We start from the raw sequence: 72,089 nt of genomic DNA on the forward strand, positions 1-72,089 counted from the left end.
CCTCAAGGAGCTTACATTCCAATAGGGAAAGACCACACCTAAAAGAGAGCTGGAAGGGGTGGGAGAAGAAAAAGACCAAGCTACCTGGGCAGGAGAAAGTTCAGTGGAGGGTCAGGAGGGCAGCCTGGGGAGGAAGGAAGAGTGGGCTGGGCCGGGCATCCTCCTTAAAATGGAGGAATCAGTCAATCAGAGAGAGAGAGAGACCACAGGGACAGTGGACACTTCTTGTGTGTTAAAGGGAGGTGTGTAAAACTCCCAAGGGGCTTGGGGGGAGAGGGGATGAGTTTCCCGGGTCAAGGAGGCAATATGTGTAGAAATCTTTTTCTAAGAGTTTGGCAGTGGGAAGGAGAACAATAATTTGAGGGGATGGCAGAGTTAAGTGAAGTTTTGGAAGGCTGCAGCAATGTTCCAATGTGTCTGTCAGCATTAGGGATTTGCGAGTATATAAAGAGATAAAAAAAAATAAAGAGAGAAATGGGGTGACTGTTGATGCAATTTGCCAGGAAAAATAGGACAAGATGGGCCCAAGGGGAAGAAGAAGGAGTTAACCTTAGCAAGGGGAGGGACTTATCTTCCCCAGAGACTGAAGCAAAGATGAAATGGGGGGCTAGGGGGAAGGGGAAGGGGAAGGTGAAGGGAGACGAAGTGCAGAACTGAGGAAAAAGGGAGGGCATGACACGGAGCCACCTCACTAAGCTATAAATAAAAACTTAAGATCACAGAATGAGATCTGGAAGGCCCCTGCCAATGAGTCAAGTTCAATTCTTTCACTTTATGGATGATGAAACTAAGACGCAGAGGTGTTAAGTAGCCAGGGTCACCCAGCTAGACAGTGTCTGAAGAAGGACTTGAATTCAGGTCTTCTTAAGATCAAGTCCAGCATTCTATCTACTCCTCTGCTGAAAGGTGTTGACATGCACAGGCAACTTCCCTTGGTGATCAGACAGCCTTAAATCATTTCTTGCCTCAAGAGAATGGCAGTATTGGAGAGACATCTGAGATTTCAGCAGTGTGGGGACCATCTGTGGTGGTGAACAGTCTTAGAGCTAGCTGTCTTAGTCACCCAGAGACAGTGACTCATTCAGGAATCCTGGGTGTTAAATGACTCAGCTGGTAAATGCCAGAAGCAAGATTCAAACCCAGGTCTTCCTACCTCTACACTATGTCTCTCTAACTCCACACTCAAGAAATTGTCTTATAAAAGCTCAGAGTTGGAAGGACTCAGAGGGCCCTAACCCCCAATTACTATGCATAACCCCCTTCTACAATATCCTTCACAAGTCCCGTCCCCCCCCAGCCTTGGTTAGAAGACCTTTGATCACAAGGAGCTCACTTCCTTCCCAAGGAAGCACATTCTATTATTTGTAGATGAGAAGAATTCAGAGATGATGATTATTATTATCCTGATCTGACAGATGAGGAACTAGAGAAGTGGAGAAGTCATTCAGCTTCAGGGTTGGGTCAAATAGTGTGCACGAGTGGGAGGGGTGTAACTAGGACCCAAGCCCCTTGAATCCCAACCTCATGTACCTAAACCTCTGCAGCCTTCACTTATAAAGGAACTAGGATATATGTCAATAGATGAGACAGAAAGATTGAGAACTAGTCACAGTTGGTTGCACAGTGGATAGAGTGCTGGGTCTGCAGTCAAGAAGACCTGAGTTCAAATCTAGTCTCAGACACTAGCTATGTGGCCATGGGAAAGTTGCTAAACCTCAGTTTGCCTAAGTTTACTCAACTGGAAAATGGGGAAATAATAACATCTACCTCCCAGGGTTGATATGAGGATCAAATGAGACATTTGTAAAGTATTTAGCACAGAGCCTGGCATATAGATGGTGCTATAGAAATGTTTGCTCCCTTCCCCTCCCAACTTATTTTTAGGAAGAAATCACCTTTGGACAGTATGTAGGAGCTAAATTCCAGTGCCCTGGAATAAGGTAAAGATTCTACAAAAAGCACAATTCGCTGGAACAAAGGAGAAATCTTTCAGAGATTATACCCACACATATACACATACACACAGTTGTGTGTATACATACATATACATGTGCATTTTTTTGTTTCAGTGGTGTCCATCTCTTTTTGACCCCATTTGGGGTTTTCTTAGCAAAGATACTAGAGTGGTTTGCCATGTCTTTCTCCAGCTCATTTTACAGATGAGGAAACTGAGGCAAACAGGATTAAGTGATTTGCCCAGGATCACACAGCTAGTAAGTGTCTGAGGTCAAATTTGAACTCATGAAAATGCACCTTCCTGGCTCCAGGCCCATATTCACTGTGCCACCTAGCTGCTTATATATGTACATAGACATATACATTTTATGTATGTGTGTGAATATATTCATATGTGTGAACGTATACATGCATAAGCACAAATCTAGAGACACTTGTCTCTAACTATATTAACAGATAAACTGGCAAAAATGAAGTGAATTTAAGCTATAAACTTGGATGGAAATGAAAAAAGTATTTAAAGAGATTGGGATAATTTGCTGAAACAAATGAGATGAAATAGGATATAGAACAGGCTAAGGACAGAAGTAGGAATGATTTCATTCGTAGTTGTGTCCCAAGCACCTACATCTGTGTTTAAAAACAGCGCCCAAAGTCCCAGACTGGGGAATTGTTATTAGATACTATTTCATGTGAAAAAGATCAGGAGGTTGTAGTGGACTTCAAGCTTACCACGTCTGATTAGTGGGACCCAGCAGCCAAAGGACTATCTAGAGCTCTTGCTGGCATCGTTGTCCTTTTCTTTGGTAAGACCTCATCTTGAGCACTGTATTCAGTTCTGGGTGTCCCATCTTAGAAAAGGCATTGACCAACTGGAGTCCCTCCAGGGGAGGTCACCTACCTCCTCTGAGAGGAAAGCTGGGAACCAGGCCACATGAGAACTGGCTGAAGAAACCTGTCTGCCTATTTATTGAGCATGGCCATGGGTCCCTCTGTCACATGCAAGTTCCTTGCAAGTAGAAACTATTTCATTCCTTCTATTTGTCTCCCAAGTGCCTGGCGCAAAGGAAAGGCTTAAGAAAATGTGTTTTTTGACTTACCCTTTGACTGACGAAGAGGAGACTTGGAGAAGAGAAAGAGCTTACACTCTAATGGGAAAAGACTGCACACAAAAGGAAGTGAGGAGGGAAGCAGAGTCACCCATGCCTGGGATGGGGGCAGGTCGTTCCAGGGAGCAGGAACTGGGCAGGGCGGCATAGGGAAAGCCAAGGGAGCTGGAAGGCCAAGTTCCCCCTATAAAGGAAGGTTTGGGGGAAGTTGAGTGCTCCCCTCCAGCCCTCCAATCAGAGTGGAGAAAGGCTGAGGGTTTGCGTAGATCATGTCATTTACCACGTTCATTGTCTTCAATAATGTTAAGGGCTCTGATGACGAAGGGAAATAAGACTGTTTCTACTTTGCCCTGGAGAGTAAAACTGGCCAAGAGGAAAGGCACAGAGGTAGACAGATGGGCAGAGAGCTTCCTAATGAGGAAGACGAGTCAAGAGGGGAATGGGCCGCCTCAGCAGGTGGCCATTTCTCCATCACTGGTGTTTTTAGGTGAAGACCAAACGCATATAAGTAGTGACCTGGACCACTTGTAGTCAGTCAGTCAGTCTGGCAATAAACATAAGTGCCTACTATGTGCCAGGCACAGCATTGAGCACCGGAGATGTAAAGGGACAAAAGCCAGCCCTTGGCCTAAAGGAGCTCCCAGTCTAATGGGGGAGATGACAAGCATCCAAATAAATCCAAAGCAAGCTACAGACAGGACAAACGGCAATTAACACATGGGAAGCACTAGAATTAAAAGGAGTTGGAAGGGCTCACTGTAGAAGATTGGATTTTAAGGAAGCCAGAGAGGTCCAGAGGGAGAGATGAGGGAGGAGAGCATTGCAGGCATGGGGGACAGCCAGGGGAAAAGCCTGGAGCAGAGAGATGGAGCATCTAGTTTGTGAAACAGCCAGGAGGCCAGTGTGGCCTGGATCAGACTACGTGGTGGGGAGCAAGATGTAAGAAGATTGTAAAGGAAGGAGGAGTTAGGTTAAAAAGGACTTTAAAAGTCAAAAGGAGGGTTTTTCATTTGCTTCTAAAGATAATAGGGAGCTACTGTGGTTTATTGAATGAGGTGACAACATGACCACACCTATGATTCAGGAAAATCACTTTGGTGGCTGCATGGAGAATGGATTGGCGTGAGGCGGACCCACTCTCAGTTATATCAGTAATCCATGAGTGTAGTTATGAGGGCCTGCACCAGAGTGGTGGTGATGTCAGACCAGAGAACGAGGAGTATTCACTAGATGTTGCAAGTTGATTGGACATGGAGAAGTCCAGGACAACTCTTAGTGTGCAAGCCTGAGGAACTGGGAGAATGGTGTTGCCCTGTACAGTAATAGGGAACGTAGGAGACAAAGGTCCATGTAGTCAAAGCTACGGTGTTTCCAATAGCGATGTATGGCTGTGACAATTGGACTGCAAGGAAAGCTGAGCACCACAGTATTGACACTTTCAAATTTTGGTGCTGGAGGAGACTTTTTAGAGTCCATTGAATAGCAAGAAGATCAAATCAGTCAATACTAAAAGAAGTTAATCCAGGTTCTTCACTAGAAGGTCAAATACTGAAGCTGAAGCTTGAATGCTTTGACCACATAATGAGGAGACAGGACACATTGGAAAAGACCCTGATGTTAGGAAAGATTGAAGGCGAAAGGCAAAGGGGATGACACAGAATGAGATGGATAGGTAGCATCGTGGAAACAATGAATATGAACCTGGATGGACTTTGGGAAATAGTGGAGGGGGGAAGGATATCTACTGGATATCTAGTTCAATGTGTCTGAAAGGCATTTCAAGATGAGAGATGGAGGTCAGCAGAGAGGTTAGGGCCAGAAAGGTAGATCTGAGAATCATCAGCATACAAATACTAATTAAATCCATGGGAGATGATGAGATCACATAGTGAAGAGTAGAGAGGGAGAAAAGAAAAGAGCCCAGGCCAGAGCCCTGAAGGACACCTGCAATTGGAGGGCACGATCTGGAGGAGGACTCAGCAAAGGAGGCTTAGAAGAAGCAATCAGATAGGTAAGAGGAGAACCAGGAGGGACTATTGTCCCAAAAACCCAGAAGGAAGAGAGATCGATCAACAATGTCAAAGGTTGCAGAGAAGCTGAAGAGAGTGAGGATTGAGAAAAGTCCACCGGATGAAGCAATCACAAGATTACTTGTAATCTTGAAGAGAGCAGTTTCAGTGGAATGATGAGGTCAGAGGCTGGATTGTAACAAGTTAAGAAGAGAGTGAGAGGAGAGAAAGTGGAGGCATCTGCTGTAAATGGTCTTTTCAAGGAGTTTAGCTACAGAAAGCAGAGGAGATGTAGGATGACAGTTGGCAGGGATGAAAGGATCAAGAGAGGGGTTTTTTGGAAATGGGGTATCCAGGCATATGCTTGTAGCTAGTAGGGAAGAAGAAAGTAGACAAAGAGAAATTGGAAATAAATGATGGATTGGGATGACAGAGGAGTCAATCATTTGGAGAAGGTATGGAATGAGATTGCTTGAACAAGTAGAGGGTTGACCTTGGTAAGGAGTTAAACCATGTCGTCATGTGAGACAGGAGTGAAAGAAGATAAAATGTCAGAAGGCGTCTGAGTGACAGGAGATGAGAAAAAGGGGAGAAGAGGGAACTCATGGAGAAGAGCCTCAATTTTTTCTATATGAGGCAATGTTCTCAGCTGAAAGGGCAGGGTTTAAGGAGCATTAGGAAAGGCTGTTGGGGAGAACAGAATATTGAGTTGGTAAAGGAGGTAGAGTAGAATTTTCTGGTAGCAGTGAAGGTCCAGCTGAGATTGCATAACATGGATTTGTAATGGAGCCAATCAGAGTGACTGCATGGTTTTCTCCATCTTTGTCCAGCAGTACATGTGTAGTAATGGATGCATGGTGGGAGTGATCCAAGGTTGAGTCTCGGGCAAGGGCCAATCAGCAAAAAAATGAGGCAAGAGACTCCAGAGAAAGGGCAGTGTAGAGTTCAACTGGTTCATTAACGGGTGAAGAAAAAATAGGAGAGAGTGGCTAGTGCAGAGAAGATGGCCTAGGTCAGAAGAAATTAAAGGACCACCAATTGGACATCACAGGGTGGGAAAAAGGAGGTTTTGGTAAGGGAAAGCAGAGGGAGAGGTAAACAACCAGTAAATGATGGTCAGATAGGGAGATTTTAGAATTCTTGAGCTGGTACATTTATAGTGATCAAGGATATGACTGTCTGTGCATAGCTGAGGTGGAGTAGAAGAGTAGATCATAGGAAGTGTGTAAACTAAGGAACCAAGTAGTAAGGGTGTTTGAGGAAAAGTCAATATTTGTCAATATCCTTAAATGCACTGTAATCCTCTGGATTCTGGGAAAGGCTTCATTTTTGCCTTTGTACCAAAGTTTCTACTGGAACACAATAAGTACTTAATAAATGCTTGTTGAATGAATGAATGTGTCCTGGAGGAGCCTTTGATGGTGAGTCCCCCACTCTGATAATGCTTTAAAAGATCCATGTCTCCAAAGGGCTGAATTCTGAAAAGTACAGGGGTGAACCAGGCCATTTGGGCTAGACTAAGGGCTATACATGTTTACCGAGAAGAGATGCTGCAGTCACCATTGGACATGATTTTCATGAAATGCTTGATATTGTCTAATGAAAACTCATCTGATGCATTTATTTAAATTGGCTCAGTTGGAGGCATCGAAGGCAAAGAAAAAGAGGTTCATGATGAAAAGGGATTGAGTTCCCATGGGATTCCTTTTGAGGGATGAGAACAGGGCCAGCATTAGCTTCAGGCTAATTTCTCATTTGCATGAAAGATATAGAGTAAGGGCACAAGTAATAATTCATCACATTCCCAAATGGTAATAAATTGGAGGGTGGCTAAAATGCCAGCACAGAAAGGTGGGCAGCTTGCATACAGTTAGTCCTAGAGATCACTCTCTCTGTCTCAGGGGCCCACCCACTCTTCCCTGAGAACATCAAAGATAGCTTCGTCTATAGATCTTTTAATACCAGGTCTGTACCAATCTTATAAAAGTCACTGCCACTCAGCTCATGCCCTTGGAAGCATTGGTTCTCAAAGAAAATGATCATTGTTTCTCCTTAATTCAGCAATTCAGCACTACAAGGTTCTATAATGTTTTTGAGATTTCAATTTTACCTGCATGAGGAGGATGGCAGCCTTCAAGCCAGAGAAGGAATTCCAGTGCCAACCCATCAATTCAAGTCAACTCAATTGAATAAGGCTTTATTAAATTTTGATTATGTTTGACTATACTGTGCTGGGCTCTGAGGATACAAAGAAAAAATAAGAAATGATTCCTGCCCTCAGGGAGCTGATATTCTGTTTGAGGAACACTCAAGCCACTGTCCCTCTTCAAGTCTAAATTTCTTCCTCTGTAAACTGAGGGTAATTATTTCACTACATACATCACACTGTTGTTATAAACATAGTGTTTTATATACCTCAAATGGTATGGAAGTGTGATTTATAATGATTATGATTAATTTAATGCCTTTACACCTTAGCAGATGCTTTGATGAGTTGTTCTTAATAAAAATTAAAAACAACTAATGATTTGATGACCACGAAGGATGAATATTTCTGTTTGGACTTGGCTAAACTTGTCCTTGGATGACAAAGATACCATTCATCACCCAATTCTGATACTTTCTGTTCTCTGTTCTTGGGTCCCCCAAGTTCTGACACCCTGTAATGTCAAATCCAGCCCTAACTTCTTTCTCTGATTCCAGCCATGCAACCACAATTAAACAAATCCATTTAATTGTGTTATTATCTAATCCACATCTCTTCATATTCTCCCCCAGCAAAGCATGAAACACATTAAGAAAAGCTTGGCAGCGATCTAGGTAAATTATATCTCCTTCCATCCACCACCCTGTCAAAAAAATGATACTAATCTGGCCTGACAGGTTCTCGATGCAGTCAGTTCTCGACAATGGTCCTTTATGACAACTGTTGTCTTTTCTAGATATCCTAAATGTTTCTCCCTACACCTAAAATGAAAGAACAAACAGTGAGTCAGACAAAGAACCCAAACTTGTATTCCTGGGGCCATATCATGGCCTTGGGGGAGAGGTCACAAGACCTACACCCTTACAACATTATCCATCACTGGACACAATCATCAAGGGATTCCTATTGATTCACTAAGAATATAGGCAAAAGGGAAATGGCCAAAGAGACTAATCTGAGGCTGACTGACCTTTATAAGCATGATGTGCAGCCAACCAAAAAAGGCTTCTCCTGACCACATGACTAAGCAGGTAAGAAACAGTGATAGGATGTCTATGTATGCCCAAGTCTCTTCAAGGCACTTCCTTCAGGCATCATGACTCTCCCAGAAATGAGAATCTCATCCTTTCTACATAGGCAGTCTTCCTCAGCTAAGCTTGCTTATGTGCTCTGCACATGTGCTGGGCCCTGCTACATACACACATAAAAGCACTGGCAGAGTCAATACCAGAACCCAAGTTTCCTGACTCAAAGCCTAGAACACGTTCCACTGCAACATGTACCTTAACAATTCTACAAAACTAGGGTGACACAGTAGCCAAAGCATTGGCCTAAGAGGCATCAAGGCATCACATCCTAGGTCTACCTCTGCTAACTCTTGGCTAGATGACCTTAGTCCACTCACCTCTTTAGGTCTCAGTTTCCTCATCTGTAAAATGAGGTGAATAGACTTAATGGTCTTCATTCCTCTCCTGGATCTGTCTGGGTCTCTCCAGATTTTGCCACTCTGTTTTAGCTACCTCTTAGCCTGGAATTTCCCACATCTTCTGTGGCCTCGTCCCACTGGAACGTGCTTCAGCCCCTGTGATCCCCTTCTCCCACTGAGGGAGGTCTTGGAAGGGCTACCTATTCTTCATTCCTCTCTTGGTTCTGCATCCGACTTTCTGGATTTTGTTACCATGTCCTTTTTGGTTCTGATATCCTATGTCCTGAGCTCTAAGGTCCCTCCCAGCTCTTGGATTTTGTGTTCTATACTCTGGAGTCCTTCCTAGCTGTGTTCAAAATTGCAAAGTCCCTTGACTTCACATGTATAATTCATATCAAATCGCTTACCTTCTCAAGGAGAGGGTAGGGATGGGAGGGAAAGAGAGAAATTGGAACTCAAAATTTTTTTTAAATGAATGTTAAAATTTTTTACATACAATTTGAAAATATTTAATGAAATAAAAAAAATATCAAAATTCCAAAGTCCCTCATATCTTATGTTCTATGTTATAAAGTCCCTACTGATCCTAAAAGTCTTCATTCTGTATTTTATGGTCTCCCCTAGCTCTGGTAATCTGGGTTCTATATCCTCAGGTTCCTTCTTTCTCTGATAATCTCTGATTCCATAGAGGACTGCCACTTGACTGAGGGCATTTCATCCCAAGGACAATTCTGACTGGTTAATTCAAACCAGCTTTCAGTAACAGCATCCCAGACAGTGGAATGAGCCTCCAGAGGAAAGGGGTGAAATTTTCTAACACATTTAAAAGCAGACTGCAAAAACAATAGAAAATTCAAACTGTCAGGAAGAGTTGTGCCCTGGTTGCTTGGATTAGATCATCAAATAATACATTTTCCTTCAGTTCTTACTTCTGAGATGTTAAGAGTCTGAGCACCGCAGGTTAAACGGAGAGAGAACAAATGGCTCCACGTAATGGAATTGTTTTTCCATTTGATGAACAAAATGTGTGGTGGAGATAGAACCAGGCTTTTAGGAGGTGGGGGACGGGGCTCATGCCTCAGGAAGTAGGCCAAAAGAATACACCTAACCTGAGAGCTTAGGGTGGTCACCACTTCAGCTTTATAACACCAATGAACTGTTTCCAGAAACTCTGGAATGAATAAAATGGTACCAAATATGACAAGATGAGGGTGGGGATAGTGATGTAAGTGAGGGTTGGGGCAAGAATGATGTGCTTTAGTTATGTCGTAAGGGTAGGGGTGGTGGAGAGATAAGATGGGAAATGAGCTATGGCTGGGGAGGAGAAGAAAAAAGAAGAGGAGAGAAGAGAGGGGAGGGGACAGGGAGGGGAGGCGAGGAGAGGAGAGAAGAGGAGAGAAGGCAAAGGGAGGGGAAAAGGGGAAGAAAGGTATCCTGACTCCTCAATGCTGCCCCCTTAGGTCACATATCTATGACTGGTAACTGAGGCCAATAAATGTCCATATTCAGTGTTTCTTAATCTAAGATCTGTGAACTTAAAAAAAAAAGTTTGATAATTACATTTAAATACAATTTGTTTCCTTTGTGATTACTGCATTTAATTTTATGCATTAAAATCATTGTTCTGACAAGTGGTCCATAGGGCCCCCATTAATCAGAGGGGAGAGAGGAATGAAACGAACCCCCAGAAGGTAAAGAACCTCTGCCTGTCACGTAATTGACTGGGCAAATTTCTCCATGTCCATGCACTTTCAACTCTCATTGGGTGATTGGCATGAAAATGTCGTATTCTTCCATGAATAATCATGTCTGTGTTCTCATGTTCTACTGCTCCTGGTTTCCATGACCTGTTCTCACTTTGTTGCTGGTCCATCCTTAAAATCAGCCAGACAGAGCAACACAATGACCCCAGCCTTTGCCTGCCAACCAGAAATAGCAGCTCACGGACAGCTGATGAAAAGAATCCTTGATCTTGAAAAGCAGCCCTGTCTCTGGCCAAGCTGGGTAATGAGCATTGACCAGAGAGGCCACGTCTAGTGGGAAGGGGGCTTTCTGGGCTGATTCAGCATCACTCCCCCACCACAGTCTGTGCTCCAGGGGTGGGGAACCTGTGGCTTCAAGGCCTTCTAGGTCCTCGGGTACAGCTTTTTGACTGAGTCAAGTTTTACAGAACAAATCCTTTTATTAAGGGGATTTGTTCTGTGAAGTTGGGATTCAGTCAAAGGGCCACGCTTGCGGACCTAGAGGTTCCCCATCTCTGCACAGCCCTACTTTCTGTTCCAGTCTGTGGCATTTCCTCTCCCACCTTTATGCCTTTGCATAGGCTGTACCTCATGCCTGCAAAGTTTCCCCTCCTTACCTCTACTTCTCAGAATCCTGATCTATTCAATCTCATCCCATAATAAAACAAGTCGCCTTTCTGAGAGTCTCCTTCAAGGCTCATCTTAAATTCTACTTCACCAAGAAGATTCTCTCGAGTCCTTTAGCTCTCCATGTCTGGCGCATAGTTTTCTCTTTATTTGGTTTATATTCCATGTTAATTAGACATGAAGAGACAGCATCTCTCTAGTGGAATGCAAATTCCTTGAGGACAGGCAGCCTTCATTTCTGTCTCTAACCTTCCAGCGCCTGAGCCAGATCCTGGCTCCAGGGCAAATGATGGGGCTGTTTCCATCGCAGTGCTCTGCCCTCAGAGATGCTCTTGGAGTTGCCCTCCTCGCTCACCCCATGCTTCGGAGGTGATCACAACTGCCATCTCTACAGAGACAGAGAGTTTACAAAGTGCTCCAAACTCATTGTTAAGAGATCTCCCCAACAACCCTGTCCTACCAGGCTATCCTTGTTACACAGCTGAGAAATAGAAGCTCAAAGAGCTGTCATGATTTGCCCAGGGACGGAGTCAAGGACAGGATTTGAACCCAAGTCTTTTGAGCTGTAATTTCCGTATTCTATCACCCATACCAAACTAAAGTCTTGATATGGAACAGCAGTTTCCAGAATTACCCAGAGAGATGCTGCTGGGTCAATTTGACAAAGCACCATTTTCATCCCTGCCAGGATGGTAGTTCCCTATTGCCTTCTTCATGAAGCCCAAATACCTCTGCCAGGCATTTGAGGCTTTCAATAGGCTACCCCTAACTTGCCTACCCAGAATTATTTCCCATCACTCCCCAGCGCACATTCTTTAAGTAGCCTTTCTCATGCACATGAAACACTCATTTCCATCTCTTATCATTCAGGCTTCTTAGCCTCTCCAAAATAACCTCCTTCTCTATATAACTAAATTTTACTCATCATTCAAGGCTCAACCCAAGAGATACCTCCTCCATGAGGCCTTCCCAAATCACTCTGCATCCAACCCCCATACCTCCTGCTACAATACTCAAGATGCTATATTTTACCAGCTGAAGTTAATTCAGATCTCAAGTAGTCAAACAATGTATCTGTGATCTCATCAACATAGGTATTCTGTACCCCCCCCCGCCCTTCCAGACTTTCTCAGACTAATCGCTCCTGCCACCCATGGCCTCCAGAAGTTTTCCACATTGGGTTCACCCAATGTTTTGGGGTCCTTCCTGAGGTCTATGAACTTCAAGTCAACAAACTTCAATTCAGTTCAACAAACACACATTAGGCGCTTGTCTTGTTCTTTGTAGACCTTAAAGCACTAAGAAAAGTGAATTATTTTTATTGTGATATGCAATGGAACCAACCAAATCCAACTGGAGTAGCTAGACTGAACAACAACAGCATTGACAATAATAATGATAGCACTTGTATAGCACTTGAAAGTTTGCAAGAACTGCGCAAACCTTATAATTTTATCCTCACAACAACCCTGGATGGTAGGTGCTATTGTTATACCAATTTCATAGATGAGGAAATTGAGGCAGGCAGAAGTTAAGTAACTTGCCCAAGACCATATAACTAATAAGTGACTGATAGGGGATTTGAACTCAGGTCTTCCTAATTCCAAGCCCAGTGCTCTATCTAATGTGATACGTCGCTGATTGAGTCTCATGCTCATGACCAAGGACACAAAGTTTAAAAATGATACAGACCCTTCTCCCACAGAGCTTGCAGTCTAATGAGGAGATATATGTTATGTACACAAATAAATGTTATCTCTAAGGCACTCAGTCACCCCTAATACAGATGGAGTCTGAGTCTCTGATAGGCTCTGTACACACCAAGCACACAGCAGGTGCTTAATGAATGTTGAATAAATGAAGGAATGAATGGCTCAGGCTAACTGACCCATTCCTGACTTGATGATACTTACCTTCTCGTGATCCACACAAGTGACCTCAAGGTCATGTGACCCTCAGGTAGTACCCCAGCCAACGAGCCAAAAGGCAATATGGGATTCCTCTTTGCCAAGGACCAGTCCCACTCATGAGCCACAAAAGCAGACATTCAAGTACCTGGAGGAATCTTTTTTTATAATAATTAAATAATAATTAATAATTAAAAATAACACATCTAGATAAGATGTTTTTAGGTTTACAAAGTGTTTTATTTCCAACACTCCCATGAAAGGTTGGCAGTGCATATATTATTAGTGCCAGTTTACAGATGAGGAAACTAAAACCCAGAGAGGTGATGTCACTTGGCCAAGGCCATAGAGCCTTTGCAGCACCAAGGCTGGGATTCAGCTCTCCTGTCTCGAGGTTCAGAGCCCTTGCCACTATTCTAAAGGTTCATAACCTTTGCAATTTATTTCAACAAACATTAACTGCCTACTTTATGCCAAACACTGTACATGCAGAGACAAAAAGAAATCCTCACCCTAAAGAAATTCACATTCTTACACTTTTTAACTGTAAGGACCCCTTTCCAACATAATAAAAATTCCCCAGCCCCCCAAACTGTAGGAATTGTATTATGGGTACCTGATGATGGAGAAAACATGTGATGACAAAATGCTTCTAAGAATTCATTGACGTTTTTAAATGAGTTTGTACTTGGTGAATCATACCAGGATTGTTGGGAAATAGTCATACATCAGTGTGCGAGACACGATTTTGCTTAGTGGCCCACAGGAGGTGGGGCTGCTTCCTTGCTACCAAGTTACTTGCAGCATGAGATGGGTCCTTTGCAATGAGTATCTCTCCTTCTCCTCCTCCCCTATCTGGCTCACAGGCCAGTAAATGCTGGGGCAACCTTTACCTCTCTTCCCATCATGCCTTGTAGCTTGCAAATGGCTCAGTTTGGTTTGTTTTCTGGAGAGCAACAAGGGAAGATCACTGAGCACAAGAATGTGACTCTCTCTCTCTCTGTGTCTCTCTGTGTCTCTGTGTCTCTGTGTGCCTCCATCTGTCTCTCTGTCTCTGTTTCTCTATCTCTGTGCCTGACTCTATCTCTCTGTGTCTCTCTCTCTGCATCTCTCTGTCTGTCTGTGTGTCTCTCTCTATCTGTATCTCTGTGTGTCTTCATCTGTCTCTCTGTCATTCTCTGTCTCTGTCTCTCTGTCTCTGTTTCTCTATCTCTGTGTCTCTCTGTCTCTGTGTGTGTGTATCTGTCTGTCTCTTTCTCTCTGTGTCTCTGTCTCTCTCTGTTTCTGTCTCTCTCTGTTTCTCCTTCTCTATCTCTGTCTCTATCTCTCTCTGTCTCTTTGTGTGTGTGTCTGTCTCTCTGTCTCTCTATCTCTGTCTCTCTATGTCTCTGTCTCTGTCTCTGTTTCTGTCTCTATCTCTGTGTCTCTGTCTCTCTCTGTCTCTTCGTTTGTGTGTGTCTCTCTCTCTCTCTCTCTCTTTCTCTCTCTGACTCCTTGGGGTCACAGCTGCTTAGGAAATGCATGTGTGAGTTACCTAACAGTCACAAACAGCCCAGAACACACCCTGGCCACTCAGTGCAAGAGAAGGAAGAGAGGACAGGCAGCCTGCGATCGGGGCCTGATCTCAGCTCTGCCACTGCCCAGCTGCGTGATCTGGACCACAGGAATGTCTCTTTCAGTGTGCTCCTCTGGAAAATGAGAATAACTAACCTCATTTCCTTTTTGCGACAAGGTAATTGAAGTGCCAAATGAGAGGGATATTGTAGAATCATTTACCTGGATTCTCGTGCTATTCTTGTGGATGAGATGAGGAGTCTGCCAAGGGGGCTTTAATACCAACTGAATAGGTGGTGCAGTGGCTTGGAGTCAGGAAGACTCATCTTCCTGAGTTCAAACCCAGCCTCAGACACTTAATAGCTCTGGTCAAGTCACTTCATCCTGTTTGCCTCAGTTTCCTCATCTATAAAATGAGCTAGAGAAGGAAATGACAAACCATGCCGGCACCTCTGCCAAGAAAACTCCAAATGGGATCATCAAGGGTCAGAAGCAACTGAAAAACAATAGAACAACTGAATAACCATACCCAAGGAGTAGCCACTAATGGGTCAATGTCTGGTACAGTGGAAAGACTGATGGATTTAGGGGCAGCTAGGTGGTGCAGTGGATAGAGCACTGGCCCCAAAGTCAGGAGAAACTGAGTTCAAATCCAGCCTCAGACCAAACACTTGACACTAGCTGTGTGACCCTGGGCAAGTCACTTAACCCCAATTGCCTTAAAAAAAATTGATAGATTTAGAGCCAATAGTCAATTACTTTTCTGCTGATGACTCCCAGGTCTCTTTGTCCAGACTTCCCCACCCTCCCGAGCTCCAGTCCCACCTTACCAGCTGGATACCCCACAGGCAACTCAAACTCAACATGGCCAAAAAGACCTCACTGTCTCCTGAGCTTTCTCTGGTTTTGTTGAGAGCCCAGCACATTCTTCCAGCCATTCATTTTTGCAATAGAGAATCTGGCTCCCTAATGAGACTCTATTTGGACCCGGCAATGATCCAAAAAGGAGGTTAGTCTGAAAAGGAGACTTCGGGAGGTTAAATTGCTGTCTTTGGATACTTCTTATGGAAGAAGGCTTTGATTTGTTCTACTTTGCAGTGAATGGAAGTTGCAGAGATTGATTTCGGTTTCATGTGAAATGAGACTTCCTCACAATAAGAGTGATCCCAGAGTGAATATCGTCGGTGACCTCCAAGCTCAGGTGGCACCGAGCCTTGGCCCATTGGCCCCGTACAAGCCTGACAACTTAGCCCCTATGTGCTGCTGGCTAAGGCTGTTAGCCTTCACTGCAGTATGCACTGACGATCTTCTCACAAAATTCATCCCCCAAACTAGAAAATGCTGGATATTCTGGCTTTCAGAATGTGTGTTTATAGGAAGCCCTATTGGGCCCTTCAGTGTGTGACACCCTTCACAACTGCCCATGTCATCTGCCCCAAGTTCCTGCTCAGCGATGGGGCCCCTTCAGGTTCTAAACTTTCTGAACCACTCTCAGAGACGCAGAGCAGTTGGGCGATGGCACCAGGAAGGTAGCAACTGCTACCAGCAGTCCCCACTCTCCTGCTCTGGCAATGCCTGTAGGGAGCAGCTAATGAAAGTCAAGAGAGGCCAAGCCTCTGGGATGGAGCCCCTTAATCAAATCTTTGTACTCTGACGGTAGAATTGAGTATGTTCTAGTGCCTGGCACAGAGGAGGCACTAGATAAATGCTTCTTGACTGACTGTTGACAAGAAGAAAAGCATAAGAACTAGGTGAGACTCCTTGGAGGCTGGGCAATGTGGTTTCTGGGTGGCTGGCTACCTGTTTACCTTGGTGATGTCCTCTTTGTGTCTCTGTTTATAGTCTATGCCTGGAATGCAATGGAATTGTGTTCATTCCTGGAAAAAGGTCTGTGTGCTGGGCTGGGCTGTAAGTCGCTGGAGGCTTTAGGCTAAGAGAACACCAAAGTGTTGCTCCGTGATCATGGCCCTGGGCTGGCAGGTTAAGGACAGGGAGTTGTTCCTTGACAACAGTTCCTGAGACTGGAATGCAGCCCCTTTGCCCTTCCAAGTCCTGGAATCCCTAGTTCCCTTCAAGGTTCAGCTCAAATAGGACCTTCTACAAGAGGCCTTTGCTGAATCCCAGTTGCTAGTACCTAAAGTACTGATGAAACTTTCTATACATTTGAATTTGCTTTGTTTCTATTTTGTATTCATTTATCTGTGCAGGGATATTTCTCCCCCTCCCTCCAAAAAACAAACAAACAAACAAACTTGAAAGTGGGGAGTGGCTTATTTTTGCTTTTTTATTCCCAGAACATAGTAGATGCTTGTAGAATGGAATGGATGGATTGAATTGTGTGTGTACATGCATTGTCCCTAATGAGAGTGTTATTTACCACCCAGAGCCTTTAGGTAGCGAGATAACCAGAGTGCTCAGTCTGGGTCGTTGAACCAATGGCAGCCGGGTCTTTGACATCATCTCTTGTTCCAGAGGTCATGCAATCCTGACCAATCCAGTGATTTTTTTGGTTTTAAGTGAGATGGGGATACGGGAGGGGTCCCTGGAATAGAAAACATTCATCTGACATGAGGCTTTCCAACAACAGTTAACTGAATGTAGGTGGGTGAGCCCAGGAGGTCGGCACTCCCTCTAAAGAAAAGGGCTCCCCAGAGCTCTGACTGGGAGGGAGTTCCCTGACTTTCTCAGTTAACTTTTCCCTAGATGCAGGAGTAAATCCCTGCAGAGGAAGCTTGGAGAGGCTAGCATTTCGTGGGCTGCATTGCTAAAGCTGCTGCTCATGAATAATGCAGAGAGCCTGGATCAGGAGACTGGGAGCACCCTACCCATACTGCAGTCCTGGAATTGGAGCTGCATTGCTGATGTCTTAATATAGATCTGGGAAGCCGCATCCAGGCTGCTCCGCAGTCATTATACGGCTTATGTAAACCCTCTCAGATGGCCCCCTGCCCCTCCACCCCCACCCTCACCACCCAAAGGGCGCTCTTCTGAAACATATTTGAGTCAGCTCCCCAGTGAAAGGTATGGAGGCCAATGATGCTGGGAGCAGAGACCAATCACTTCAGACCAGACCCCACTAGGGCTTTACAGACAAGGCACTAGGGGATCCCCCATTCCATTCAAGTCACCAAGCAGGTGACTAAGTAGCCAGTGTGCACAGACCACTGAGCTCAGCCCAATGGATAGAAGGCTAGGCCCCAGACCCTGCTTTCAAGGAATTACCAGTCTAAGGAGAGAACAAGTACCCAAATAAGTGTGAGAAAAGGGAGAGAGCCACCAGGGACGAGGGGAGAGAAATCAGAGGTGGGTGGATTGAAACCCCAGAAGACTTCATGGGAGAGACAGCTCCTGAGTTTGGCCTAGAAGAAAGGGGGAGGACAAAAACTGAAAGTTACTCGGGAGTACTTAGTAGTAAGCCCCTGGGGCCTTGAGGGTGGGAGGCAGAGTCTGTGTCCAGGAAAAGGGCCAGCAGGACCCAGAGATGGCACAGCGATGAGAAAAGAACTCCCCAGGGGATATCCAAGAAGGACGAACCTTAACAACCTTAGAGGCAAACCTCATCATCTGAATTAAATAATAATAGCAACTAGCATTTATATAGACTTGAAGGTCTGCAAGGCACTTTACATATGTCAACTCATTTGATCCTACACAAATCCTATTATTATCCTCATTTTACAGATGAAAAAACTGAGGCTGAGAGATGTTAAGGATTTGCCCAAGTTCACACAGCCATTAAATGTCTGAGGCAGGATTCAAACTCAGGTCTTCCTTACTCAAAGTCTATCTATCCACTGTGCCACCTAGTGGCCTGGGTGACCAGGATGAGGAAACTGGCACTAAGAGAGGGTAAATAACTTGGCAGATGAATAAGAACCAAGACTTGGGAGCAGTTCAATCATGCTCAGACAGGTGCTGGGGATGCAAATCTCCAAGTCCAGTTTCATCAAAAATCTTATTAAGCATCTAGGTCTGAGGGTGGGGACTGCCCGCTACAGAATCCTTGATTCTCCCAGAGTTCTCTTAGCTCTGTGACCCTTACCTGAGCTCCCTGCACACCACACTCCATCTCTCCAGGTCTTCACAGACGTTCCCCCACATCTGGAATGGGCATCCTTTTCATCTCTGCTTCATAGGAGCCTGAGCTTCCTCTGAAGCAGAGCTCAGGTGCCCCCTTTCCTCTCAGACCTTTCCCTTCCGGGTTTTCCTCTCCCCATTGCTAGCATATTCCCCTTCCTGAAGTGATTTGGTTCTTACTTTTTGCATTCTGTATTGAATTCTGTTTCCCTGTTGTGATCCCTGACCCCACCCATGGTGGATTATAAACTCCTTGAGAGGAGAAACTGTCTTGTTTCCTTTCTACCTAGGACAGTGCTTTACACATAATAGGTGCTTAATATAGATTTGGTGGCTTAGTGAATTCAATATTTTCTTTCATTCATTGATTGAACCAATGGACCCTGAGTACCTACCATGTACAAAATGCCAAGAGTGGTTTAGTAGGAAGTACATCCAAATAAGTAATGGGCCCTTCCTTCAAGGAGCTTATTGACTGGTTGGGGAAATAGGAACAACAAGGTTTCAGGCATGGCAGCTGAGTGTTGGAGAAGGGCGAGCCCCCAATCACAAGATACAGTGTAAGCAAAGGCTCCTAGAAAGGAACATGCTGGATGTGTCCATGGGAGCATGGAGTTTGACAGCCTGGCTTAGAGAGTATGAAGGTGGGAAATGGGAGAGAAAGCTGGAAAGAAAATAATTAAGTCCAGGATCCCCAACTAGACTGTGAGCCCCCTTATGTCAGGGACTGGGTCTCTATTCTTTGGCACCCCCAAAGCCCCAAACATAACTGAGCTGGGAGATACCTTAGAATGTGGAACAGAGAATGTCACAGTTAGGAGGGACAGAGTCTAGAACAAGAACAGAGAAGGTCCACGGTGGGAAGACTTTGGAACAGAAAATGTTAATGCTGAGAGCGCCTTAGAACAGAGGACTGAGAGGGCTGGAGATCTCTCTGTCCAAACCCTTCATTTGACAAAGGGGGAAACCAAGGCTCAAAGAGAAGACGTGCTTTCCCTTAGGTCGTTGACCCATTTACGCTCTGATCAATATCCCAATATGCAATGTGTACAATATAGAAACATAATAATATGTGTGTATATGTGTACAGTGAGAGAGAGAGAAGACAATAAACATTTATTAAGCACATATAATGGACCTTGTGCGAAGCACTGGACAGACACATAGATACATATGTATCCATATATACGGGCGTGTATATTGGATATATGTATATTTCTCACATGGGGGTGGCTTATTATAGGAGTGATATGTTCAGTTGAATCAATGTGAAGCAGGACATTTTCCTTTTTCAATGTGGGAGTTGTGCATGGCTGTGAGTGAGCACTAGTTTGGGAGGTCTACCCTAAGCACCTAAGGTTTGTACCAAAGGCTAGATTGTGGTTGGCTCTGTGGGGAGAAAGTGACACAGAGGCTCGACTCCAGGCAAATAAAGGTGCAGAGCCCAACACCCCAGAGCCAGAGTCCCAGTTTTGATTGGGAGGGGGATGAGAAGGATGAGGAGGATGACCAGAGAACAGACCTCAGGGTTTAGAAATAACTGGGAAGTCATCTTGGAGGGGCAAATCCCTTCTTGGAGGAAAATGCATCTTCCCTGTTCCTTAATGTCATAGAAATGTCTTCGAAATGCCTGAATCCCAGAGAGGTTAAGTAGTTTGCCCAGAACTGTACAGCTAGTAAGAATCAAAGGTGGGACTGCAGCCGAGGTTTGCTTTACTGTTGGACAGCATGCTTCACTCCGTGAGGGCTTTTTCTACAGACCATGTGCTACGCTGAGATCAGACAATGATTTCAGGATGTCCAGAAGGAAAGCCCTCAGTGCAAGGGGTGGAGCCCCTGGAAGTCTGACAAAAGGACACGGACAAGAAGCGGCTAGGATGAGAGACTGAACGGGACACAGGCTGCAGTGTTGGAGGGGGTCAACACAAATGGGGTCCCAGATCTATTGAAGTAATTAAAGTATTCAGATGCCCATGCCTAATCTTACAGCTTTCCTGGGAGCTCTATGAAAAGGTGCTGCTGGAGATGTCCTTGTGTTTTTCAGGGTCCTTCTGACCCAAGCCGGGCACAGAGTGGTGGCTGCCCGCAGGCGAGATCGAGGGGCTTGCTTCGATGCTTCAGGGTTGGGAGCAAGTAAAGGGAGAGCAGGGCACAGAAAAAAGGGAGACTGTGGGTGACGTTGAATCTGCCCTGGCCCTTTCTTGCCTGGAGACTCCTCCATTTATTCCCACCCCCATCCTTTCTATCTCTTGGAATTCCGATGCAGTAAAGATCTCTCCGAAGAGGAGGAAATTCGGAGGGGGGACTTTCAAATACTTTATGGTTGTCAAGGCAACAATAATCTTTTCAGTCTTCCTTGGAGATTAGGCTTCTTAGGAGGAGAGCTGGTGGTGTGGGTAACAGATTAGGAGGATGCAGCGTAGCGTCTCCTGCTAAGAGAACTCCCTCGCACTGTCATTAGGTGTGTCAAGGACCACTTGTCGGGGATGGGGGAGGAGGGGAGCCTTCCTCAGCTTTGTGTTGGTCTGAATGCCTCTGAGGTTCCTTTCCATGCTGAGATCCTGCAATGCTGAGATTCTAGTTATCATTCTCCTCTCGTCTTCTCAAGTGCAAGATGCAAAGGAAAACCACAGCCTTGCAAACATCCCTAAGTAATGCCCAGACCCTTCTCTCTTCCCACCCCAGCTCCATTCAGCCTCTTGGGCCTTTAAGAGACTCCCGATAACCTGGATTGTCACTGATAATGAAAAGGAGAAAAAAATCAGTATTGGACTTACCAGAGAATGTTAGCATTTAAGAGGTTATCTTAGAGAGACTTCACGGCTTAGGGAATTAAAAGGGTGAACTGGCAGTCAGATCACCTGGGTCTGATTCCCACCACCAACACTCACTAGTTGTGTAACCATGAGGAAATCACTTGACCTCTCTGAGTCTTGGTTTCCTCATCCATAAAATGGGTATAATGTCTATCATCCCTACCTCACAGGATTGATGTGAAGCTCAAATGACATAATGTCCATAGAAGACTGGGCAAACTTTCAGGTGCTAAACAAATGTCCATTACCATTATTATTAGTCCCATCCCCTCTTGTTGTAGAGGAGAAAAACGGAGGCCTAGAGAGGGGAAGGGGTTGACCCAAGGCTGCCACCAAGGTTGCCAGGACCAAATTGGAGCCCCAGGGGTCCAAGGTTCATGGTTCCTCAGGTCAGTTTCCTTTCCATTTCCCCTCACTGTTTCTCCAATTGAGTATCCAGAAGCCTGGGTTGGAGAGGATATAAAGACCTTGGGGGGAACATGGGGCTTCATAAGAATTTAGGTGTCGTTGAGTCAAAGTAGCTCATTTTTCAAAGAAGGATCTCCATGCATCTCCGTCTCCTCCTACAATGCTCATTTCATGATTCATCCACCTAGGTCTGTGCACCAAGTGGCTGGATGGTCAGATGCTGTGCAAAGATCTTTCTCTCAGGCTTGATGGAGTGCTGCACAGCTCCCCACATGCCCAGTGTCCTGTCTTGGTGACCTGTCCCACTCCCTCTGTTCCTCAGCACCACAGACTGAGCACCAGTACTTCCAGATTTCCACCCTTGGCAGGCTTTTTTCCTAAAGGGCTGTGGCCAAGCTGGCTGTTAAAGCCCAAGCAAACTTCCACAGCCAGAGCCAGGGTCTGTATGGCATTAGAAAGAGAGAGAGGATAACGGGGTGCAAGGTGGGGTTTGATCTAAGCTTGTGTCTATCCATGGGTCTATTAGTACAGCCTCCCTGCTGATAGTGTGGGAGGTGGCAGAAGGGTGCTGAGTTCAGGGTCAGTGACAGTCAGTTTCTGAGTTTGGAGAAATTTATGTTACTTTCTTTTGGATTCTGGATGTCCTAAACCATGGAAACAGCTGAAGTCAGTTTATCATTGGTGCATAATTTGTTCTGGAGCAGTGTGAGAGGTCATGGGGACTGGAGAATACTTGGGGATTATGTCTTTCTGGGATTTCTACGTTACTCTTCTCTCCTGGTTCTCCTCATTCTGGGATGACCTTATCTTCCTTTGTCTCCTTCCCATTCTCCTTTGTGAGTTTATCAACCACGCTCTCCCTTCTAACCATAGATGGCTCTGTCATGGGCCCTCTTTTCTCTATATACATTTTTGATTATCTCATGAGCTGCTCTGGGTTCATCTATCATCTTTATGGAAAGAATTTCCAAATCTACATATAGCCCAGAGGTCTAGTCCCACAGCTCCAATTGCCTGTGGGAAATTTGTCCTTGGGACATTGCACACTCAACACATCTAAGACAGAACTCATTACCTTTACCCTTAAACTCAGTCTTCCTCCTAACTTCCCTGCTTCTATCAAAGGCTCAACCATCCTTCCAGTCATCCAGGTTCACACTCTTGGCATCATCCTTGACCTTCACTCCAAACATCCACTTGGTTGTCATGTCTAATTCTCCCTCTACAATATATTCTGTGTTAATCCTACTCTCTAATCATATCCCCAACACCATAGTCTAGCTAGATGTTGATCAAGTGAGCCATCTTCCCATTTGAACTATTGCAAAGGCCTCCCAATAGGTCTCCCTGCAGTCAGTCTCTCCCTTCCACAATGTGCATAACTGCCAAATTCGTATTTCCATGTTCTGTTTGGCATTTAACACTATTCAAAAACCCCACCCAATCTTCCCAGGCTGATTACATATTATTCTCCTTGGTGCACTCCTAGGGGAAAAAAAATGCACCTTCCTCTCCTCTCATTCAGTCATTAATGTAATGGGTGTAATCAGCTGTGCCTGCTCTCATCTGCTCTATCCTGAGTATAACCCCATGGAGGATGGAGCATGCCCAGAACTTAGATGAGCTTCCTGGCAACTTATGGAAAAGGATTCTGATGTATATAAGCTTTGGGATGACAAAGCCATCCTCTTGCTGGCCACCAAGCAGAAAGATCAGCCAACGCAATAGATTTTAAATGGAAAGAGAGCATCTAAGGTCACTCTCATCTTCCTTTCTCTGCCCATCTGCCAAGCATGTGAGGGACATACAAATCTCTCTCTGGGATCTCCCATGGATTGGGGCAGGGGGAGGGACAATGCCTCTACTTACCCCTCCTTGACACTTAAGGGGTCTTCTTTCACTTGGCAGTTAGAGAAGGTGTCTAAGTAATTCTCCCTTTTGTATTTTGTGACTCTTTCCACAAGCATTGGTCTTTGAACATCAGTCATGATAGCTGGAGTTTTCAGGAATGGCTACCTTGGGAGTTTGGGAGTTGCTGAGGTCCTCAGTCAGTGCTGGCCATACTATAGGAAGTATTCTCCACAGCTTCTACAACACTTCTCAGAGGACTTAACTACTGAGAGGGGGATGAGTGCAAATGCCAGCCTGGATTGCCAGAAGACATGGACCTTAAGTGAGTTGTTTGGACAGTGCAGAGCTGAGGTCAAGGTGAAAGAGCTCTTCAATAGACTGCTAAGTGTCCCATATCTCAATGCCCTAAGTATCAACCTCCTGGAACAGTGTAACATGCATCATACATCAGAGTATTACATTTTTAATATTTACAAATGAGTGTTTATAAGTCCTTTATGTGTTAAGCATGTCTTTTGAGTGGGAAAAATAGCTACTCTCTCTGTGATCTATATTATATATTGACTACCTCTTTTCTCTCCTTTACAAAAAACCCTGGACATAAGTGCTGCAATTATCCCAGTGATCTAGATTGGGATTATGAAGTGCCAGGCAAATTGAGGGGGAAACGGGATCCCTCCGAGCTGCCCCAAAGTTTGGGTCTCAATCCGGAGTCCAAACACCTTCAAGGGAAGAGGACAGCCCAGCTCCCCAAGGCCAGCACCAGTGGTTATTACATGAACCCCAATAGTCTGGCTTCTCGTCACAGGAACCTGCTTGCTCCACAGTAATCAATGATCTCTGGAATCCCAAATTGGATGGTCTTTCCTCAGTCCTCATCCTTCCTGACCTCCAGAAGTCTTTAAATGCTGACTAATCCTTCTCCTGGATACTATGTCATGGGGGGAGGGGCAGTTGCCACTGCTCTTTCTCCTGCATCTCCCTCCATCCCTGCCCATTGCTTTGCTGGCTCATCATCTCAGGCGTCCACGTGGCACCATGGACAGAGGCCGGGACTTGATGGTGAGGAAGACCTGAGTCCCAGTCCTGCCTCAGACACGTACATTAGCTGTATGACCCTGGGCATGTCATTTAATGTCTCTGTGCCTCGATTTCCTCATCTGCAGTAGGAGAATACTAGCACCTACCTCACAGGGAGGATAAAATGAAAATATTTGCAGAGCACTCTGCAAACTTTAAAGTGCTATGTGGAAGCTAACTATTAGTATCACCTCTGTCATGGTTCTTAGCCATGGATGTTCCCCAAAGTTTTGTCCTAGACTCTTCACTGTCTCCACACTTTCTCACTGACTTCATCTGTTTCTATGATTTAATTATCATCTCTTTGGAAAGACTCCCACATCTACATGCCCAGCCCCAGCATCCTGACCCCTAATGCCACCTCACTTACTGCCTATTGGAAATTTTAATTTCTGCCTCTGAAATATCCTGGCCATGTGGCCAGCCAGTCCCTGACTGCCTCTGGGATATTCCACAGGCATCACAAACTCAACTTATCCAAAACAGAATCATTACCTTTCTTCCTCAACCTTTGCTTCAGTTAAACTTTTTCATTATTCTCAAGGGAACCTTAATCCTTCTCATCTTCCAAGTTTACAACCTCAACGTCACCCTCAATTTCTCACTCACACCAAATAACCAACCAGTTGACAAATCTTGTTGTTTCTATCTCCAAAATATAGCTCCTACCTCTTCCCTTCATCTTTATTCACATAGCCACCCACCTCCACCCTCATTTCAGAGCCTCAGCATGTCTCCCCTGTTATATTATAATTGGTCCCCCTGTCTCAAGGTTCTCCTCACTCCAATCCACTGATCTTCCTTAGCTACAGAATTCATCTTCCTTAAGTGCATGTCTGACCATGTCTCTCCCTATCCAATTAGGAGATCACAGATCCAGAATTTGAAAATAATTCCTAGAGTATATGGTCCAAACACCTCATTTTAGAGACATGGAGACTGAGGCCCAGGGAGGTCAAGTGACTTGCCTGATGCCATGGAGGGGACAAGCCTCTGAGGTGCAACATCAACCCGGGTCCTCCAACCCCAGAGCTAGAGCTCTTTTCACGGTAACATACAATCAGTTCCAACTGGACTGTGATTTCCTCTAGAATCTAGAATGAACCCTTCTGTTTGTCCTGTAAAGCCCTTCACAAGTTAACCCCATGCTACCACTCCAATCTCCTTATGTAGCTCTCCACTCCCTACATGTTCTGTCCCAGCCAGCCTGGTCACAGCACTGCATCTCTCCATGCCTGGAGTATATGCGCTCTTCACCTCCATCTGTCATTACCCCTTCAAGCTCCACCTTCTACACGAACCCGGTTCCTGCCCCGGGCTCAGGCTGGGTCTGATCTTAAGTATCTCCCCTCCCCCTCCTCAAAAGGTCAGATTCTTTTTGTTTCGGTAAAACCCACACCCACGCAATTGCAACCAATTGAACCTGGATCTCCATCTTGTTTGGACTTAGTTGTTTACATGTCGCCTCTCCCACTAGATTGTGAGCTCTTTGGGGGCAGGGACTGCTCTTTGTTTCACTTTGTATCCTGACGCGTAGTAGATGCTTAGTAAATGTTTATCAACCGACTGACTCAGGGAAATCTCCAAATACACCTCTGTATAGCTCCAAGACAGGACACAGAGGAGCACAAAGGAAGGGACTGACTCACTGCTCCAGGTGAACCCAAAGGGACATTTCCAAGAGTTCATTTGACTAAGAGGTCAGACCAATCCAATCACCTGGAGGTAATCTCCAATAACTAAAAAGAATGCCCTAGGAGGTTCAGTTTGGGGTAATCTTAGTCACTGGAACTTAATCAGACATTTTCTTTTCTCCTCTTTGCAAAGCACCTATGGGCACGTCCATATGCTCTAGGGAGAGGCCCGCACAATCAAAGGTTTTGGCCAAAGCTCTGCCTCCTTGTATGCTCATCCAGGTGATGGCCAAACCCTCCCTCCCACAAACTGACTACGTGATGTCATCAGTACAGAGAATTCCCAGGGAGGGAAGTCCCTCCATCAATGCAAACACCTCCCTGTAGTTTGTAGTTTTATAAATTTGTCTAGTGACATGGCCAGTCTGTGGCAGAGATCGGACATAGAACCAAGTCTTGCTATGTAATAGAAATATTACACACACAAATATTCCACAATCTGTATGTAATAGTGATATACAGACATGCATGCACACATGCACATATGTATATCTACTACATATATACACACACTGTATGTACACGTGTGTGTATGTATGACAAACATAGTGCTTTAAGGTTTGCAAAATCCAAACTTTCTATATTATCTCAGGTCTAGAGTCACATGTGAGAAGTTCTGTGGCATTAAAAATTGTGTAGTTCTACAACTTGGCTATATTTTTTTTTCATTTCCAAATGTTTCCTGGGACACAAAGAGGACTAATGTTTTTCCAGGCTCCCACAGCCAGCATGGGTCAAAAACATCATGTGGACCAAGGTCTTCCTGGCAGTGAGGTCAGCCTTCTAGCCACCCCTCCATGATGCCCATGTGTGTACATATATATACACAAACACACACACACACACATATGTGCATATATATATTATATATATATATATATATAATTTATTCATACATTTCTCAATGACATAGCCTAGATGAATCCTGCTGAGGAAACCCCTCTGCCAACCAAGCATTTTTGAAGTGTTTTCTATGTGCCAGGCACCCATTCTGCCACTTAGAGCTTTCAAGAGTTTCCTGTAGAACTCAGAGGTTCAGTGACTTGCCCAGGGTCACATGGCCAGAATACATCAGAGGCAGAATTTGAACCAAGGACTTTCTGACTCTGAGGCAGGCTCTACCTGCCAAACCACCCTGCTTCTCTCTTATATAAACAGACTTAGAGCCATAGATACTAACACACGTGTCCTGAGTCCTTGAATGTAATATCTACAGTTCTGAAGGTCCTGGCAGGTCCAACTAGATGGTAAAGGCCCAGGGATAGACTGTCATCTGAAGACCTCTTTCTTGAAATACAGGGAGATCATATCCAAAAGCCAGGTCATTAGAGGAAGAATGCTTTGGGTATAACATGAAATGTTAGGAAATGAACGAATTAGGCACAAAGGGGTGGCTATCTTTATCAGCAGAGAGAGTATGCACACTGATGGAGGCAGAGCTCTTTGAAAACATACAACATATGTTGCTATACATCAATAATGATTTCCATAGCACCTGGAACATGGAAGGTTCTTAGTGAAGAACGGTGAGTGAAGGCAAAGCTCTGAGCGTGCCTGAGAAGTCAGAGGTCTGGCTGAGAGCCAGGGAAGCAAGCAAATGACTTTCGAGTAATTCTTATGGCCCCTGATCCTGTGTCGTGCCAAGTCTCATTTATAGTCTGCCTGCCGTGGCCCTTGGCTTGGTATTCTGGCGTCCTGAAGGGTCAGAGGGACCGGGTGCACGTAGCCCTCATGCAGCTGTGCTCAGGGCATGCTGGAGAACCATGATGCAGCTAGATGCTCCCGTGTCGAGGTCTGTATAGAATGGGAGCAAGTACAAGCTAGAAGTGGAACCAGGTGACAGAATCCAAGCATTTAAAGGCCGTCAAGTGGAAGGGAGACTAGATTTCTTCTGCTTGGCCCTAGGGGGTAGAACCTGGACCAACAGGTGGAAAGGAAAATTGAGGTTGGAGGTCAGGGAAACAATGAGAACTCTTTACAATGAGAACTCTTCCAAAGTGAAACGGCATGTGCTTGTCTATAACAGTTTCTTCACATGGCCCCTAAGTGGTATAATGGAGTACTGAGCTTGGAGTCAGGAAGACCTAAATTCAGATATGGCCTCAGACACTTCCTGACTGTGTGACCTCGGGCAAGTCTCTGGATCTCTCCTGACCTCCATCTTCTCATTTGTAAAATAGGAACGATTGTACTTACTTCTGTGGGCACTTCCGAGGATCATGGCATAACATGTGCAAAATGCTTTACGAACCTTACAAGCCTACATATAAATGTAAACTTGTCATCATGACTGACGGTCGATCTTTGAGCAGATACTAGATGACCATGGCTGAGAAATGTTGCGAGGGTATTCGTGTTCTGCTACGAGTTAAGCGATTCATTTCTGCTCTGAGAGGCTGGGTTGCTAAATGTTGGGAATGCCTAGGGTTGATTTCACATGCCATCATTGACAAATCAACATCGAGATAATGTTTGACCAACCTCAACCTGCTATCTAAATGCTAGTTCTTATTAAATGCTCAGTTACATAAGAATGTCTTCCAAGGTCAATTATCATCAAGCCAAACTGCCATAAACTGATTTCAGACTGAATCCCTTAAAAAGGCACAATACAAAAGGAGGGGAAATTTTGTTAAATAATTACATTTGTTTCTCTTTTGCATAAATGCAATAATGGAATAGATTAGCTACCAAAGCTTCGTTTACCAGAAGCACTACAGCAGCCTACTTTAAGGAACAGATTCAATTCGCCAAACGCTTTTAAAGGCCTGGCCTTGTGCTAACCATTGAGGTACCCAAATCTCCAGGTGTATCACCAATTTGGACTTTCCCTCCAATGATGTAGATCATGATCCATCCATGCTTGCCCACTCTTTGTGAATCTTGTACACGTCTTCCCATAAGTTCACTACAAGGCATCTGCCCAAAATACTGGAGGACTTCCTCACTTTCTTCAAAGAATATGTTTACCCCCGTAGACACACAAGTTGTTCTCCTGCGATCCCTCATGCTCACCACATGACCCAACAGACCATCTTGTCTTCCTACTCTACATTTCCCTGAGGACATATTTTATTTCTTTTCTTCCTTGACCTCTTTATTTATTCTATATTGCAGCCTGTTCACACCTAACGTATGCCTCTCTCCTTTGTCTTTGGGGTGAAATTCATGGTCAATTCACTGGAGATACAGGTTCCATCCATCACAAGCTGTATTTTCTCCCCAACTCCAGACTCCAGTCCCCTGTGGATCATCCCACATTTTATTTTCCTTATTCTAGTCTCTGCTGAAGAGGTAAGAGAGGGCCCATCTCCTGTGTTCTTCACTCCATCCTCCCTCATCTCCTCAGGAAGGGTGCCTTTAGGTCATCTTCTCTCTTCTTCTCAATTAACCTTCTACCCCCCCCCCAAAAAAAAAGCTTTCTGCACTTCCTGCCTCCACTTTCTTATCTCCTATTCATTTCTCATTGCCCCGTACTCTGTTTCATTCCCACAAATAGAACGAAGTGATTCCTTTTAAGGTCACAAAGATTCCTTTCTAGCTGTATCCTTTGATGTTTTCCCAGCCCTTATCCTCTGTGACTCATCTTGTAGCCTTCCACATGGTTGACCATCACCTTCTTCCAAGCTTATTCTCCTCCCTGGATTTTCTGTGACACTCTTCCGGCATGATTCCTTTCATGCTTGTTGAACTGATCCTTCTCAGCTTCTTTTCCATTTTTATCAACATTGACATCTCACTCTCTAACTGTGGATGTAGCCCAGCTCTCTGCCTTGGACTCTCTGCTCTTTTCTGTCTACACTGTCTCTGAGTGAACCCATCAACTTCTACAAGGCCAACTATCAGCTCTTAGGAAAAGTCTCCCAAAGCTATGTATTCAGCCCTCATTTCTCTCCTGAGGCCTAGACATACGTTTTCAACTGTCTGCTTGTCATGTCCATACAAACGCCCCATCTACATCTCAAACTCAACACAACCAAAATGGAATTATCTCCCTGCTTAACCCCACCCTTCCTTTTCACTTCTTCATCCAGCATCCTTCCAGTCAATGCGATCTCAGGGTCATCTTCAGCTCTTCACTCTCATTTATGCCTCCTGCTCCATCCGTTGCCAGATCTTGTCAATTCCAATTAAGCGTTATGGCAGTTGGGTGGAGCAGTGGATAGTGCCAGGCCTGGAGTCAGGAACACTCAGCTTCCCAAATTCAAATCTGTCCTCAGATACTTACTAGCTGTATGACCCTGGGCAAGTGACCTAATCCCATTTGCTTCAGTCTCCTCATCTGTAAAAAAAAGAACTGGAGAAGGAAATGATAAAGCACTTTAGTATTTTTGCCAAGAAAACCTCAAATGGGGTCAAAGTCAGACACAACTGTAATGACTAAACAATAAATATTCAATACGTGCCAGGGACAATGCTAGGTCTTAGAGATGCAAAGACAAAAGTGAAACAGGGCCTACTCTTAAGGAGCTTATATTCTATTGGGGGAAAGACTACTTCTATGTCTAAGTGTATACTACGTAGCTGCTAATGACTGCCCTTTCAAATTAACTTCTTGTGCCCTGTATGTACCTTGTATGTTCCTAGTTGTTGATGTGATGTCTCACTCCTTAGAACACCCTTTGTTTGTTTCTTCATGGTTTGGCCTTTCTTTGTATCCCTGGGGATATACACATGGCACAGTTCCTGGCACATAGTAAGCACCAAATGGATGCTTGCTGACTGACTGACTAAATGACTACTATATCCATATCTGAAAGGCAGTTATGGCGAAATGGATAGACTTGGCCAAGATGGCTTGGGGTGGAGTCCTCCTTCTGGTCTACCCTGGAGTCTAACCCAGGGCCAGTCACTTACCTCTTGGCCTCCTAGACAACTCATTAAGACTTCTAAAGAATGTGTTGACTTGCATTGGCGTTTCCTCAGCCAATGAAATCACAGGTCCTGTTCCTATTCCTGGCTCGTCTATGTATTTGGACTGAATCTGTAATTTCATTGGCTGAAGAAGCTCTCAGTGACCAATCAGCACCTACTCTCCAATTTGTAATCTTGGAGAGTCACCAAGGGCCCTGAGAGCTCAAGTCACCGCCCAAGGGCACACAGCCATTACATGTTACAGGCCAGGTCCTCCTGCCTCAGAGGCTAGCTCTCTCTGTCATGCTCCCTGAGAGGCCCCAAGGCATTAGCCCATGTAGAGGCTCATAGTCATCCCCTTCTCTCTGCTCATATGATAACTCTTCCACTGTAGGTGTGGTCACCTTTCCCTTGGATTGTCCCATTTTCCTCCTAATTGATCTCCCTGCCTCACCTGTCCCCACTCAAGTCTATCCTACACAAACCCAGGAGCCAAAGTGCGGGCCTGACCATGGCTCCCCTCTGCTCAAGAAGTTTCCATGGCTCCCCACTGTGTAAGGTGCAAACTCCTTAGTCACTTTGAGTCCTTCCCAAACTGGCCCCAGCTGTTCTTTTCAGATCCATGACACATGACTCCTCCTTCTGCCCTCTCCATCCCAGACAGCCTGTAGGCTCTCCCCTGTCCACAACATTCCATGTCCCATTTCTCAGTCTTTGTACAGGCTCTGGCCCAGGGCTTTGGCACTTAAGCTAAAGGGTCTTGAAGAAGGGAGCCATGGATCAGACTGAGGCAGATGGTTCAGTGCCCCTTTGTCCTTGGTGGCAAACAAGCTGGACCATGTAATGTGGCCAAGCAGCCCCCACTGTAGTGAAATTCTGCACCCAGTCCACAAAGGAAGGCCAAACATCCAGGTTGCAACAACTTCCTACTCCCTTTACCCACAGGCTTCAGATAATCGTGTTTGGGGAATGCAAGAAGGTCTGTCACAATCAATGACAGGACTTGATGCATGAGCATGCCGTGCTAGCTCAAATGTGCGTGCACAGGCTTCTCTTTGCCATGGCCTTCTGCAGACCCTCTATCAGCGCTCCAGTTGCCGCCACCACTTGGGCCAGAAAAGACTTGGGCCTGGGTGTCTAGTCTCTGCCTGTGCTGTCCTGAACTTTGTATCTCCACTAGCAGCAAACGTGTTCCCTATACCAGCAGACACTTAATAAAAAGCATTTGAATCACTTTATATTGGATTGAATGTCACAGGGCAAGATGATGGCAGAGCCAGGACTTAAAGCCATGACACCGTTTTCCCTATGATGAAGAGCCAAGCCTTCCAAATGGAAATTAGATTTAAGCCAAGAAGCCCTGGAGAAATGCCCTGCCCCCGCCCTGGTGTTGAGGACCCTACCCTCCTTTAGAATGCCCCCAAGATGGAAGGCAGCCCTGCCCCCTCCTGCCCTGCTGCAGTCAGCTGCACTGGCAAGCCAACGGCCCGCTATAGAAAGCTTATGTAACTTTCTTGCTTCCAATGCAGAAATGCATAGTCATGCAAACAGGATCTGGGGGGAAGCTGGGCTGCTGAGAAACCAAAACCTAAAAAAAAAAGAAGAAAAAAAAGAAAAACTCCCATGTCTCATTAACCAAAAGAAAAGGTTACTTAGAGCTTCAAGAAAGCTTGCCTCAGAAGATTCAATCTTCCTTGAGTGACAGATGGAAGGTTCAGCTCAGCCCAGCTGGTGGGGGCAGGGTGGTCAATGAGCAAAGGGAGAGAGAATACAAGGGAAGGTTTAGAATCCCAGAAAGGGAAGGGCCCAGAATCATTTGGAAGAAGGAATCTTAGGGCCATACACATATGTGCACAAATAGGAGGAAACAGACTCTATATTGTATTGATTCACATAAGCCATATATGAAATAAATACAAGGTTAAGGATTTTTTATTAGATGGCAATCATCTAATTAATATAAACCTGTCATTTCATTCCTGAGGAAACTGAGGCCCATGGAGAAAATGGTCCCAAAGGGGCTACATGGCAGAGCCAGGATTAGAACCCCAAACTCCAAGTTCCTAGTTCATAGCTATCTGACTCCAATGCATAAGCAGGAGAGGAATCGTTTTCAAGCATTTGTCTCTCTTGCTCCCTCACTTTCCTTCATCAGTGGGTTAGAGAGATGGTGAATCCCAGTGCACCAAGAAGTCACCCCTTTACAGAATATACCAAGGATACCCAAGACATCAAATGAAGCTGGAAGGAGATCCCACCTGGGAAGGGTCTACCGGCTCTATCTATGTAACAAAGGCAGAAATGTGACCCCTAGGCAAGGGAAGAAGTCAACCTTGCCCCCAGGCTTAGTTCCATCTCTGTGACTCCTCCCACAACCTCCATCCACATGGGAAAATGGAAGGTATGTCGGGAAATGGGAAGAGCCCAGAGCCCCAGAGCCCTGGGCATTTAGGGGGAGCAGAGCAGCAAAGGCAAGAGCTTTCAGGGCCACGCACTGCACCAAATTGAAAGAGCTCACTTTGTGAGTGTAGCAGACTTAAAATGAGACTTGATCCGTCTCTCCTGCTCCTTCCAACTCCTACACTTGGTAGCAAAGACCTCTCCAAATGAATGATTGAACAATAAATCAGCATCCATACCAAAGAGATGAAAAAAGGAGGAAACCCACGCACAAAACACAGGCAGTCAATTGAGATGTATTAAATGATGTTCTTTGCTGTTGGCTATAGAATGGTGAGAGGCAATAGTACCCAAATCTTGGTCCAGATTGGGCTGGTGAGATGGTGCCAAGTATGGCTTCCCAATTTTCCCTTTTTGTTCAGGAGAAGTCACATCAGGACAATGACTGCTAAGGAAGCATGTGTTTTCTGTTCTCTCCAAGACTGGAACTACATTTTGGGTTTTGTTTGTGCTTTTGAGAATTATAATTAGTTGTGGAGGATGAGAAAAATAGTATTTGAATCCTCCTACCTCCATCTCCTCAAGGGCAACTAGCAAAGACAATATGATCAACCAATCAACAAACCTTTATGAAGCACCTAGTATGCACCAGACTTTGTACTAGGAGCTGAGAATAAACAAAAATGAGATAGATCCTTCCTTTTCTCAAGGAATTTATTTTCTATATAGAGAAGTAACATGCACTCAGGTAAGTGGATATAGAATATATACAAAATAAATGGAAGGTAATTTTTTAAGGAGAGGCACTCCCAGCTCAGGGTTCACTAATGGTCATGTATGAGGTAACCTCTGAGATGTACTGTGAAGACTAGGACTTCTGAGAGGCAGAAGGCATGTGCTCCAGGCATGACCTACGCAAAAGCCCAAAGATGAAAGATGGAGTGTTGTATGAGAGAAATGGCCAGACAGCTAGTTTGGGTAAACCAAATATTGCATGAAGGGTAGCAATATCTAATAAGGACCCAAAGGCAGATTGGAGACAAATAAGAAAGATCTGAAATGTCAGACAAAGACTGAGCATTTAATCCTAGAGGCATCAGAGGGAGCCACTCCAGTTTATTGATCAAGGGAGTGGCGTGGTCAAACCCAAGCTTTAGGAATATCACCCTAGCATCTGTGTGGAAGATAGATTGGAGAGAGGGTAGATTTGACACAGAGATTAATTAGGAGGAGGCTATTGTAGAGACATAGTGGATAGTGAGGTGATCTCAAAGCCAGGAAGACCTGTATTTAAAGACCATCTCTAACACATTCTGGATATATGACTTTGGGCAAGTCACTTAACTCCTCTCTCTAAGCAGCTAAGACTCTGGGTTATAGAAAAGGTGCTGACATGCACTGGTAGAGGGAGAGGAATGGAAAGGGAACAAGTATTTCTTAAGTGCCTACTATGTGCCTGGAAGTGTGCTAAGTGATTTACAAATATCTCATTTTAGAGGGAGGTTCTTCACCTGGGAATTCCCCGTTCTGATGAAACCATAGATCTGGTCCCTATCTCTTTGTAACAGCCCGAGAGAGATGATGAGGGTTTTAACAAATCCCCTAATCCTAGCTGTCTCCCTCCTTCACATTGCCATCCATTCACTCCATATTGATCTTGTATGTATTTAGTTCTTTACATATTGTCTGTCCCACTAGAACTCAAGCTCCTTGAGGGTAAGGAATGTTGTCCCCCTACTTTGTATTCCCCAGCACTTACAACAGTGCCCTACACATAGTACGTGCTTAATAAATACTTGAATGAATGAATGACTGTGTGACAGCTATGTGAAAAGAAAGAATTAGAAAGATGCAAAAGATATTGAAGAAGGATGGGCTTGTGGGGAGACATAATGAGTTCTCTTTGGGGCACAATGAGTGAGGAGATGTCTGCAGGCCATGTGAAGCAGGATGGAAGCTCAGGTGAAAGGTTCAGGCTGTATCGTGCTGGGAGTTGTCTGTAGAGATGCCATTAAACCTATAGGAGCTCATGAAGTCGTCAAGAGAGGACTCATAAGCAAACTGGGAGAGCAAGGAATAGTTTACCTATCAGATCTATGGAGAACAGAAGAATTCATGACCAGACAGGAGATAGAGAACATTACAAAAAGCAAAATGGATAACTTGATTACAATAAATTGAAAAGTTTTTGCACAAACAAAGCCAATGCAACTAAGATTAGAAGGAAGGTAGAAAATTGGGAAAGAATTTTTACAACCAGTCTCTCTGATAAGGGCCTCATTTCTAAAATATATAGAGAATTAAGTCAAATTTGCAAGAATACAAGTCATTCTCCATTTGATAAATGGTCAGAGGATATGAACAGGCAGTTCGCAGATGAAGAAATTAAAGCCATCTATAGTCATATGAAAAAATGCTCTGAATCATTATTGATTAGATAAATGCAAATCAAAACAACTCTGAGGTATCCACATCACACCTATCAGATGGGCCAAGATGACAAAACAAGAAAATGATAAATGTTGGAGATGTGGGAAAATTGGAACACTAATGCACTGTTGGTGGAGTTGTGAAATGATCCAACCATTTTGGAGAGCAGTTTGGAACTATGCCCAAAGAGCTATAAAAATGTGCATACCCTTTGACCCAGCAATAGCACTTCTAGGGCTATATCCCAAAGAAATCATACAAATGGGAAAAGGACCCACATGTACAAAATTATTTATAGCAGCTCTCTTTGTGGTGGCAAAGAATTGAAAATTGAGAGGATGCCCATCTATTGGGGAATGGCTGAACAAGTTGTGGCATATGAATGCAATGGAATACTATCGTGCTATAAGAAATGATGAACAGGCTGACTTCAGAAAAACCTGGAAAGACTTGTATGGTCTGATGCTGAGTGAACTGAGCAGAACCAAGAGAACATTGTACACAATAACAGCCACGTTGTGAGATGACTAATATTGATAAACTTAACCCTTCCCAGCATTACAAGGATCTAAGACATATCCAAAGGCCTCATGATGGAAAATTCTATCCACATCCAAAGAAAGAACTATGGAAGTTGAATTGTTATTTTTTTTCTTTTCTGTTGAGTTTTGTTTCCTCTTTCTGGTGGTTCTTCCTATTGGTTCTAATTCTTTCTTAAAACATCACTAATGTGAAAATATGTTTAATAGGAATGCATATGTACAGCTGATATCAGATTGCATGTTGTCTAGGGGAGGGATGTGAGGAGGGAGGGGGAGAAAAATTTTAAACTCAAAAGCATATAGAAGTGATTGTTGATAAATCAAAATAAATTAATAAAAAAAAGAGAGAGAGGACTCACAGAGGGAAAGGAGAATCATGAAGCTTTCCTTAATTCTCACCTGCCCCACGCCAAAAGCAACATCTCCTTTGTTGAGTCTTTTGAACCAGTCCATGGAATCATTCCAATCTGATAAGGATAAGTTACGGCAGGTTATCCCAGCTCAGGCTCTGAGATTAAGCTCCTTGAGACTGGAAGCTCCTTGAGGACAAGAAGATGGAAAACCAGGGCCCTTTGGTTCTCTGAGCCAGGGCACCTGAAAGTGAAACCCTGAGAAGCAAAGATAGAAATGATACTCACTATCTTCCCCCAAGAGATTGTGGGGAAGAAGTATTAGACCCGGCCTGCCCTTCCCTTAAAGCTACACATTGACATACTCTTTCCATAAGAGACAATGCCTCCATGAGTAACTCTAATGGCCTAAATATACAGTTAACCGTTCATAGTGTCTGGAGGTCAATAAAACACAGAAAAAATATGGAAGTAGTTGTCTCCATGATAAGAATGGTCTGAGAATTTGGGGTTTGGTGGGCTAGGAGGGTAAGTGGACTCCTTCCTTCAGTATGATGCAGTGGGCACGACCAGACAAGCACAGGGAGGCAGTGATGGTTTGCATACCAGGAAGTGGGGAATCTGTGGTCTTGAGGCCAGGTGTGGCCTTCTAGGTCCTCAAGTGCAGCCCTTTGACTGAATTCAAACTTCACAGAATGAATCCTTTTATTAAGGGGATTTGTTCTGTGCAGACCTTTGTCTCCTCATGCTTCCACCCAGGGCCAAATTTTTTGTCATAAATCTTAAAAAAAAAAAAAGACAGGAATGCATCAAATTGGAATTCAGGGGGTTTGCTCACAAACTAAACCTCAGGATATTGAGGAGAAGATTCGTAAGGAAGAAGGCAAGATGAAAACTTTGGGCTTCCCTTGAGAGTTCTGGCCTGAACTCCAAAGCTCAGAGCTCAAGAATCCAACAGTCCATACATGGACCTTCTTCTTATCAACAGGACACAGCAGGTAACCTTGAACTCACCACTCCAATCAAATTGAATGAACTTCTGCCACCAGAGTGTGCCTTGTACCCTCTCAATTCAATAGCTTGATAGGTTTGAGTTGTTCCTTCTGGCATGAATGGCTTCCCTTCCCCCCCTCACCTGTCAAATTCTTACCCATGCTCCGAAGCCCCACCCAAAGGTCCCCTTCTCACTGATTCCCCCACCATCCCCTGGTGGATATGACTTTCCCCCTCATGCTCAACTCTTAGTTTATTCATCTCTGCTGACCTTCGATAGTATGGACTACCCTAGTTATCTGTGTTAGTGTCTCATCCCCCTACTAGGCTGAGGGCTCCATGATAGGCACCAGGTCTGACTCAAACTCTATCTCCTCCAGTACCCAATATATGTCCATGTATACAGCAGGGCCTTAATAAATGTTTGTAAAACATTGAGAGTTTTGCAGCAAGCCTGAGCAGCAGTGGAAAGAGCTTTGGATTTGGAGCCGGGGTCTGGATTCAAATCTTTGCTCTTCCTTTCAGCACCGGTGTGACCCAAGGCTAGTCATTCACCATCTCTAGGCTTTGGTTTCCTCACCTACATAAGCTTGGACAGAGCTTCGCACTCTTAACCTGGGCCTCAGAGCCTTAGTTTCCCTTGAGCTTCCTTCTACTTCAAGCCATCCACCACGGCTGCCAAAATGATTTTTCTAAAGCACAGACTTGACCTTGTCACGCCTTGATTAAAGAAGCTACAACAGCTCTCCATCACCTCTAGGATCAACTATAAACTCCTATATTCAATGTTTAAAGCCCTTTGGCATCTGGTCTCAACCAACCTGTTCAGACTTATTACATATTACTACCTTTAACACAGAGACAGTTAGATGGCCCAGTGGATAGAGCACTGAGCCTGCAGGCAGGAAGACTTGAGGTCAAATCTGGCCTCAGACACTTACGAGCTGTGTGACCCTGGGCAAGTCACTTTGCCTTTTGCCTGAGTTTCCCATCTGTAAAATGGGCTGGCTAAGGAAATGGCAAACTACTCCAGTATCTTTGCCAAGAAAACCCCAAATGGGGTCATGGAGGATCAGACATGACTGAAATAACTGTACATCAACAACTTTGGACATACCCTCTGGTTCAGCCAAATTGACCTGGATGTTTCCCATCCACTATATGTAATCTCCCACCTCCATGCCTTTGCACGGGCTGTCCCTCATGCTTGGAATGCACTCTCTTTTCACCTTCACCTCTTAGAAACCCAAGCCTCCTTCTAAGTTCACGTCAAGCATCACCTCCAACAGGAAGCACTCTATCTCCTCAGCTGCTGTTGTCCTCCCCTCCCCCAGACACATGCATCCAAATGACCTTGTACTTGCTCTGTGGCTATTTCGTAATTACTTGCATATCATAGAATCAATCCATCCATCCATCAATAAGAAAGCATTTCTTAAGTACTTACTTAAATAATTAGAGCTAGAGTCAGAATTAAGTTCCACTCTAACCCTAATTTCAAATCCTTCTTCCCCCTCAGCAAAGGTCTAATCACTTTCTGAGAAGAATCAGGCTCAGCTTGAGAAGGAACTTGAAACTCAGGAAAAATGGATTAGGGTGGTAAACCAAGTTGTCAATGAGCATTTATTAAGCACTTACTGTGTGCCAGATACCGTGATAACAAACAAGATACATATATAAATGTGTATATCTGTGTCTATGTATGTATGTGTGTATATATGTATATACATATATATGAATAATCTACATCTATGATGTATAGTGTCAGAGGCTTGACACCAGCAGCCAAAGAGATCAAGAAAGCCCTTCTCACAGAAGGTGGGATCACAGCTGAGCCCTGAAGCAAGCCAGAGAAGCCCAGAGGCAGAGGGGAGGAGAAAAGCACAGAGCTAAACCTGGCAGGTGCCTAGGGGCTGTCCAATCCAACCCTTCATGTGTCCTCAATAAAATGTAAACTTCTTGAGGGCAGGGAATGTTTGTTTTGGGACTTTCTATCCCCAGTGCCTAGCACAGTGTCTGGAATGTGGTTGGCACTTTAGAAATACTTGTCAAATGAATGAATAAATGCATGAAGAATTTTGCATGAAAAGCAAGCAGATGGAACTTTGTTTCTGACCAGTAGACACATCCTGCATTTCCGAGGATCCCCTAATCCTCCCCAGGAATCCAGGCCTCTGAGAACCTCACAAGACCCCACATTACCTAAGGCTGCCTCACAGGACTTCACTCAGCCCTCCTGGCTCCCAAGCCAAGACCCTGCTTACCAGTCCATGACCTGTCCGGGCCCAGTCATCTTCACTCAGTCAGTCCAGGCCTAAGGCTTGACTCTGACTCCAGAGACAGACGGCATTCCATGGAAGCCCTGCCTCTCACTGAGCACCCGTCTGCTCAGGACACATATCCTGCTTTCTTTCCTGGACCCATCTGCCAAACAGAATTGCTCATCACCCCAAAGTTAGCCAAAATCTGTTTGTGATCAACAAATTACAGGAGAGCTGGGTAAATATTTTATGAATCAGGGTGTAAATACTTCCTGCTTTCTTCCATAGACCCAGTGATTTTTACACAGAGCAGAAGGATCTGAAGCTCACTGGCCTCACATTTTCTAGACACTTAGGGCAAACATGGTACCTGGAGCCCATCTTGGGAAGGACCTTTCCAGAGATAGCCTGGTCTACAAAGGTCACAAAAGCCTTTCTGGAAGCAGCAAGAGAAAATTATCAGGTTGCATTTTCCTGATGGCAGGGAGAGGACAGTACTACTCAGTGGTATGTGATTCAGGGAGCTGAGAGTCCTAGCCTGGATTGGGAAGCAGGGAAAGAGTGGAAGATAGAGGGTATCATGCAGAGCCCAAGACCCCCAAAACCAGCAAGAGTAGGAGGCATGCAATTATCATAGGTCAGAGACAGCAGGAGCTCAGTAATCAGGGGCCAATACAGACCAGCTCCCTAAAAGAGCTGCCATTCCTATGGGGCTTAATGCTTTCTACACAGTTCTCCTAAGCTGACCCCTCAGGAAAAACAATAACTGGCATTTCTATAACACTCTACGTTTGCAAAGTATGTTATGGTCATTCTTATTTTTCATCTCCGAACAACATGATGGGGCAGATTATTACCCTCATTTTACAGATGAGGAAACTAAAATGTAGAGAAGTGACTTAGACAGAGTCCCAGAGCTCACAAATACCTGAGGCAGGATTGGAATCCAGGTCATCCCGACTTCAAAGCCAACCCTCTCTCCCAACACCATTTTGTGTTGGATCCATTATCCAATGCAGTTACTGTGCTGGTTGTTTTGGCTTGACTATTTCTCTTTGTTATCAGAGTATTTCTCAGTTCTAAGGGTGGGGTTGAGGGACATTTTATGAAAATGACTGTGATGAAAAGCAAAAGGCATCAATAAAAATATTTTAAACATTTTTCTCCTTAAGATGGAGCCCAAGATGAAGAAGGAAGCTACTGATCCTCACCCAAGACAGTAGCCACTTCAAAAGCCCTGAAGGCCAAGGCCAGTATGGAATGGTATTCATGACCACAGACAGAAGAAAACCCAACATACCCCTCCACATGCACACACACATATTCTTTCCATGGATGTAAAATGCTACAAATCTGCAGGCAACCCAAGGACCCTTGGAAAAGCAGCCCAGGCTGATACCATATTAATTGCTCTGGAAGCTAAGTGGCACAGTTGACAAAGCCCAGTATTTGGAGTCATGAAGACCTGAGTTCAAATCCTGCCCCAGACACTTATTAGCTGTGTGACCTCTCTTGCCTCAGTTTCCTAACCTGTAAAGTGGGGATTAGAGTAACACCTACTTTTAAAGAATGTTGTGAGTATTAAATAGGATAATATTTGTAAAGTGCTTTGCATATCATAATGTACCATATAAATGAGAATTATTCTTATTATCATCATCAAGATTCCCCCAGACCAAGAGTCAGTGATTAAAAGATGGACAACAGCAATCACCTGGGATTCACTCTAGATGACCCGCACTGGTCACCAGGGAGGATACAGAGAGTATAGGCACAGTCCCTGCTCTCGGGGAGCTTTCAGGTGGGCAGGAAAGGAGTACACAGACACAGACACACACACACATGTACAAACACACTTATACACACATATCCCCACATGCATACCCTTAAATACAACAGTAAACAGAATGAGACAAACATGAGCCCTAAAGGAGGTCTGAGGGAAAGGGAATCAGTGTGGTCAGGTAGAGAGAAGCAAAATTTCAAATCAGTCCATTTAAAATTCAATTTCCGTTCCAGCAGAAGAGAGTACAACAGCGATCCCAGGAAGATTTATTTCCATTTACTAGTCAAAGGCTGGCAAATATTCTTCATCTCTGGTAATGAATAATTGGCACGGTTACCAGGACTTGAGAGTCATTCTGTTCCTCGTGACAGACATTTCACTGCTGAATTCATTTCTTAATAAGTAATATCTCCTATTTTCCTCTTGGGCCAGATGATCAATTCTCCCCCTTCTCCACAACCCCATCATACACACATACACACACACAAACACACACACATCTGCCCACATGTTTCAGAGATTCATGTGCATTCATTTCCATTTTCAGGTTCAATTTATTGTTATTCTGCTAAGAGCTTTAAGACAAATGACCAATATCTCATCCACTCTATCATTTGGGCTTCCTCTACAGATTTCCTCATTCTTTTTAGAATTAGTAAAGAACCCAAAGGGGATAGTCAAGCACTTCCTTCATGTTTAAAGACTGGTTGGGACCCTCAGAAATGGGACCTAGACAGAGCTTTAGGCAAGTACTCTACTATCAGACAGCCAACAAGGAAACTGGGTTTGGATAAACTGTTCCCATGTGTCCAGATATTGGCCAGTTAATAAACACTTATTGTCTACTTTGTGCCAGGCACTGTGCTAAGCACTAGGGGTACAAAGAAAGGTAAAATTTGTCCCTGCTTATGAGGAGCTAACAATCTAATGGGATGTTCCACTGTCCTTCAAATCTGATTCCCTGTCAGCACCCTGGCCAGGGATTGTGGCAGAACTAGGGGTGCAGTAAGCCAAGGCAAGGGGCAAGCTATGGTCAGGTCAGCTATACAGCACTGACACTATGAGCGCATGGGTCATCCATGATGAGACTCAAGAAGGAGGAACCACAGGACCCTCTGCTGACAGCAACAGACTGCAATCATGGAGCCTTGTGGAATTTTCTGCTATTGTTGGAGAGCAGCTCCAGAGCTCTGGATTTCAGAAAAGGCCTGATTGCACGGTCTGGCATACCCAGAGGGCCTCACAGGTTTGGATACAGGTTTGTTTCTCCTGAGAAGCAGCCAGAAGAGCTCTGTGTGTGTGTGTGTGTGTGTGTGTGTGTGTGTGTGTGTGTATGAAAGAGAGACAGAGACAGAGGCAGTGACAGAGAGAGTGACAGAGACAGAGAGACAGAATGACAGAGAGGGAGGGAGAGACAGAGAGGGAGAGAAAAGAGACATAGTGAGAGAGGGATGACACAAACAGGATTGACTGAGGGAGAACCTTTCAAGCGATGTCACAGAACCGTGGAGCCCCAAGGTCAGCTCAACTTGAAGTGACATCAGTCGGCCATGATGCCATTATCTCAGCTGGTCCTCAAAACAATCCTTTCAGACAGATAGGACAGAAATTACTATGCTTATTTTACAGTTGAGGAAACTGAGGCATGGAAAAATAAAATGACTGATCTAAGGTCATAGAGCTAGTAAGGAGCAGGTCTAGGACTCTAGGTCCTATATTCTTGGCACCACATCCTGCTCTGACAAAAGACAGCCAGGACACAGACACAGCTCCCTCCTTGGGCCTCTTTGCTAGAAGTAGTCAGTAGAATATAAAGTCTTAGAGGTCGGGGCATGTTGAGTTTTGCCTTTGTATCCCCAGGTGTAGACAGTCAGTAGGTATTTAATAAATCCTTGAACTAATGGACCCAATAATTGTCTGAAGCAGCAGACCAAAACCTCCCTGGGGCCAGGATGGCTTCATTTAGCCCTTGTCTCCTCCTCCCCCAGGACAGAGTTGTTCAATGAATGTTTGTTGGCCTGAATTGTTGGAAGCTCCTGGCAAGCTGATGCCTTCAAAAGAGAATGAAAATTAAAAATCTGAATGATATCTGGCACAGGGATTTGAATGAGAAAATGAGCTACTTCCCTCTCTTCAGGAGAATTCCAGCCCATTGATTACATGGTGGCCAAAGCAAGGTCAGCTTAGGCTGGCAGATGTTCGTCTGCTCCCCAGAGAGGGGAAGAGGACCCAAGGTGGGAAGCATAAGGCCAGGTCTCTGCCCACGCAGATCTAGCCATATCGATTTCCCAACCATTCCTCACATGCCACCCAACTCCATGTCTTTGCACTTGCTATACCCATGTCTGGAAGGAGCTGCCTCCTCACCTCTGCCTCCTGACCACCCTGAAGACACAGGAGTAGTTTGGGGTGCCTTTCAGTAACTGGGCCTCACCTCTGAGATTACCTTCTAGCAGAGAGATAAAGGAGAGAGAGAGAGCTGCATATATAAACACACATATGTACACATGTACGTGTGTATGTATATTATTGTGTATGTGAGTGCATATCTGTGTGAATATATATGTATATTGTATGCATATGTATGCATGTATGTATAATACTCCATCATTTCTGTTTTGGCTCCCACATTAGAAAGAATGCTCTTTGGGATCTGGAGACTAATTTTTGTGTTTCTTTGCATCCTGGCCTTAGCACAGGGCCTGACTCATAGTAAGTGTTTAATAAATGCTCACTGCCCACCTGACTGAGAGTGATGGGCTGATTCCAAGAAAAAGACAGGGTCTGCTGCAGAAGGCAAAGCATTTGAAAAGCATTGAACCTGAGGCTCCAAGTTAGGGCAGCGCAGGGGGAAAGCTCTCCCCCCAGAGTCAGAAGGCCCAGCTGGGTTCTAATTCTAGCACTAGACATGGGCCTTCAGGCAATGCCAGCTCCTCATTTGTCTAATGTCCTGCTGATATGACAGTCCCACATGACTCTGGGCAAGTCCCTGCCCCACTCTGGGCCTCAGCTTTGTCATCTGTACAATAAAGTTTAGATGAGATGGCCTGGAAGATCCTTTTTGTTCAGATCCTACAATCCAATAAGATGATACATGTGGAAATACTTTGTGAAATATGATGGATGGAGAATGAAGGCTCTGATCACTTCTTTTTTCTGGCTTGTTGACCAAACAAAGGTGGAGGATGGGGATTGGATGGCAAGGAGTAGGGAGCTGGTATTTCCACCATCCTAGCTGCCAGTTCTCCTGAATAGAGTGGGAGGAAGTACATGCCAGCCACTTGTGATGGCTTCCCTGGGGGACAGAGTGAAGAGCTGGACACAGAACAGCCCTCAAGACTGGCAAAGCTCTTGAGATGCTGCTTGGCACATTGCAGTCAATGAATAAAGGCATGTTTCCTTCCTTCCTTATCTCCTTATTTCCAGAAAGCCTCAAGATCTTGTGAAAGTCATAAGAGCACTGAAGAAAACATACTTTGAAATGTCAATATAGAATCAACAGAATTGAAGAGCAGACCCCAAAAGGGCTCATCTAGCCTCTGCCTGAAGGCCTCCAAGAAGGGAGTCTCCTTCGTGTGTCCTTGCCCTCCCCTGATGCCCACCAGTACCCCTCTATGCCTTCGTGTCCCCTGTGATTCTTGCCCACATCCTTTCCTGACTCCTCCATGAAGGATCTATCCAACTAAGAGGTCCCCCTCTGGTGTCTCTTAATATTCCAAGGCTGCCAAGATAGCACACTCTCAGTTACTAGAGATTAAACATGGATCAGAGAAACAGTGCCAAGATATATTCAGGAAATGGTGTTTGACCAGAAAAGAAGACGGGCTATGCAGGAGGTGAGATTGTGGGGTAATACCTGATGGACAACCCATGCTCTCTACTGCTTATTACTAACTGTCAAGAGGTTAAGAGAAAGGCTACCAGTATTTTGGGTGCACCCAATTGTGGAAAACTCAGGAGGACCTGGATGAGAGGTCCATAGGATGAGTGAGCATGGATGTTTGGATCTGCATAATTGGCTGGTGGAACGTCCCATCTCCTACCTCCACACCTTTGCTTAGGCTGTCCCTTGTGTCAGGAAGGTCCTATAGAATCCCTATGTTCCTTCAATGTACCAATCAAGGCCCATCTCCTGAAAACATCTTGTTTGTTTGGCTCCCTCCCAGCTCCCAGTGCCTCCTTCTGCCTCCCCCAAAATATTACCTGGTATCTACTCTGTATTTATTGTGCTTTGTATTTTCCCACAGCAGAATATAAAATCTTTGAGTTGCTTCCATTTTTCTTTCTGTACCATAGTGCCTGGCATATAGCAATCAACTGAATCAATGAATCAACTAGCATTTATTAAATACCTACTGGGTGACAATCACAGTGATATATAAACACTGGGGATAGAAAGACAAAAGAGAAGAAATGAAATGAAAGACAAAAGAGAAGAAACAGTCCCTGCCCTCAAGGAGTTTACATTCTATTGGGTAAATTGCGTGTTTGTATATATGTGTGCATACAAATTGATAAAAGGTTATTTGGGGGAGGAGGGAAGAACGGTTTCATGGTCCACTGCAGTGACATCAAAGACCAATTCAAAAAGTATCTAGGCATCTCTCAGCCTGTCCTCCTGCTTTTCACGTTTCCCACCTCCAGTTCCAATCATGCATATCTTTTCCATCATCTCTCCCACAAAAAGTCATTATTGGAAAACACAGTAGGAAGTAAAATAAACTAGAAAAAAATCACATTTTCTGGGCTTTGAAGAGAAAATCATGACCAGAGCCAAAGCTCCTTTTCTCTTTCCCTGGCAGTCACACCACACCTCACTATGCCAGCCCACAGTATCTGGCTAGAAATCTTTCATTTTCTCTGCTTCGGACATATGGGCCTGTTTATCCCAGCTCCTTCCCCTTCCCAATAGGAAGCATCATTTTTCATCCCTTGTAAAAGATAGAATGAATCTTGCCTCCCACTGCAGCCCCAGGGCTGACAGCCAGGAACACAGAGAGAGGAAAGTTGCTCTGTGAGCCACTTTGATTCAGATTCCAAGGGGAAGGAATTTTCCTTCATTGCTGATTCACAAAGCCTGGCTGGTCTCTTAGTTGCCCCATATCCACTCACACCTCTACCCCTGCCCAGACGTAAGCTCCCCTCTGTGCTTTGACTGGGGCTGGTGTCCCTGCATCAGATGTCTTCCTCCATCCTTCCTGCCCTCCATACAGATGTCAAGTTTGGATTCCAACAGAAGGCCCCCCAAAGTGCTTTGCTGGGGAGTGGAAATGGCCACCGGGAAAAACAAAGACAAGGAGGTCAATGGAGTTAAAGCAGAAGGGGACACCTTGAGAGGGAGTGTGCTCCCTCAACACAGGTCTTCAAGCAGAGACTGGATGACTCCTCAGGGAACAGGAACTCCTTCAAGGTGGGGCTTGGACAAGATCTTCCAACTCAAATTCTAGAGTTCTGTGCTTCCAATTCCGATTCTGTCTAGATCAAAGATAATGAGCAGGAAGAGTCTATGATGAAAATGACAACAAGCTACTTGCCTCTCAACAACATTCTATCAGGGGCAGCTAGGTGGTGCAGCGGATAAAGCATCAGTTCTGGAATCAGGAGGACCCGAGTTCAAATCCAGCCTCAGACACATAACACTTACTAGCTGTGTGACCTTGGGCAAGTCACTTAACTCCATTGCTTAGCCAAAACAAACAAACAAAAAAAAAACAGACAACATTCTATCTTCCCATCTCTGAGCCTTTGTACAGGCTGTTACCCATGTCACATGCCTGGAATGGGCTTACTCCTCACCTGCCTCCTTTTGTATAATATGAAGCAACCATATAGGCTTAGCTCAAATGCCACAAGCTCTTTCTAATTCACCTCAATTACTAATATCCTTGCCTAAAAATTACTTTGTATTTGCTTTTCATGAATATTGTATCTACTCAACTATTCTCATGTCAGTCTCCCCTCTCCTCCCTACCACATAAGCACAAAATGCAGACACACCAAAATGAAGTTCTTTGAAGTTAGGCATTAGCTTTTGTCTTCATAACCCCATAGCACACAGTAGGAACTTAATAAATGCTTATTGAATGAGCAAGTTATACAATTTTGCAGGCAATGATTTTTAAGATATATAAAAGGCCAAAGTAGGTCAGTGCTGAGTATTTTAGGGGGGAAACATCGTAGCTTTTATTACTACAGAAACTAATAATTTCAGCAAAATATGGAAACTAATGAAAAGGTTAACAAATTGGAGAGATAGATTAAGAATGAGGGGAAGAGAGACAGTGGAAATAAGGTTGTCTTAAAATAGCAGTATTTATAGAAGAAGAGGAAAAAATGTAATTCAGGAAAAATATTAAAAGCAAATGAAGGGAAATGTAAACCTCACTCGCACAACTTCAAATATGAATGGTTAAACAGTACAATACAAATGAAAAAGAGTGACATATGAAATAAGAAAACAAAGTCCTACTATCTGTTGCTTACAAGAAATACAGTTAAAATAAAGACATACACAGAGTACATACAGAGGAATTGAAATAAAATTTACTATGCATTAAATCAATCAAAAAACAATAGGAGTTGATATGCTATCTAGCAAAGCCAAAACAAGTATTCAAGACATAAAGGGGGACGAAAAGGTCAAAAGACTCATGGGTAACAAACCAATATCAAGATTAACCTTGAATGCTCCAAAACTCTTAATAACTAATTTCACAAAGGAATAATTAACTTAACTACAAGAAGAAAGAGACAGTAATACAATAGCGGTAAGAGATTTCAATATCCCTTCCTTGGTTTTAGACAAGTCTAACAGAAAAATAAAGAAAACAAAAGATATAGAATTGAATAAATTGTTGGAGGGAACTAAAAGATTTAAGGCAATTTCTAAAGAGAACAGCTAAGGAATATTTAAATTTCTAAGCACTACTTAAAATTTTACAAAACATTGACTATGTATTAAGGTCAGAGATTTTTTTAAAATGTAAAAAAGTAATAATAGTAAATACATCCTTCACAGATCATAACACAAAATAGTGTTACTGTTAATTCTGTTAATAGTATTAATGTTAATATAAGCTAGTAATCAGTTCAGAGGCAAAAACAAAAGATAGAGACCCAAACAATCAGTAAATCAGAGGACAAATTTTGAAAATAATTAATAATTATGTGAAAGAAAAATTGTTATGATGAAAAAACATAACAAAATTCCTGGGATACTGCTAGATCAGTCCTCAAAGGGAAATCATATCCCCAACAAATATGCATTAAAAATAGAAAAAGAATGGATTAATAAACTGGATATGACTTTTTTTAAATAAAAAGTCAGGTAAATAAAAAATTAGCACAAAAGAGTAAATATTTTAAAATTGGAGGAGAAATCAATAAACTAGAAATAAAGTATAAAACTGTAGAAATGATAAATAAAACCAGTTGACTCTTTAAGATTATTAATAATATTCACAAGCCTCTAGTCAATCTCATTAAAAAGAAAATTGCAAAACTCAGATCAACAAAATAGAACAAAACAAGATGATACCACAACAAAATCAGAAGAAATAAAAATAACTATAGGAATCTACTCTACACAAATTATATGCTAACAAAATGAGACTTCCCAAAAGGGAAATACCTCAAAAATATAAAATACTCAGACTAACAGAAGACCGAATATGGAGGTTAACTAATGCAATCCCAGAAAAGCAAATATAACTATGTGTAAAGGAATTACCAGAAGAAGGAGGACTCTTGGTTCTTACAGGAGAATTCTAACAAATTTTTGAAAAACAATTCATAGCAATACTACATGCATTGTTCTCAAAAGTTGTGAAAGCACAACATTCCTTTTATGAGTCAACCCAGATAAAGAAGTATAGATCAATACTATTAGTGATTTCCATTCAAAAATTTTAAATGAAATCCTTTCAAATAAACCACAATAATTCACTGAAGAAATCATTCATTATGATCGAGTAGGATTTATACCAGGGACACTAGGATGGTTCAACATTGGGTGGAAAAAATCAGTATAAAAAACAAAAGTATCCAAAACCACATGATTATCACCATAGATGTAGAAAAAGCATTTGATAAAGTAAAAGTCATGAATGCTTTAAAAAAAATTTTTTTTAAAAACCCTCTACAAAGCATAGGCATATCAGGATCTTTTTAATCTCATAAAAGTATCTATCTAAAAGCAAAAGAAGTTTAATATGCAATAGGGATGCACGAGAAACTAAATTGGCTTCTTTGTAGCTCCCCGCCATGGCTCCTGGTTCTACTCACTAAAACCAAGTGGGACAAGTCTGAGCACTCTCCCATGTGGCCAACTTTCAAAGATGTTAAAATCATTATTCCCCCCCCCCCCACCATCAAACTTTCCAGCCTAGATTCCTCTGAGTCTTTCTTAACTAAACCGCCCATATGTCAGAAACTCAAGGTCAGTTTGAATTTAAGTCATCCTCGAGATACACTCTAGCTTATCAACAGCCTTCTTGAAATATAATGTCTCAAACTGGAAACAGATCTGCCTAGGTCAGGGTACATGGAGACTAGTACCTCTCTTTTCTTGATAATGGCCCTCAGTCTAGCCTAGCCCTAGTCTAGATTCTTGCCTTGGAATGTGCTTCTGACACTCAACTGGCACCTTCAAAAGAAGGAGACCATTGGAAGCACAAGGACCCTCACAAGGTGTCTGGGTCTTAGAACCACAAGGACACCATTCTGCCTGCACAGAAAATACTACAAATCATGCTAAGGGAAGATGGCACAAAATATCACCACAGAGCTTGAGAAGAGAGTGATGCAGGTGGAGAAAGAGAGAGAGAGAGAGAGAGAGAGAGAGAGAGAGAAAGAGAGACAGAGAGAGAGAGAGAGAGAGAGAGAGAGAGAGAGAGAGAGAGAGAGAATGACACTCAGGTGTGGCTGCTGCTGGGGAGATTGTTGCACTGGGTAGGTGGGTGAAGGAGATGAGTAGTTCACCGCAGCCTCTCATCTCTTGCTTCCTATGTTATTAATTACTCTTTTTAAGTAGATGGGAACCACTAGGTTTGTTTCTGTTCTGCTGAAGGAATGCCAGTGTTGTCAGAGCCCTGTAAAGGCAGCTCCCTGGGGCAATGTCCCATCATCCCAACTTAGTTATCGCTCTGCTGAGCCCACCTGGGGAAGTCCATCTTTGCCCCCCTTAGACTATGCCTTGCCTTTGTCAAGCAGCATAATAAACTAATGTAAATTCTGAAAATATAACTGTAGAAACAGTAACCATTTACTTGGGTGCAAGGAAACAAAGAAGCCCAGCTGCTTCCAGCATGCTCCCCCTTCGAACGTGGCCACCAGACCATTGTGGCATCTGGTCATTATTTCATACAATGACTTAATTATAGTCATGTTCTCGTCCTTTAAATTACCATGGGATTCATAAAAATGAACAATAAAGTACATTTGCAGTTGAGTCTGTTAAGTTAAGTAGGACAGTCCCAGAACATCCAAGCTGGCAGGGACTTCAAGAGCATCTAATCCATGAGCAGTAACCCCCTCTACAATACCCCCACCAAGTGGGCAAATAGCTTTTCCTTGAAGGTCTCCAATGAGAGAGAACTCACAAGCTCCCGAGGTAACCAACAACACGTTGAGAGAGTGCAAACTCTTAAGGCTCTTTTTGACTCAACGTCAAGCTTAAATTAACCTCACTGCAACTTCTGTCCATTGCTCCTCCTAGGACCAAATGAGGCAAATCCGATTCAACCCTTCTTTCAAAAGATAGCACTTTGAATATTCAAAGACAGTTTTCATGATTCACTGACTCGTCTCATCTCATCTAATCAACCTCACTTCTCTCAACCAGACCTCAAGTGACCTCTGCACTCACAGTGCTGATCCTTCTTCACAGAGTTCTTAAGAAGCTCAGATACCTTCTTAAAACTCTTTGAAAATGTTAAAGTGGCAGGTCAGCCAATAAGTATTAAGCACTTTTGATGTCCCTGGCACTGAGTAAGTACTGGAAATACAATTATAATCAAAAAGAAAGTCTCTGCTCTCAAGGAGCTTATATTCTAACACATTAAAGGAAGCTGCAAATAGAAGGGTGAGTGGAGAGGGAAGGCACCACACGCATGGCTGAAAAACAGATGGGCCCTTTAGGGAGAAGGAGAAAATGAAGTGTCTCAGACTTACAGGACCAGCAGTAATTCCATAATGCTAGAGAAGTTTTGGAGATGTTGAGTAGAGAAGGTGATACAGTCAGACAAACTGTACTCATCCATGAAACCAATAAAGAATAGCACATTCCTAGGTCCCCTATATACCTGTTCAGGAACTGTATGAAAGCCAAGAGAATTGTGAGTGTGTGTACATGTGCAATTGGAATTTAGTTCATTAATACCAAAAAGATTTAGATTGAGTCATAAAATTTAAACATGGATGGGACCTTAGAAATCATCTCACCAAGTCCCCTCATTCTACAGAGGAGGAAACTGAGGCTTAAGTGATTCACCCAGGAGCACCCAAGTAACAACTACGAAAGTGACAACTTACATCGGCCTCCTCTGGCACTGAGGCCACCACAGCCATTCTTCCAAGGGATTATGGACCTGCACCAAATTCATGACTAGCTTTACTTTCCCTTGGGTTCTGCGCATGCATTTTCTTCAACAGATGTCCAATTTAATTCAACAACAATTGAATATGAGTGTCTAATATTAATCTCTGTATGAGGTACTGGGGAAACAATAATAGATAAAACTGAGGGCCTGATCATAAGGTTGGGAAGAGGGCACTTACCTCTGTGGTTGTGTCGGGATGAAATCTTAAATGATCTTAACATACTTAGAAGTCACCCTGGGGAGCAAAGCTTTTAAAAGGCTATGATTTTCTTTGTAGAGGCCAAATCTTTTCAGTCAACTAACAAATTACATTTGTCTATTTCCAATTTTTTATATTTGACATGTTTAAATATTTCTGTGCAGAGATAAGTAAATACAAAGTAAGGAATGATGGCAGTCATAAATTAATCCAAAAAGCAGGGTGGGCTCTGTGGAAATCAGAAAATGGAAAGGAAATTTTTATCCTGGGGGGGAGGAGAAGGAGGTTAAAAAGAAGACCCTGGAAGGTAAAGACGAGGAAAAAGCATTCCAGGCATGGAGGCTTGAAAAGGCACCCTGTAATAAGAAGCAAGGGATGGTGTATCAAGGTTGGGAAACAGCTATTAGACCACTTTGACTTAAATATATGAAGATAAGTAATGGAAAGGTAAGCTAGAATAGATTATAGAAATCCTTGAATGCCAGACTATATAACCGGTATTCATCCTAATTCCAATAAGGAGTCACAGAACATTTTAAAACAGGGGAAAGATATAGTGAGACTTGGACAGCAGAGATTATTTGGGGAGTTGGGTGACGGCTACATTAGGAGCAGAAAAGACTGACGCTAGAGAGATTATCTGAGAAGGGATTACAATATGGTCCATGTGGGAAGAGATAAAGGCCTGACTAGGGTGGGGTTCATGTGAGTAGGGAAAAGGGAAAGTGGCAAGACATGTTATGGAGATGGAGTTGATGAAACTTGACCACTGATTGGATGCTGGGATGAGGAAGGAAGGAGGGAGAATGAGAAGTTAAGATGAGTGCAATGTTGGTGATGTGCTGAATAGAAACAGAATTTAGCAGTAGTGGTTTTGGTGAAAAAAAATAAAATTCTATTTTTGAAACATTGTGTTAGAGATGTCTTGGAGGACAAGAAGGAGAATACTTCTAGCAGGCTGCTGGCTATTTGGGATTGGAGCTCAGGAGAAAGACTAGGGGCTGCCTAGATAGACTTTTGCCTCTTTTCGATCCCCGGTGCCTGACACACAGTAGATGCTTAACAAATTTTATTTGATTGGATTGTATGTAGAAGTGATTAATAAGGTCATGGTAGTTGATGAGATTACTGAGAAAGACAGTATATAAACACAAGAGAAGAGAGCCCAGGACATAGCTTTGGGGAAATGAATCACCAATCCTTAGGGGATGGGTTACAAATGAAGAGCCAACAAAAGAAATCAAACAAATGTTAGAGAGTGAGCAGGGAAACTGAGGCCAAGAAAGGGGAGAATTTCCAAGAGCATCCAGTCCTAGCCTGCTGTTGACAGAGCCCAGCACTGAATCCTGAAGAAACCAAGCTTAGCTGAGGCTTAGCCACCGCTATCTGGAGCTCCCTTTCTGAAAGGGGAATGCACATCAACATAAAGAGCCATACTGCAGGAAGGCCATATGTGCGCGGTGCTTTGCAAACCTTTGGGAACCATATCTGTGCCCGCTGGAGACAAAGCTGGGGGCCCATTCCACAGAAAAGTGGAATGAAGAGACTGATGGAGAATCTGTGCTACACAGCTGAGGGAGAATGTTCCAGTAGCCTCTCTACCTCTTCAACCTTTTACTCTTCCACCCTTAAAAGAGATCACCAGAACCAGCCACCGGATGTGTAACTAGTTCAGGGCAGTCAAGTCCTTGTTCCTGATGCCTGTATCCTAAAGGACAACTCTCCACCTCCCCAAGGGGACAAACTTCCTGCCTGCCTTTGTTCCCCAGTGCCAGCTGTTTGGACAGACCACTTACTTGACTGCTTTGGGCTGTCACTCCTCTGGGATTTGAGGGACCTTTAGCTAAGATAAAAAGACAGTGACACTTTAGATCAGGGGTGGAAAACCTGTGGCCTCGAGGCCACATGTGGCCTTCTGGGTTCTTGGGTGTGGTCTTTTGACTGAGTCCAAGTTTTACAGAACAAATCCTTTTATTAAGGGAATTTGTTCTGTGAAGTTTGATTCAGTCAAAGGGCCATACTGGAAGACCTGGAGGGCTACATGTGCCCTTGAGGCCGCAGATTTCCCACCCCTGCCCTAGTTAAAAAATTATTTACGTAAAAAAAAATTTCCCAGTGTGGGGAAAGAGGAAGGAATGTGCTTCCCTCCATCTCCCCTGAACTCTCTGGCCTCAAGACTCAGGCCAAAACATGTAGCATCAGAAGGGGGAAATCAGCTGCAAAGGAGGCTGATCTGGCCAGCCCCAAATCCATCCTCCCTACCACCACCACTCCATTGTAAATTCAGTCCTAACCACAGCCTTTGGTTGCTGTCTCTCTGTGGCTCACCTTTCCACTATGACCTATGGCTGAATTTAGAGACAGAGAACTGAAGGGAATTGCCTCATCTGCCATGTGCTACCTGTTTCATTTTGGCCAAGCCTCTTCACCTCTATAGCCTTAACTTCCTGAAATGTAACAGAAGGAGCCTGAGCCCCATGGTCATTCTTTGCCTCTTGCATTCTTCCTCTCTTCTGATGCTCTCAGAAACCTAGCCTTTTCCTAAAGACCCCATGTTCCTTCTCTCCTATTCCCTGACATGCTAAACTACAAGGAAGAGTTGACTGCTTCTTGGTCCCCCTGTCATTCTCAGACCCTCCCTCTGGTACTAGCGCTCAGCTCCCTTCTCCTCTTTTAGAGTGTTTTCTCTCTCTCTCTCTCCCCAATTTTTGTCAGACTAACCTGTGGACCTCCACTTCATACTCCTTTCTCCCAAATAAGCTGAGTCCTTAGCTCACAGATTTCTCTACCCCAGCACTGGCTCCCTTCAAACATTCATGACTCTTAGTTCTTCAACTTTCTCATTTCCCATAACCTATATCTGAGGCAGCTAAGTGGTATAAAGGATAGATCGCTAGGCCTAGAGTCAGTGACCTGAGTTCAAATACAACTTCAGACAATTAGCTGTGTGAACAAGTGTATCTGCCTCCATTTCCTTAGCTGTAAAATGGAGATTTTAACTAAAATAGCATCTTCATTCCAGGGTTGTTGTAAGAACCAAATGAGACAATAAATATTTATAACTATATGCCTGGCATAGAGTAGGTGCTTGTTTCCTTCTTACTTCCTCTCACCTATCTTAGCCACACTTAGGAGTTAGGCTCTCTTGAATCTATACAAAAGACAGGACTTGTTAACTCCTGCCCTGCCAGCACCTTTGCAGGGCCCCCCAAGACTTCCTCAGAGACAGGAATGAAGGAGTGCTTATTAAATATGCAAAATGATGATGACACAGCAATTGGGAACTTATTTGGGGTTTCCATCAGTCTTCCATGATTGACTCACAATGCTCCCAATTTTGTAGGACCTGAATTTCAGAAATTCTATAACCAGAGTAAGCCAGAGGGTTCCCATTGGAAGACAAGCCCAAGTTCTGTTAGTGACACTGGGATCTTGGGTCTCATCAACATGCCTCTCCCTCTATTTAATAGATGAGGAAAATGAGTCCAAAAAGAAGAAAGGTCTTACTGAAGATCATACATGTAGTAAGGAAAAGATTCAACCCCACATTCTCTGACTCCAAATTCAGATGTTGCACATCCACACCAGAGCTAAGTTCAACTGGAATCCCCAGGATCAAGATGGGGCAGGCTGTAATGATCTGTCTACCTTTTCTGCTCATCTTAATAGATCTGAGTTACTCCCGACTAGACTAAGCTCAGGAGGCACTCCCTTTACGAGGCCTTTCCTTATTCCTTCACTCATTGGCCCAGCCCCCTTCATCACTGTGTACTCATTTTATCCATAACTTGTAGTTACTTGTTGTATACTGCCAGGAGAAGGCAAGTTCCTTAAAAGCAGGGATTCTCTCACTTTTGTCTTTCTATCTCTAGTGTCTGGCATGGTGACGTGTATTGAAGAATGAATGGATAAATGAAAAAACATCTACACCGTGCTAAGGGCTAAGGATCCAAATGCAAGCAAGACATTCTCTCTCCTCACTTACATTCTAATAGGGGAAATCAACAAGGGAGATTGAGTTGGAAGAGGGAAGGTCAAGGAAAAGTGTGGGGTAGCATAGTTTGTAACTATCTGGGAAGTGGCATGGTGATCCAGTTCTGGGCAAGATGAGGTCAAAGCTAACCTATCAGAGCCTAAGGACTCACAGGTCAGGGTCTGAGTTTTGATGGGAGGATGAGCAGAAGGGCTACAGTAGCAAGCAACATTGTTTGGAGCTGTCCAGGAATATGTAGGTGCTGAATAAAGGTTCATTGATTGGTCATAAGCTGAGTTACCTTGGACAAGTCATTTAGCAATTCTGAACTTCAGGTCTTTTTTTTTTATTTGTTAAATGGGGATGATAAACCACCAATATCATCCTTATGGTGCTTAATGTGAAAACACAAGATGTGCAAATACTTGGAGAAGTGCTACAGAAATGACTATTATTGGCAGTCAGAATTCTGGAGAAATGGAAAGGTCTGATTAACATGCTTTTCTGCATGGTGCAAAGTCTCCTTCATTCAGCTACTGTTTTAACTTAATGCGGGTGACATGAGACATTTAAAGTTGCTCTATCATCACTACCAACTCTAAGCACAGTGTTCTTTGGGATCACAATTCTGTCCTGGTCAGACCTCATCTGTGAGGTCTGCAGCTTAAGAAAGAGTGATAAACTGAATAGTTCCCAGTGGAGGACATCCAACAGAGTAAAGAGCCTGGAGTCCATGTGATATGAGGATTGGTCAAGAGAACAGAGGTAGTTTAGGCTGAAGAACAGAGAACTCAGGCTGACATGAAAGCTGCCTTCAAATATCTGGAAAGGAGGACTGAATCTTTTCTAACATTGTTATGTAGTGCTGCAGTGAAGATGGTTTCAGATTGAGTTTGCAACAAGTAAACCTGGGTTTGAAAGTTGACCCCACCATTTGCTAAGTGTGTTGCCACATTAGTCAGGCTCCCCTCTGGATCCAAGTGTCCACACTTGTCCCAGATGTTCCCTAGTGTCTCTTTCAGCTTAGAAATCCTCTGATCTGTGAAATTATAATGAGACCGATTCTTCCTCTCTTTCTAATGATGACAGCTGTCCTGGTGTGTAACAGACCTTGTTGGAAGTTGGTGGACACCCCTTTCCTGGACACCTTCAAGCAGAGTCTGGAGAGGTCTTAGTCAGACATGGGTATTCCTGTTCACAGGCAGCTTAGACTCACTGGTCTCTGAAGTCCTTTTCCTTATTAGGGAGAATTTGCTGCTGCTGACAAGTGATCTGCACATAACTCATTCCCAACACATGAGCTGCAGGCTCCCAGAAGCACTTTTTAACTGTAATTCTGGATTCTCTTGCCTCTAAGTGCCCAACTGACATCTCTTATGCCATAAAAAGAGTAAAGAACACAATTACTGGGGCTCTGAGCAGCTCTCTCCATTTCAGACAAAATGTTCTGTTCTTTTTTGCTGTCTAGTTCTCTTCAATAGAAATGTCCTCCTAATTATATTTAATTCTATACCCATCTCTCAAGTTCTCAGTGTCTCAATCTTCATTTGATTTTGAAAGGTCTTCATTTCCCACTACCAGCTCTGAAGGACTAGAAAGGAAAGGACTCCCAACCCTGGAATGGGAATCCTCATTTAGTAAGGAACATTCTGAGAATATTCTCCGGCCATTTACAGAAATTGCCTTTTGCTGTATTTCTAATGTGCATTTTCTCATCTTCCTGTCCTGTCTCTTTCTCTAAAACCAGAATGTGAATATCAGTTTCATGCTAGAAATATTTATTAAGTACCTGCTATATGCAGAGTCCAAGAGTTTCGGGGGAAAATCCATTTCTAAAAGTTATGAACCTTGTCTATTTTATGATATGTACTGGGAGAGTATAAGCTCCATGAAGACAGAAACTGGTTTTGCTTTAGCTTTTGTATCTCCAGGGTCTAGCTCATTTGTTTTCTTTTCAGGTCAGACTTGTGACTTCATTAGTATAAGAATCTACCAAGGAGAAGCTCCCCCCTCCACCAGCATGGTAGATCCATTCTGGTCTTAGAGAGCCATCTCTGGGCACTGAGAGGTGAAGCGTATGTCAGAGAAGGAGCGGTCACATGGAACTTAATTCAATAAGTGAATGGAAGCTCCCCGAAGGCAGGGTCTTTTCTCATCTCTAGACTCCTACAGGAATTATCCCAGAATTACAGAAAATTAGAGCCAAGAGGAAGCTTACAGATCATCTAGCTTAGACCTCTCACCTTCATCATGAAAAAACTAAAGCCAAGAGAAGGGAAGGGACTCACTCCAGGTCACACTGTTGCTGCTTCTGCTGCTGTTGCTGAGGTTACCGTTATTGTTCTTGTTCTGACATCTATTTTGGCACTTTAAGTTTTGAAAACTGCTTTATATATCTCATCTCATGTGAGCTGCACAACTTTGCAAGGTAGGTGCTGTTATTATCCTCAGTTTACGGTTGAGGAAATTGAGGCAGACAGAGGTTAAATGACTTGCCCAGGGTCACACAGCTAGTAAGTGCCTGAGGCTGGATTTGAACTCAGGTTTTCCTGATTCCAGATCCAGCCCTTTATCAATGCCTACCTGACTGTTAATATAATCAATTAATAACAGGGTGGGACTGGAACCTTTACCCTTCATACCAAAATATTGTCCAAGTCCGTCAAAGGACTTAGAGTTTTCCACAGAGGAAGCTGATAAGCCAATAAATGCTGAGAACAAAATAGGCCTGGATTTGGGGTGGTTTGGCTGGCACCAGGGCATGCTTCTGGCTTGATGAGCAACACAGGAGTTTGGGGGTGGACAAAAGAGAGAAAGATGCTCCTGGAGCCCAGATATTGAGGAGGCCATGGATGGCCCAATCAGCTCTCCAGAACAGACATGATATGGAGTTTCTGGACCTCAGGTGAGATGACCTTCAGGCCATAGCAAGAGAAGGAAGTATATCACAAATTGAGCAAATGTCCGCCCCTGCTGACCCTCCTGACCCAGAGTCCAGTATTTACCTGATTTTTTAAAAATATATTATTTGATGTTGTGGTTATGAATGATAGGACTGCAGCATGGAATTATTTAGGCCAAGTGGTCCTAAGGTCCATAAAACATAATAGCTAATGACAGTTAACACTTATACGGTGCCAAGAGCTTGATAATTATTATCTCATCTGATCATCATTTAATCTTAGCCAACTGCAAAGGCATTGACAGCCACTTCAAACTCCCAGCCAATTCTGGTTTCAGTAAAGAAACTCCCCTCCCCCACCCTGGCCTGGTACCAATAAATGACATGGGATATTTTCCTACCACATCTGGGTCTGATTAGGAATGTTCCTTCCTACATCTGGCATCATTACCATTCTTAAACATTTTTAAGATATAAAACTTTCCTACTCAGACCCCCTCCTCTGAGTGTATGCTTCCACCAAGATCTTTACCACTGTCCATGTCTTCCAACCCTTCAAATTGGGTAAGTATCTTTGTGTCTGTGGGGCCAAACCTCTGTCTGTCTGTATTATCATATAGTGTATATATACTTTTTTTTGCCTGCTTGTTGTTCTACATGATGATAAAGCTCCTGTTTATACTAGCTTCCCTAGTACCAATTTCCTGTGAATTCCCAAACCCAAGCCTTTGTGCTAATCCAAGTGGTGAGGCCAAATAAAGCATATCTATGTAAAACCAAGAGCAAGCATTACATATAATGGCAATAAACCAGAGACCTTTGCAACATGGTCAGGGCTAAATCCTGGATATCCCTTATCAACGTTACTATTTGTAATAATGCCAAGATACCAGTTACATAAATAAGAAAGAGAAATTGAGGGAATAAGCATAGGCAGAGAGGAAGTCAAATTATCCCTTTTCTTTAGATTACACAAAGGTTTTCAGAGTGTCCTAGAGTGTCAGCTAAAAATTAATTTCAACAATTTAGCAGCTTTTAATAAAGTTGCAGGATATGGAACAATCCCACAGATATCATCAGAGTTTCTGTATATTGCCCAAAAACTTAGCAAGAAAAGATTGAAAGAGAAATTCCACTAAAAAAGAATACAGAATATGTAAGCTACTTTGTAGTCTACCTAGCAGTATGCACCCAGGAACAATATCAATTCAACTATAAAACACTCTTTACAGAATTAAAGACAGACTAAAATAATTAAAGAATCATTCATTGCTCAAGGGGAGGCCAACTCAAGGTAATAAAAATGGCAATATTAACAAATTATTTTATTTATTCAAGACCATAGCAATTGAACTACCAAGAGATTGCATACAGCAAGAAAAAATAATAACAAAATTCATCTGCAGGAACAACTTAGCAAGATTTTCGAAAGAAATAAACAAAAAATTGGAAAAACAGGACCTGGCGGTATCTCAAATTATATGACATAGTAATCATTAAAGTGATTTGATACTGGTTAAAAAGTAGAGATTGATCGGTGGAACAGATTAGGTACACAATATATGGGGGAAAATGAAGACAGTAGTCTAGTGTTTGATAAGCCAAAAGACCCAAGCTACTGGGATAAGACTTCAGGATTTGACAAAAACTGCTTGGAAAACTAAAAAGTAGTCTGGCAGAAACTAGCCATGGACCAGCATCTCATACCATATACCAAGGTCAGCTTGAAATGGATACATTATCCAGACATAATTATCAGAAACAAATTAGAGAAGCAAGGAAAATTACCTTTCAATCTATGGATGGGGAAGAGTTAATGATAAAATAAGTCATAAAAATAAAACAAATCAACAATTTTGATAGCATAAAATTTATTTTTTTTACTGAAACAAAGCCAATATAGCTAAAATTAGAAGAGAAGCACCTAAATGGGGATGAGGGAAGAATCCTTGCAGAAAGTTTCTCTGATAAAGGTTTAATTTCCAAAATATATAAGTAACTGATTAAATTTTATAAGAGGTAAGACACATTACTCAGGTGATAAATGGTTTAAGAATATGTACAGGCAGTTTTCTAAGGAAGAAATCCAACCTATCAATAGCCATAAGAAAAAAATGTTTCAAATTATCAATAATTAGAGAAGTGCAAATTAAAGCAACTGCAAGATCCCCCCTCATACTGATTAGACTGGCAAAGATGACCTCCCAAAAATGACAGACACTGGTGGGTTTGCATGAAAACAGGCACATTAATGCATTGTTAGTTGAGCTTTGAATTGGTTCAGCAATTTTGGAGAGAAATTTAGGTCTATACTCAAAAAGTTATTAAACTGTCCATACTCTTTAACCCAGCAATACAATCACTAGGCCCATATTTAAAAATAAATCAAAGAGTAAGGAAAAGGTCCTATCAGTACAAAATATTTTTTGCAGCTCCTTTTGTGGTGGCAAAGACCTGGAAACAAAGGGAGTGCCCATCAGTTGGAGAATGACTGAACAAATTTATGAACAAATTGTGCCTATGAATATAATGGAATCATAACGTACTAAGAAATGTTGGAAAGGATAGAACCAGAGAAGACTGTGAAGGTTTGTATGAACTGTTGTAGAATAAAGAGAGCAGAATCAAGAGAACAATATATACAACAACCACATTGTAAAGACAAATGACTTTGAAAGACATGAGAATTGATCAAAGGATCAATGTCCAGATATTATTGCAGAGGCCTGAAGATGTGGTATGTTACTCAGCTCTTCATAGAGCAATAATAGATCCAGAAAAATGTATTTTTTTTTAACATGGCCACATTTGAAATTTGTTTTATATAACTAGGCATGTTCGTTACAACGGTTTAACTTTTCTTTTTTTAATAGTTAGTAAGGGGACAGAAAATAAAATTTTAATTGAAAAAAATTAAACTGATTTTAAAAAATAAATGAAATAGATTCAACAAATGTCTATTAAGTACTGACTATTCATTTGGTACTTTTCTAGGCACCGATAATGCAAACACAAAACTGAAACAGTCTTTGACCTCAAAGAGTTTACATTTCACAGATAGGTATACACAAAATGAATACAAAGTCATTTCAGGGGTAGCACCAAAAACTAGGGGAATGAGGACAGTCCCCTTGAAGGAGGTGGCATTTGAGGTGCCCCAGAAATCCCCAGTTTCCTTCAAAGCTCAGTTCAACTTCCAGGCCATATGACTAAACGGAAGCCTAAATATTTTCTCCAATCCTGTTGACCTCTCAGATATCTCCAAAATTAAGATTTATGAGCAGCAAGGAAAACCATGGGAATTGTTTCTGTGACTTAAAACACAAAGAACTCTAATGAGGGAACAACCTGATAAACTAACAGCAGAGAAGTCTAATTCCTAACACACTCACTCAGCGTTCCCTCACCCCACGTCCTTTAAGCTTTGGTGGGGCTGCACAATGGACCCGTCAGCACGCATACAGAAATCATTGCCAGAACAGAACAATTTGAATCAACAGTGGTAGACCTCACCAAAGAAACAGAAGAGAAAAAAAAACTGATTAGGAATGCACATACATAGAAGTGAAGAAGAAAGGCAACAACAATGAGAGAAAACATAATCTCCACATGAGCAAAACACAGTGATCTTGAAATCAGGATGCATAGAGAAAATTTAAAGATTACAGACCTCTCAGATGAATCTGATGAGTTCAAAAACTTGAATACCATTATATGAGAAATAATTCAAGAAAACTACCCAGAAGTTCTGAATACAATAAACAAAGTGCCAATCAAAAGAATCCACAGATCACCTCCATAAAAAAATGCTGATAACTCCAAGACACACAGTGTTTAAATTGAACAATTTCAATGACAGGGTCTGCAAGTGATGAGGAAGAAATGAAATAATGTGTTCCAAAATCAAAAGAGCTCAAGACACAACTCAAAGTGACAAACCTGAGCCCACAAACCTGAACCAAGTAATTAATAAAAAAAAAAGAGGAGATATTCTATAAAATAGAGGCATTGGAATCGATGTTGCAAAGAAAACCAGACATGAGCAGATCATTTGACTTGTTTATACCTCAGACAAGAGATATACAAGAATGTTAAATATAGTAACCAGAGAAGGCACAAGTAATGAAATAAATTACTCCAGGGGAAGAAGAGAAATAAAAAACTAGAAAGATAAAGATATCTGGGGTGTTAACAACCACAAAATAACAAGAGAGAGACCATTAAGAGATGTCATTCCAAAAGCACATAAAGAGACATAGGTGAAAACAGAAATCAATGAGACGTGATGATGGAGGGAAAGGTCTGAAACACCATGGACCAAAGTGCACAATACCTTGTCTACAGGTGAATTAATTAGTTTTATAAAAACTAAACTGCAGAATGGAGGCTGCATAAAGGGGGAGAAAGAAAATAGAGGAGAATGTGTGATATTCCTTAATCAAATCAGTGGTAAACAATGAGGGTAAACATCTGGAACCTCTCAGGAAGAAGAGGGGCTATGGATGGTATGGCAAAGGAAGGGATAGAAATGAGAAAAAAAGGAGGAGCCTCAAACTCAGTAGTGGGAAGGGGTCCCACTGTTGAAGGCTCCCTTGGTAAGCATAGAAAAAGGGGAGATTCTACAATGGGCAAATAGGACCTTTATTGTTGTTCAGTCATTTTTCAGTCATGTTCTACTCTCCATGACCCCATTTTTGGGGTTTTCTTGGCAGAGACACTGGAGTGGTTTTGCCATTTCCTTCTCCAGCTCATTTTACAGATGAGGAAACTGAGGCAAACGGGGTGAAGTGACTTGCCCAGTGTTACACAGCTAGTAAATGTTTGATGCCAGATTTGAACTCAGGAAGATTCATCTTCCTGCCTTCAGGTCTGGTGCTCTATGCACTATGGCCCCCCCTAGCTGCCCAAATGGGACCTTACAATGGGCATAACCTTTCAGAAAGTGCTATGCCTCCATGGACAGTCTTCAGTCTTGGGAGAATGACAATTGGGGTTCCTGGGGCTCTGACAAAACTCAGTTCAAGCACCACCTTCTACATGAGACCTTCCCTAATCCTCAGAGCAGCTGGTGCTCTCCCTCCCCAAACTACCTTGTGCTCATTTTTTATATATTGTAGCTCTATACATATCATCTTTCTTATTAGAATGTAGGCTCCTTGACAGCAGGGAGAATTTTCCATTTATCTTTTTGTTCTCAGCACTTAGCACTGTTTCTAGTGTCTAGCAGGTTCCTTCAGGTATCTTATGTTCTAATAGGGTAAAGACAACATAATAAAAGGGAGTGGTCACCAAGGAAGGGAGTTCTGGGTAGGGGTAAAGAGATGGGGGGTGGGGTAGAGAGAGAGTGGCAAAAGGCAGAGACATGAGATGACCAAGGAGGACAGTTGGATGGGATGTGAAACCAAAGCAGGGTCTAGTGTCCGGGACTAGCCAGCAGATAGAATGCACTGAGTAAGCAGGGGGGTATAGACTTAATTACCAATTAGCTGGGTTGGGTCCTGGTATTTCAGTTGGGACTCAAAGGAAACCAGGGAAGCTAGAAAGGAGAAATGAGAGTGAGAGCATTCCAGACCGGAGAGCCAGCCAGAAAAAAACATTGGAAGCCAAGTGATAGAGCATCTTGTTCATGGAACAGCCAGGATGCCACTGTCATTGGATCAAAGTAAACCATTTATGTATGTGGCTTAAAGGGGGGGAGATGGTGAGGAGTAGACCATGGGAAGACAGTAAGTTAAGGAACTCTGTAGTTAGACTGTATAAGAAAGAATTAATATGTATGCTGAAGTCCCCAGGTATGAGGACAGGAGTGATGGAGGAAAGAAAAATAATGAGGCAGGTACAGAATTCACTGAGGAAGAAAGAGGAGTGACCTGCTAGTATAATCTATAAAAAGCAGCTACCAGGATTTTGACTGAGTGGTACATATGAATAACATGAACCTCAAAATAGAAGAGGTTATTGAGTGTTGGCAGAAGGAGAAGAACCTGGAAGCAGCAATGGGGAGCAAGGAGAATTCCAAAACCCCCACCTCAGCCAGCGAGTCAAGATAAAGGTGTGAAGGGACAGTCAGTACCAGAAAGGGTGCCTGAGGAGGCTGTGTCATCAGAAGGCAGCCCAGTTTCAGTGAGAGCTAGAAGATGGAAGAAGTGGGAGAGGAAAAGATTGAGGATGAAAGGAAGTCTGTTGCCTATGGAACAGGCATTTCACAAGGCACAGTGGAAGTGGTGGGTGATTTTTTTGTGGAACTTTGGGATGGGAGGGTTGAGGGAGATGAGAATGAGGAATCTGCTGGTGGGGTAGCAGTTGGGAAATGAGGTTTAGATGATGGTCCACAGGAGTTCAGAATCACTTGGATGTGTATCATATGACCAGGTGTGAGAATGATCATGGTGGAGTGGAAGGAGCCACCCCTCTTCCCCGAGGAGGTTGAAGATCAGGCTGGAGACAAGAGCAGCATGATCTGGAAGGCACATGACCAGATGGGCAGATTCGAGGCCTTGTTTCACTCTTCATCTGCCAAAGGCTGAAGGGAAGGGGTGCAGCAGGAAATGGAAGAGGAGTTTAGGCGGCAAGACGCAGAAGTATTGCTCCCTACCCACTTGCAAGTACATGCCTGGGTCGTTGCCCCTTCTTGCATGACTTTTTCCCCTTCCTGCCCCGCTATCCTGGAACTTCCTGTGGAAATGGTGAAACAGCCACGTCTGCTCCACCTCTGCCCAGCCTGCTGCACAGCCAGGCAAGGATATAGACTTCATACACAAGTTTAAAAGGCCATGTGGTATTGTGGATCAAGCCTGGCCTCAGAGGCAGGAAGACTTATCTAGACTCACAGACGATGCTAACTTCCAAGCCTAGGGGGCCAGCATGCCCCAGATTGCCCAAACAAGAAGGCTATGCAACTGTTTCTAGAGATAAGGGCAAGGCAGACAGTAGAAGCACAGAAACAAGAGAGCAGTGGGATGTGTTAGGTGGGGCAGGGATGGAACATGCGCCGGGAGTGAGGAAGAGTTGAGTTCAAATCCTGGGACCATAGGTAAGCTATTTACTTCCCTGAACCTCAGACAACACTCTAGCACTCTAAGTTAGAGGGGAGTGGCAATCTTCTGAGTTGAGAGGAGGGCCATACTAAGAGTTCCTGGCCCTTGACATATGTCACAATTCTCTCCAATCAGGCCACTACCATCATTCCCAGGAGCAATTCAGGGCAGAATGGTAACAGCTCATATCCCTCATGACCCCTATGGTCCAAATGGTGTCAAGTTAACAAGGATTTATTAAGGTCTTATTGAGTGCTAGGAACACCTACTCCAATCCCCACCCGATGAGGCCGAAAAGGAAACTGAGGCTCAAAGCTCTTGGGAGACAGCCTCGGATCACAAGCGGACTTGAGAAATGGAACAAATATTAGAAATCAACATTCCAAAAGGATCCATTAAGCACATTTAGGGCTCTGTGCCAGTCCCAGCTCTCACTCCTGAGAATACAAATACAAAAGAGGAGGAGTTCCAGCATTCCAGGAGCTTTTCATCTCTGAGGGGAGACAATGCGTACAATCAGTGCCCAAGTACTGTGCTAGGCACTCAGGATACCAATCCAAAAAGCGGCCAAAGCCCCGCAGCCAAGAAGCTTACTTTCTACTGGGGGAAACAGCACGCCCACAAATATATAAACACAAACGAGATCTAAAATGACTTTGGTGGGGTCAGGGAAAGAGGATGCACCACCCACTGGGGGATCAGGAAAGGCTTCTTGGAGGAGGCTCCATCTGAGCTGAGCCTTGAAGGAAGAAGACAAGAGGCAGAGGGAGGAGGAGGAGCAGCTTGTCCAGGCTTCTCATTTTGGGGGACACAGACTGATTCGCAGAGAGGCTACATGGTGGAGTATAGGAGCCTAGACTGAGCAATGGAAAGGACCTGTGAGGTCATCTGGTCTGGCCCCTGCATTCTGCATGTGAGGAAATTGAGGTCCAAAGACAGGAGACACTTACACAAAGTCACCTAGGTACAAGGATCAGAGCTGGGGAGAGAACCCAGGTTCTGACTCCAAATCCCAGACTCTTTCCTCCTGCCTGCATGGGCTGCCTTTTGGCTAAGAAAACAACCTGGCTGTCCTCTGCCCCCTAGCTTATGGCTCTGGGCTCCCTGAATAATCTGCTGCATTGCAGTGGTCTGTTGACTCTCTAGGAAGATGCAGCTGTAAGGGGCCAGCTGTGCAGGCAGGGGGAGCTAAACTGCAACCTCAAGTAGGCATCGGGATCCCTGGAGCAGGATGGCAGCTCTTGTCCCCTTCTTCTCCAAGCACTGAAAGAGACTGAGGCTTGGACTCAGTCAAAGGAGAAGACACAGAAAGGAGCAGAAGTAGGGGAAGATGGGTCCCTACCTCCAGAGAGCTGGAAGGGTCGCATTCCAAGGCCTAGGGGCCTTTGTCTTTGAGCTGGACTGCCTGGGAGCCAGTGGGGACCCTATGATAGCCTGGTCATCCATCTTTGACAAGAGAGCTGACACTCTAACTCCCAGGCCTGAGAAGGAGAGCCCCTGCCCTGAGGCAGAGAAACTGGAAAGAGAACTGCTCTGAATCAGACCCAGGCCCCACAGTGGGCTGGGGGAGGAAGAACTCTGGTCTTCAGACTCTAGGCTTTTCCTCACCTCTAAGGGGCCCACTGCTTCTTTCTGAGAGTCAAGGCCATCCCCCAAACCCATCTCATCTCCTCCCAAGGTGTTGTCTCCTGTCAGTCACAGAAGCAGGGACCTGTAGCTGGAAGAGACTTTATAATCCTTCTATTCCAACCCCTGGTTTTACAAAAGGAGAAACTAAGGTAGCCCAGAGAGGGGAAGAAAAAACAACAACAGCAACAAAAACATCATGAGTCTGGAGCTGGAAGGGACCTCAGAGGCATCCACCTTCTTCAGTTTACAGATGAGAAAAGTGAGGGTAAATGACTTGTCCATGGTCATATAGGTAGTAAAGAGCTTAACTGAGATCCCCTATCTGTGTGAGCTTGGCAAGTTACGTAACATCTCCTGACCTCAGCTCCTGCAACAATAAATGAGTGGGTTCCACCATGTTGCCACTGAGGACCCTTCCAGCTCTATATCTGAGATTCTAAGACTCTGAGTTAAGTTCTCTAAGTTCAACACATCCCACTGAACTGCACTGCCCCAGTCTCAGCTCTCCCCTTACCAGCAGACTGATGTGGTAAGGCTTGAGAAGATGCCTCATTGCCCATTCACTACCACCCCCTGGCTCCACACATGCTTCAAGCATGGGCCTGTTCACAAAAGGAGGCAGTCATGAAGCATCTTTTGAATGAGACATTCCTTGAATACTTCTGCTATATGCTGATATTCAAGTCATCTTCCTAAACAATTCACACCATCATTCCACCAGACATCAAAACCTGTAACCAAGGAAACCACCTTGCCCATTTGAGCTAAAACACTCCCTCTCATTCTTCTTCCTACTGCTTCCTAATAGACTGGTAAAGCTGGAAGAGATTTTAGGCATCACCTAATCTAACTCTCAATTACCAACAGAGGAAACTGAGGCTTAGTAAAAGAAGGGAATTGCTTGGGGACACATAGTATGTCGGGGGAGAGCCAGGCCTCCAAGCCAAGGCTTGCCCCTGAGTGCAATGTTCTGGCCACCCCACTACTATTACTATTTTGAGTCCATTTCTCCTCATTTACTTTCTTTTTTGTAAATAAAGAATAAAGGTTTAATTTGTGACACCCCTCCCTCCAGGTCTGCAATTTAACAAGTCACAAAGGAATAGCCTGAAGTATTAGAAAAGCTATCTGATGTAAGAAGTCTTATTCAGCTTGGCCTCAGAAGCAAATACTATAGGTAATGGTTAAAAGTTTTTGAGAAGTTGATTTCAGCTTGAAATGTCAAGAAATTTAGTAGGGTGAGGTGGGGGAGCTGGGGTAGGTAGAGATGTAAAATCTTACTCTTGATCCCAAAAGAGAAATTTCACAAATACAAATACACAAATATAATTAAATTCACAATTACAAGGATGTATAGAAGAGCTGGGAGAGAGGATTAGTGGACTCCAGTGTCAGTGTAATATGGCAGCCAAGAAACCTCATGCATTCCAAGGTTGCATCAAGAGAAGCCTATCATGGGAGGGTAGGCAGGTGATAGGTCCTCTGCACTATGCCCTGGTCACAGCCTCTCTGGAGTACTATGTTGAGTTTTGATCACCACAGTTTAAAAGGGCATTGATAAACTGGAATGTGTCCAGAGCAGGACAACTGAGATGGTAAAAGGCTTTGAGACCATGCCTTATGTAGATCAGCTGAGGGAACTGGGAATGTTTAAGCTGGAAAAGAGACTACTGGGGAGGAGGCACACAACAGCTGTCTTCAGGTATTTTAAGGGCTGTCATGTGTAGGAGATATTAGATCTTTTTGGCCCCAGAGAGCAGAATTAGGAGAAACAGGTGAAATTGGCAAAGAGGAAAATTTAGTTAGTCTTGATATTAAGAACAACAAAATGCAGCAGGTGGCCTCGGTAGGCAGTTAAATTCTTTTTCACTGGGAGTATTCAAGTAAAGGCTGGATGGTCACTTGTCTCCTAATTTACTTTCACTGCCACTCAGCTGGTCCCAGAAAAGGCCTATTTCTGGTGGCAGTAGTCTAAGTTCAGCAGGGTGGAATTGGCTTTCCTCCAATGGCAAGGAACTGCCCATTCTGTTTAGGGGTTTCTCTAACTGGTAGAAAGAACTTCAATGTATTAAGCCAAAGTCTGTCTCACCATCACTTTCATCCCTTGGAGAGACAGTTAATTTAATTCAACAAAAAATTATTAAGCATCTACTATGTTCAAGAAACTAAGCTAAATACTGGGGATCCAAAGACTAAAGCAGAATAGGGTTTGCCCTCAAGGAACTTTGGTGCCATGACAAACTGACAACAGGCACATAAGTAAATCAGTACAAAATGACACAGTACATTCAGGATGGAGACAGTTCTAATAATTGTGGGGATTAGGGAAGGATTCTTGTATAATAGAAGATAGAACTGCAGCTGTGCTTTGAAGGAAGTTATGAGATGGAGGTGAGGAGAGAGTGCATTCCAGACATGAGGGACAATCTGGGCAAAGGGCCAGAGATGGGAGATGGAAGGGCATGTATGGCAGGCACCAGTTAGTTATTCAATTTGACTGGAACAGTGTGTGAAGAGGAGGAATGGAAAATGACTGGAAAGATGGGTGGGAGACAGACTTTAGAGACTTGAAATGCCAAGCCATGGACTTTGTGTGTTATCTTAGAGGCAATGAGCCTTTTTTCAGTATTGAGTATTTTAGCATTATGTAGTATTTAGTGTTAACATGAGCAACATGGTCAGAATCTGAGAATATAGAGAATAGATAAGGAGGCTTAGTGTAGGACCACAGAAAATCTCTACTTTAAAGCTGTAGTAAAAAGACAAGGAACAAGAAAAGGACACAGAACTCACAATTAAAAATGAGCGTGGAAGATGATTGCAGTGTAGTGGAAAGCATTCTAGAGCTGAAATCAGAAACCCAAGTCTGAATCCCACCAAAGGACAATCACCAATTGTCGGTTTCCTCATCAATGAGATGATGTATGTCCATTCAACCTACTCTCTTTTTATTATTCAATTCTAAGCTCTTTGGTATCTCAAACAGCTTCCTTCCACAGTGCATTGCCAAGACATTTGAATTGATGGACTGGTTCAATGGTTTGCCCATTCAATTGCATCATAGAGTCTAGAAAGAAAACATTCATTATCCCTTTACTCTTCTTTGTGTGTATGGTTGAGTCAATAGCCTCCTCTCAGTGAGGAGACCCCAGAGTATTCTGGCACTTGTTGCCATCAGCATAATATCATACACAAACAGGGACAACTAGAGGATTTCTCTAGAATTTTTTAAGGATTTTTATAGAAGATGTTTGTCCAATTTCAAATATACCACAAGATATCTTCCATGTCAGTGGCAAAAACTTTTAACATCTCCATATTTTGTACTTTCTTTATCCTGGTAATCAAAGAATCATTGAAGGGTTGTTTTCATAGCCATGCTTATCCAAGACTCTTGTATGATATTAACATCTGCATGGGAAATACCTTGGGAAAAGGCCTTAGAAGTGGAGGTTTTCACTAACAAGTCAAAGACTTTTTATACTAAATAAACTATATATGTATGTATATGTATATATGTGTATGTATATATGTATGTATATGTATGTATGTGTATGTGTGTGTGTGTATATATATATAGATATATATGTATGTATATATGTAGGGATCCTGTATTCTTTCTAATTTTCAGTTAATTCTGAAATTTTTTTATTTGCTCTAAAAGCCTGCTAAA

The sequence above is a fragment of the Vombatus ursinus genome, unplaced genomic scaffold (assembly GCF_900497805.2).
Source record: "Vombatus ursinus unplaced genomic scaffold, bare-nosed wombat genome assembly UNPS02010980.1, whole genome shotgun sequence".
In the NCBI taxonomy this organism is placed as follows: Eukaryota; Metazoa; Chordata; class Mammalia; order Diprotodontia; family Vombatidae; genus Vombatus; species Vombatus ursinus.